Source organism: Hibiscus syriacus, unplaced genomic scaffold (assembly GCF_006381635.1).
Source record: "Hibiscus syriacus cultivar Baekdansim isolate YM2019G1 unplaced genomic scaffold, ASM638163v2 tig00116944_pilon, whole genome shotgun sequence".
NCBI classification, from domain to species: Eukaryota; Viridiplantae; Streptophyta; class Magnoliopsida; order Malvales; family Malvaceae; genus Hibiscus; species Hibiscus syriacus.
In genome coordinates this window covers 820,604-892,692 of record NW_024063479.1, presented here as the reverse complement: position 1 = coordinate 892,692, position 72,089 = coordinate 820,604, and the positions used below count along the sequence as shown (strand labels likewise).

Below are 72,089 nucleotides of genomic sequence, written 5' to 3'. Positions count from 1 at the left end.
TGAGCAAGTGCTAAGGGGCTGTCCTACACATGGAAAGAACATAAATAGCTAGAAGATATTCAAGATATCTCACACGTAACACAAACAACGACAACAACAACAAAATTGAATCTGAAAATGACACTTTTTTTTCAGCCAAATGAAATGAGACTATCAATTGAAGCTTACAAAAGTTCAATGACACAATAATTAAAGACTGAAAATAATGAATCGAATTGACTTTAAGAAGTATGTATGCATATAAAAAAAACTAGAAAAACTACAGAAATTAGATTAGTAACTCAAAAAAAATTAAGCCAAAACCAAAGCTGAGAACTTGAAAACAAATTAAACCAAGAGTAACAATCCAAGTATTTTAACAAATTCGAAGCAAAAAAACGAAAACAAAAACAAAACACACTTTCGAGCTATATAATTCAACAACGACGAGGCGTCGATGATCCACATTACCAAGGTCAAAGAAGGTACCTTCCTCTAGTACCAATTCTGAGAAGTGCAACTTCAGTCTTGGCAAGAGAAGCTTTTATGACCCCCAAAGCACTGTTTTCTCTTTGAACCAGGAAGAGCTTGGATTTTGAGCTGTTGCAAGGGGAAGCCGAGACAGAGACGGCGGCACCGCCGCAAAATTGACTGCGTCGCCGCTGTGGCTAGTTTTACATAGAGGAGAAGCTAGCGTCTCCATTGAGAGCTAGAGAACTCAATAGTAAACAAGAAGGAGAAGAAAGTGGGATTAAAAGCTTGAATTGGCATTGAAGTTTGACGGCAATTCGACCTAAATATCAGCCTATATTTTTAATATGTCCGATATAACATTGTTTGTCAAATATTTCTCAAATTAACCTCTACATGTTCAATAGTCTGTCATATTACTGTCATATTACTGTAAATTACTATTAAAACTACAAGTCAGTTAATCGTGTGCATGAGAATATTACTTTTTTTTATTTTTTCAATCATTTTCATATTACTTATTTATATTTCATATTAATTATTACATATTTCTTATGGCTTAGATTACGAACTCTTACCTTAAAGGTTTGAGTCTATACTACAAGAATTGTTTGACAAAAATAAAAAGGGTACAAGTACATTATAGACATCAACAAAGAAATATGGATAAGTGCTTATGACGGGTATCGCTATGGTCATATGACAATTAATTTGGTGAAACAATCAATTCAACATTAAAAAGAGTGCATCATTTATCAGTCACAACCTTGGTCAAAATGACTCATTTTCGTTTGGGTCAACTATTTGTAAAGCTCGGTAGACAAGCTCTTACTTGATGCAAAACGACCATATTGATCACCCAAAACTAATAGTTGATTTACAGAAAAAAGTTGTTGCATCAAATGGATGTTGGTTACGAATTTTTCTCGCACCCGTGAATTATTTCATGTAACCGAAATGTCATGTCCTCTTTAAGGGATTGAAGCTAACTCTTTCAAAGTTAATCTGTAAGAGAGGTGGTGTGATTGTGGTTTCTTTCAAACACTCAAATATACATGCTCTCATGTCATTACAACTTTCTCACATTCTCATTTGGACTACAAAAGTTATGTTGATCTCGTATACCAACTTTCACAAGTATTCAAGATATATGAATTTGAGTTTCCGCCCATAGTAATGAAAAAGGCTCAGATGAGATTCAAACTTGGCTTATAATTGTACCAGATCCGTTGCTATTAAGGGACTCAAGTCGTCCAAAATCCACTCGAATACATTGTGATATGAATATTCAGGAGAGGTCAACAGAACAAAAAAATATGTGAGCATTACAGAAACATCGAGCACAATAGCAAAAAATGTCCAGTATCATCACTTAACCGTTAACTCTTACTTATATAATTGCATTTTCTATTTCAATGTATGTCTTTGTTTCTAATATTTTTTAATATTTCAATGTAATTGCATATTCTATAATTTCTCAATGTATGTGTATTTTCTACTAAATTTTCACTTACCTCTTACTTCAAGTAATTAAAATTTTCAATTTAATCGAACCTTACCCTAAACCACTTTAACCTACACAACCTTTACGAACCCTTGACTTACAAAATCCTTCACCATTTTCACCTTAACGAAATATACAATACTTTAACCTAAAATCACTCTACCTTAATTACAAAATTAAAAAATATCTTCGATCATTCTTAAATCATAACCGAAACCCTTTACATAATAAATTATCAACTTCTAATTACCCTAAACTAAGCTTAAAACATTAACCTTGATTGAAAAACAAAGGAAAGACATGTTCCCTGAAACGCTCTTTCTACCGTGACACCACATCAGCTAGAAAGAGCTTCCCCTGAAACATGCCTTATATCCACATCAGCAAAATCCTTTAAATCGCGTTCTCGAGAGCACATCTTATTTCCACATCAACCGAAAGAGTGTTATTTTGAGAAATATTGGACAAACAGTGTTATATCGGGCATATTAGGAAAGTAGGGTGATATTTAAGTCGAATTGCCTTATTTGACTGTTAAGAAAGAAAAGGGTTGAGCGACAGCGGAGACTGGATAGGATATTGGGATTACAAAATGGCTACGATCCCAAACGCTTTGCTCCTCAACGGCTCTTCACGAGACTTTTGGCCTTTTGTTATTGATTTGCTTTATTTAGTTCAACACAGTTTCGATTTTAAATTCGAGGAATTTAAATTTATAAAATTAACATAATAAAAAAAAGTTAAAATCGCTTTATTTTAATATTTAGTTAAATAAACTAATTGTTTTTTAATTTTTTTTCTTCAATTTAAATTTAATTTTTATTAAATTTGAACGTGATGCTTCTCTATTAACATAAAATACATGTATTATTTTAATTATTCTTTTTTGACAATATGTTTTTTAGTTTACTCTTTTAACTTCGTATTTTATTTTATTTATATCACGTCTATAGGTCTTTACAAATTCTTTTTTTATCATTTTTAACTTTGTTATATTTTTATCAATATTTTATCTTCAAAAGTTATTCTTTAATAATATCATCAATGTATTCTATAATTTTAGAGTGAGTTTAATTTATGAAATTCTATTTTAAATTTTATTTACATAGGTGAAAAAATATGAAAAAATATATCGTATATGATTAATAAGAGTCATTTTAATTAAAATCAATGTGTACCATACTATTATAAATAATTAGATTTAAATTTAAATAGAAGCTTGAATAAATTTAATTTGACTCGACTTAATAAAATTTAAAATAAATGGTCACTTGAATAAAAATATCCTATTTTAGTTATTAAAATTTAAAATTTTATAGTTTAATCATTAAACTTTTCGATATACTTCTATTTTGATAACTTTAAGATTAAATCATAAATAAAAGAGTCATACGACGATCACATTTTCTTATGTAAAATGTTTTTTATTGACATGAAATACACATGTCATTTACATCGTTTTTCTCATTTTTCTTTCATTTTTATTGATTTGATCTTATTCCTTCAAAGATTTTTACTTTACAATTTAATTTGTGTCATGTCTATGTTATAGTTATAAATTTTTGGCGTCTTCTCCTATCATTGAAGATATCGATGAACTCGTCATATTGTCTCATATCACTCTATCAATTTAGATTTTACTAAAATCACTTTAAAATTCAATCATAAATTCAAAACTCATGAAACTCCAAATCACTCTAATCTATATTATTCAACATCTTATCAACATGAAATCAATATATACAATTTGCTTTGTCCTCCTTAATCTATCATTAAGGTATGGAGAATATGTTTTATAATCGATAAATCAAAAAGAATTTAAAATTATAAGTTTTTTCAAATAAAAAATAATTTAATTTTATATTTTTAAAAGAAAAATTTCCAGCCATAACTTCGTTAAATATTCAACGACATAGTAACTAAGATAAGAGCAAATCAAAAGTTTACTGATTAAAGTGAAAAATGTTAAACTTTATAGAATAAAAAAAGAGTGATAAGAAATTGAGTGATGAAATTTATAATTTACGCTCTATATATATGCTTTTCGACAATTCAAAGAGCTCTGGTTCCGAAATTAGGGTTTTATATCCAGTTTTTTTTAGAGCAAAATCGATTACATCATCAGCGAAGAAGGAAATTTAGTCTTCAAGGGGGTTTAACGATTCAACGATGTCGTATCTACTACCACATCTGCACTCAGGATGGGCCGTAGATCAGGCAATCCTCGCCGAGGAAGAGCGTCTCGTCGTCATCCGATTCGGCCACGACTGGGACGAAACTTGCATGCAGGTACTCTTCATCGTTCTCCCCTTTCTCTTTATTATCTCAATCGCTTTATTAATATTACATCGACCATGGGAATTATCTCCTGCCCTTCCTGGATTATGTTGTTCATAGAATTTATTTCAGATTTTGCCATAGAATAGAGAAAGTAATCAATAAGTCCTATGTTCACTATAGATTTGAAGTTTTTTTTATCAAATTTGAAGAAGGGTATGGTTGAAATTCAAGGACAACGTCATGTTGAAAAGAAAAACTGATTATTTTTATCTAATAACTAAACAACTAGAAACCGAGATATGCACAGGTGTGATGGATCTCTCTAGTATACTAGTAATTTTTGGTTTTTTCTCTTCAAATTGGTTTAATTTTTATTTTTATACATGCCCTTGGATTGGTCTTCAATCCTTTGAGCTGCTGGAAAGCATGCTTCTTGCTTTATTTGAATGATCACAAATATGATTTGGTTTAGGAAAGATCCTTGGTCTTGGTTCTTGAAATCTGCTGCTTCCGTAATGCTCGTTAAGTTGAAAGAACTTCTAAAGAAAAGGTGCCTGGTATTATTTTACAAGTTTAATGAACTTGTGTGTAGGTGGCTAGTTGGCTAATTTCTTTTAGGAGTTCTGTTTAGTAGTATGTCAGATGTCAATTAGGTTGATATGTGATATTCTTGCCTGGTTTTGATCCCTTATGAAATTACAAGCAATTCATAAATTTCAATGCTATACGAACCATTTTGTGAACATGGTTTGTGAACTTCCGACGGCCATCTTATCTCTGAGCCAATGCTTAAGCTGAGTTGGGAGTTAGAAATCTTCTCCAAGTAAGTGAAAAGGAGAGGCAGAGTGTTTCCGATAACGACTTCCTGTTTTGATATTCTGGGTTTTGTTCTGATTAACAAACTGAGAATTTCCACCACCTCAAAAGTTGAATTATGACGATGAAGTAATCAGTCTACTTTCTCTTTTAGTAACATGCTAGCTTTCTCCTTATTTCATTTATTAGCCCTCTGGTCCATTCGTCGAAGACTGAACTTGGCACCTGATAGGAGTAGTGGAAGAAAAATTATATGGATCGTAGGTATATTTGGCGACTGGTTTTGAATTGATTTTTAGTTTGTTTGTGTTTTTCTAAGTGCATGGGCTTCAATAACTTTTTATCGCATTCCATGTCTCTTTTTTCTTTGTGCTGCATAACTGGAAACATCATTTTTCTGTCAGTATTTATTGAATTTACAATTGGCTAGCATTTTGCTTCCTCTGGAATGAAAATAGTGTTATTGTTATACTTACGCTTAACTCGCGGTCAATTGTTTTCATTTTTCAGATGGATGAGGTGCTTGCTTCGGTTGCTGAGACGATAAAGAACTTTGCTGTGATTTATCTTGTAGACATAACAGAAGTTCCTGATTTTAACACAATGTATGAGTTGTATGATCCATCGACAGTTATGTTCTTTTTCAGAAACAAACACATTATGATTGATCTCGGCACTGGTAATAACAACAAGATCAACTGGGCTCTCAAGGACAAACAGGAGTTCATAGACATTATCGAGACTGTATACCGTGGGGCAAGGAAAGGTCGTGGTCTGGTGATTGCTCCAAAAGATTACTCTACAAAGTACCGCTACTGAATACTCTTGCAACTTGTAGCTGACCATGAAGATTTATGGTTATCTTTTGCAAATTTGATGTGGACTATTTCATTATGAACCATGTATGTAGATTTGTGTTTAGTTTTGCAATGCTTGCATGGATTGAATAAACATTGGAACAATGTTTAAAACAATGAAACATATATGTTATGTACTCTTATGATGCTTGCATGTTGTCATTGTTTATAATATTGATAATCTGTTGCAACGTTGGATTCAGCCAGAAGAGGACCGCTCTTCAGGAAAGATGTTTACGTTGTATCACTTTGTATAAGTTTGAATCTCGAGATTTATTTAAAAATATAATATCTCTATACTTGATCAAAAAAATTATCTATTTCATATTAATAAAATTATAATATATCATGTAACATCCATAACCACGTCACATTAATGTCTATCATCAAATTATCAACCATGATTAAAGCCACATTAAGGAGGAAATTTGACCAAGGTTTGTGCATCATGAGTATGGTAGAATATCTCTGAGGCAACCCTTTTGCATTATTTAATGGTAATGACGATTAAGCAAATTTTAGATAGCTGGCAAGCTCCATGTGAAATTGCAGCCCTAATTTAGGGTTGAATTCGGACCTTAAACTGCTTCTGCTACTCTTTCCATTTTAGGCAAGCCCCCATGTTCCCATCTTCGTTTTTTCTTTCACTTTCTATTATTTCATTTCTAACTCATATATTTAAAGATGAACAAAATTTTAAATCGAGATAAAAGATGATAATTCAGATTGTAAATTTCGATATTTATAGATATTCGATCTATTCTTTTTTATAACTTTAGATAGTATTTAGATTCGAATGTTAAAATTAATGTTCATAGCATGTTGATACTCAACCTGTTCCATTTCTAATAGCGATCGCAAAACAACGTTACGGCGAGGATGATCTGTGTTAAATAGGGTGAACATGGCTGGAAACTGCAGTCTATGGTGAGGTAAGTGTGATATGATGATGGTGACGAGCAATGAAATAATGGTGGGACAAAACTCTTTGGGGGGACCAATGCCAATGGCCAGTGGTTTCCTAATTTAGAAAACATAGTATGCATTTGCCTTTTTACTATAAATAGACTTGGACAGAACAACAAAAACGCTACCATCTCAATGAGAATTCCAAAAGATCATTGCAAATCTCAAAATTGTATTTTTATCACATATTATTTTAAAATTAGGTAAATAATATTAAAAAATAACTAAACTGTGCTGAAATAACTATTTTAATTATTCAACTTTTAAAAATTATAAAATAATCATTACAATTATTAAATTGTTATAAAATGATCACTGCTAAGTTATAATCATTGTAAAATTCGATAAATTTAATAACTATTTGTAACAGTTTGATAAAATTTAATGATTATTTATAATAGTTTGGTAAATAAGTATTTTGTGTAAGTATTGATACCAAATTAATAAAATATGTAAGTACTGAGGACCAAATTGATAAATATATAAATATTGAGGATAAAATATATAATTATATTAATTTTGTTAACTGTCACACCAACTCATCCATTAAATGTTAATGACAAGTGACTTGATTGACATTATTTAATTAGTTAAGTGGTTTAATTGACAAAATTTAAAGATCGATAATCAAATTCAAATTTCTCCATAATTAAGTGATCCATGGGTGTAGTTTACTCAAAAATGAAAGTTAAATTACCTTTTTTTCACATGAAGCTTTTAAAGTTAAAAAAATAGGGTAAAGTACATAAATGGTTCATCGACTATATAATGTTACTTTGTTGAATCCCCCAACATTAAAGGTTACATAATGATCTCAATTATAGGGTGTTATTTTGTTGAGTTCACCGACGATTAAAAGTTACAAATGGTCACCCGACTATTCTTATGTTCCAAACTCGTTCTTTTTTGTTAAAAATTGATAGTCTTCTGAGTTGGACGTTAACCTGTTGACTGATATACGATAAAATATAATCTTAGAACCGTTTAGGTGTATTTTGTGGATCGGATCTCCATTTATATTATGTCGTCGAGTTAGTACTTAAAACATTATGTTGTTCAACAAGTGCCTGAAAACAACGACGATATTAGTATACATAATTAAAATATTATTTTATCATGTCTCAGTTAATTTTTAATAGTCAGATGATCATTTTATAACTTTTAATAGTTGGAGGACTCAATAAAAATATTCTCTCTAATCAAAAAATCATTTTGTAATCTTTAATTGTAGATAAACCCAACAAAACATCATCTCTAGTTGGGGACTATTGATATTCCTTACCCAAAAAATTATTACTTTTCGCTTTACCTCTAATTGACTGATCCTCAAGTAAATATGAACCAAGGCAATGAAGCTATGCATTGCAAGAAAAGTCCTAGTTATGGGATTTGTTACAGTTTGTCGTTACCCATTAGGGTTTGGTGGGCCCCACTTTCTTAAAAACTTCCCCTTTTAGATTGTCATAGTTTTCAACTCACTGTAAATGAAATTTCTAATTTTGGCAAATTTCAGGTTGCTTCACAGAAGAGTGGTTAAGACTCATACCCACGACCACGACACCTCCTCCTTTTGTCTTTGTTTCACCTTTTGACAATAAAGGGTTGCTTATTGCTGTTAAATTACTGATAATGCCATTGCTCTTATTCCATTAAAATAATTGGTAAATCAATGGGTAAACTTCACTAAAAGTCCCTAAACTATTCAAAAGTGATGTTTTTGGTCTATAACTTGTCAAATATTATAAAATAATTATTAAACTTTCTAAACGATTATAAAATGATCATTAAAATTTATTATCAAACTATTATAAAATAATCTTTAAACTTATAAGACTATTATAATATGATCCTTAAATTTTTTAAAATTTGTTGTTACTTCAATGTTACATGAGACTATTTTATAATGATTTAGCAATTATGATTACAAATTTTTTAAAATAGTCAGAGATGATTACAAAATAGTATCTCTTCAAAGACTGTTAACTATTTGACATTGAACGCTCATACTCATGACTACATACGTGATGCTTGAACCTGGAAACTTAAGAGATAACAACAATCATTTAACCACTTAGATCGCTTAAGTCATGCTTATAGTACAAAGTAGTATCTATTCAAAGAGTTTCAACCCTTTGACAAGAGACGCTCATATCCATGACATACGCGGTGCTCAAATCCGAAATCTCAAGAGATAACAATAAATTCATTTAATCACCGAGATCGCTTGGTTAGTAAATAAATCAATTTTACTTTAATATTATATAGGTTTGAGATTTTGTTATAATCAATTTAAGGATAACTAAATAAAAAAATATAAACTAATTCAAAATCTGATTCAACCTGCGATGTTGCAATTTTGTAGTTTATAAGAAGAGGATGGGGTTTTTAGGTAACGAAAAAAGGAAAGCAAGTAGCTTATAGAGAATAAATTCATAGTTCATACACCAAAAGAGCTGCAGATATACAAGAAAGCAAGCAACATAGGTAATTTTACTCACAGAGAGGACTCATCATCTTTCTCATCTTTCATTTCCCTTCCTGGGTTTATCAACTTATTGCAAACTATAAAACAAAGTTTTGTTATTGTAAGTTCCAGAAGAAGCTTTTACTTTCCATTATTATATGCTTTTTTGCAACCCTTTTCCTGATGGTTTATAGAAGCTTTTAAAAGAAAGAGAGTATATAATCTGTTTTGATCTTTAGATATAATTATGGGACGTGGGAAGATAGCGATCAAGAGGATAGAGAACCAGACGACTCGACAGGTAACGTTCTCGAAGCGAAGAGCCGGACTTTTGAAGAAGACGCACGAGCTTTCTGTGCTTTGTGATGCTCAGATTGGCCTCATCATCTTCTCCACCACCGGCAAGATGTGCCAGTATTGCAGTGAGCCATATAGGTTATAAACAAAGCTATAAGCTTAACTTGCTCTGAAGTTTTTGGTTTGTTCTATTATCTGCCATGTTTCTGGGGTTGAAAAACTAGATAGGGTTCAATTTCAAGGCTCCTTTTTCATGTTTCTGCAGATCTTCTGCTTTTGAATGATTACAGCTTTAAAGTATTTGTTTTATGGCTAAATATCTTGTCACAGAATGGAGCAAATCATAGATAGGTATCTGAAGGTTACTGGAACTACCATTCCTGAGCATGACAATCGGGTAAGAAACTTATAAACTCACATTTCGCTCTTATGTATGTATACTTATGTATGTATATATGCATATAGGAACATTTGTACAATGAATTGGCAGTGTTGAGGAAAGAAACCCGTCGGCTTCAACTGAGCCTGAGACGGTACACCGGGGAGGACATGAGCTCGATACCGTTCAAAGAGCTAGAACAACTCGAAAACGAACTCGAACGATCCGCAATAAAGGTCCGAGAGCGGAAGGTATACGTGTTCATCTTCATCTTCTTATGCATTTCAACTAAAGATTTCATCTCTTGTTTTTACAATTTTCTGCAGAATGAGCTTTTGCACCAACAACTTGATAATCTGCGTAGAAAGGTGATACATGAATTGACACTTCTTTAAGTTCCCTCACATTAACCAGATGCTAATTTATGTTTTGGACTTCAAAAAATTGTGTAGGAGAGAATACTAGAAGAAGAAAACAGCAATATGTACCGATGGGTAAGAACAAAGACTTCAGCTGAACTTGTATTTATTTAGTAGATCATCTGATCTTTGATGCCGAAACATTTACCATTTGGATTGGTTTCTTGTTGATCTTACAGATACAAGAACACACGATCGGGTATCAATATGGAGGAATTGAAGCCAAAGCAGTGGAGCATCAGCAAGTTCTTGGGCAATTCCCTTTCTATGATGAACCCAGTAGTGTACTTCAGCTCTCAACCATTAGTCCTCAACAGTTCCATTCCTATCAGCTCCAGCTTGCTCAGCCCAACCTTCTAGATTCAAATGTCTAGCATTTACCATTGCAGCTATATGTATATTCTAATCATCATCGTTTAGTATATTCGAATGATATCCATTCGAGAACAACTTTTGACACTCTTTTGATTACAATTCTGCAGATTTTCTGAGAAGGATGAAAAGAAGATGGTATATTACACAGAAAGGAAGTCAGCATTGTTGGGATCAAATATTGTGTTCAAATATCTATTAGAAACATATTTCTGCTATTGTTTTCGTTTAGGGAGTGTGCTATGTATATGCTTTCTTGCTTCTGAAGTTAAGCATTCAACTCAAGATCAAAACTTTTTTTTGGTATGTTTTTCTTGTTTTCTTCTTCTGTTTCTCCTCAGCCTGTGTGTTTTTAATGAACCTACACCATTGAGTTCTTATAGCAGTATGAATTACTTTCTGATATTACTTTAAAATTCATTCGGAAACGGTATCTAATAGGTTTGGATTTCGAAAAGCTTGCACTGGAATCAAATTTCATTTGATAGAGAAAGATATTCTTGGATATCCTTATGAACATCAAGTTTCACGTGGCTTACAATAAATTTGTATCTCCATGCTACAAAATCCAGCAGACTTCTTCACTCCCCTTCTTTCCAAGGCCATTTCGAGTAGAAATCGGTATGCCTCTGCTACCTGCCCTGCTCGAGCCAGAACGTCCACCATGCAAGCGTAATGTTCACTCTTTGGAGTCACACCGTGTTTGCTGAGAGACTCAAAGAAGTACCAAGCTTCCTTCACTAATCCACCATGAGCATATGCACTCAACAAGCACAAGTATGTGATCTCATCGGGGACAAAACCAACTATTTGCATTTCGGTAAACAATTCGAGAAGTACGCAAAACCAAAGTCATCGGTAACCCATTGTCCATCACATAACAATGCATTAACCTCCCTCGATCAAGCGCACCCAAATGTGCACAAACACAACACGCTCACCAGAGTTACCTCGTTAGCCTTGGGACCCAACACCCGCATTTCCTCGAACACTGCCAACGCCTCCTTATAATCCCGACTCTTAACATAACCATCCATCAAACAGCTCCAAGAAACAACGTCCCTTTGAGACATTAACTATCCCCCTAACATGTTTCATCCTCATTGTTTTTTAAAATAATTTTTCTAACTAGTAGAGTTAACGACACGTTAACAGAAGAATCAAAATGAAAAGATGTTGATACTTTTAAAGATGTCATAATGACAAAATTATCTCCCAATGTTTGCACAAATGATCATTTTACTTTTATTCTTTTTTTTTAGCATTTTAGCCTCCAACGTTTCAATTTTTGTCGAAATAAACTCTGTTGGATGGAAATCATTAGTTGACTAACGGTCAATACACGTCGTTGATGTGGCATTTCCACAAGTGTTCAATTGTTTATGTGGAATATTATGCCATGCATGTCATCACCTTGATATAGGCCCATCCAATAGATTTGGAGGCCCAGTGCTAGATTTTAAAATGAGGCCCCTAAAATATTTTATAATAAGAAGAAATTGTAAAATATTAAAAGTTACCATATTGTAATTGTTTCTTATAAAATAAAATAAAAAATCAAACATATGAAATTAAGAAAATATCCCAAAATAACTCTATAATCGTGACATTTTATTTTAAAAATTGTCATCATTTGAATGTCCTTAGAAGCAAAATCTGTTGAAAGACAAGCATTTTCGGTGCATTGAATGCACCAAATAATTAGTCAAAAATATGGGCACCGAAAAAATGAGCTGGTTTTTGTTGAATTTTGGTAATAGGGATAATCTCAATTTTAGTCATTGTAATTTAGGGTATTTACAAATTAGTCCTTAAGCTTCAACTATAAATACCCTAGCTCATTTAGCTTCAAAATCATCTCAAAGCATTCTAACTTTCTTCCAATACTAGAGAGAATTTAGAGAGTTTCTTGAGAGTTGTTTTCTCCTTTTTATCAAGAGAGAATTATCATTGTTTTCTCCTTGGTCGATCAAGAGAAGTTGTAATTCCTATTTTCTCATAGTAAAATTCTTCTACCGTTGCCCGTGGTTTTTACCCTGTACTACTTAGGGGTTTTCCATATAAAATTTTTGTCATCTTTTATCTTCATTTTTATTTTCTCAAATTATCAGTTGCGATTTTACTCTATCCGATAGCCGTCTTCCGCAATAATTGGTATCCGAGCCAGATTTGAGTGTGTAATATATGCTTATTGTCTTTGTGGTTGCCACCAAAAGGTGGATCCTCCAACATAAGAAAGTAAGAAGGTATTACCCATTCTTTGAAGGTTCTAGAGAACTATTCACGATAGTGAAATAGTGGGAGCTATTTGTAATAGAAGTTATGGCAACGAAATTTGATATTGAAAAATTCAATAGGAGAAATTTCTTATTGTAAAAATTGAAGATGAAGGATATATTGAGGAAAGACGGTTGTCTAGTAGCTATCAGTGAAAGGCTGGTATATTTCACAGATAACAACAAATGGATTAAAATGGACGAGAATGCTATGGCAAACTTTCATCTAGCATTAACAGATGAAGTATTGTCAAACATCGAGGAGAAGAAGACAACTAAGGAGATATGTGACCATCTCACCAAACTGTACGAGTCCACATCGCTGCACAATAAAATTTTCCTTAAGAGAAAATTGTACACTCTCCGTATGCCAGAATCTACTTCAGTGACAGAGCACTTAAATACACTGAACACTTTATTTTCTCAGCTGTAAAATAGGAGAACAAGAACGTGCTGAACTTCTACTTCAAAGTCTATCGGATTCGTATGATCAACTCATCATCAACTTGACAAACAATAATGTCACCAGTCTAGTCTTCGATGACGTTGCAACTGCTGTTCTACAAGAAGAAAATCGGTGCAAGAACAAAGAAGACAGACAAGTAAATCTGCAACAAGTAGAAGCATTGACAACAATGACAACGATGAGAGGGAGATCAACAGAACGTGGCCAAAGCAGCAGTCACAAACATGATATATCGAAGTTGAGGAGCAAGAAGAATTTAAAGTGTTACAACTGTGGAAAGAAGGGTCACTTGAAGAAGGATTGTTGGAGTCTAAATAAAAACTCCAATCCACAAGGCAATACCGCAAACACTTCAGATGATGGAGATGCTCTATGCCGTGAAGTGTCAACCACCGTGGAAGGCAGAAAAAGATTTGCAGATATATGGCTCATTGATTCGGGAGCAATATATCACATGACCTCAAGAAGAGAATGGTTCCATCATTATGAACCTGTCTCAGGAGGATCTGTGTATAGTTGCAATGATCATGCCTTAGAGATCGTTGGCGTTGGAACCATCAAATTGAAGATGTATGATGGAACAATTTAAGTTGTTCGAGATGTGCGGCACGTGAAAGGCCTGAAGAAAAATTTATTATCCTACAGATTGTTGGATAATAATGCAAGCAAGATTGAAACATAAAATGGAATCATGAAGGTGTTCCGTGGAGCGCTTGTGGTGCTGAAAGGCGAAAAGATAGCATCAAACTTGTACATGCTGAAGGGGAAGACTTTGCTAGAAGCAGAAGCATTTGTTGCCTCATGTAGTTCAGATTCTGCAATGCTATGGCATCAGAAACTTGGACACATGTCAGAACAAGGAATGAAAGTCCTTGTGGAGAAAAAACTACTTCCAGGCTTAACAAAGGTAACACTTTCTTTGTGTGAGCATTGCATAACAAGTAAGCAGCACCGGTTGAAATTCAACACATCAAACTCTAGAGGCAAAGGTGTTCTAGAATTGGTTCACTCTGACGTATGGCAAGCACCAGTTACATCCCTAGGCGGAGCAAAATACTTTGTCTCATTTATTGATGACTACTCCAGGAGATGTTGGGTGTACCCTATTAAGAAGAAGTCAGATGTGTTTTCAACTTTCAAAAACTTCAAAGCGCGGGTGGAATTTGATTCTGAAAATAAGATCAAGTGTTTCAGAACAGATAATGGAGGAGAATACACAAGTGAAGAATTTGATGACTTTTGTAGGAAAGAAGGCATCAAAAGACAGTTCACAGTGGCGAACACTCCTCAACAAAATGGAGTGGCAGAGCGGATGAATATAACCTTGTTAGAAAGAACAAGAGCAATGTTGAGGGATGCAGGCCTAGAAAAATCATTCTGGGCAGAAGCAGTTAATACCGCCTGTTATTTGGTGAATCGATCTCCATCAACTGCAATAGAGATGAAGACACCAATGGAGATGTGGACTGGTAAACCAACTGATTATTCAAACCTCCATGTATTTGGAAGTATTGTGTACATGATGTACAACTCCCAAGAAATTTCAAAGTTGTATCCAAAATCCAGGAAATGCAAATTCTTGGGGTATGCTGATGGAGTAAAGGGGTGTCAACACACTTTTTCGTCCTACTAGGATTCAAACTCCTAAAAATAGGATATAATTTTGCTAGGATTCAAACTCCTAAAAATAGGATAGAGTTCTACTATTATTTAAACTCCTAAAGATAGGATCCACAAGCATTATAAATAGTCATTGTAACTCACTATTGTAACACATTCGGAAGAGGATATACGAAATACCAAGCAAAAAATTACAAGCAACTCGTAGCCATTTTTCGAAGCATTTATATTTTGAAAGGTAAAGTTCATACCTTCGCATGTTATTTTTCCTTACCCTTGCTGTGTTTTGATTCGAAAGAAAACTGAGAGAAGTGTTTTTGGCCAATGAACGGGGGCGTTTTCGAGATCTATTTTTGTAGATCTAGTCCCCGAGGCTTGTGTTTTTGAAAAACTATTCGGAATTTTATAAACGGGTCGTGTGGATCCGCGTGTTTTGTCTTTTTTTCTTCGATTGACTTTTAATTTTGACCCCTAATTCATTTTTTATTTTAATTTAACCCTTATTATTTATATGTATATATATATTTAATTATATTTTATTTATTTATTTATTATAATTTTTTTCATTTTTCTTTACGTTATATTATATTATTTTCCTATTATATATATATATATATATATATATTATTATTTTTTATCTATGTTTACTTATTTAATATGTTTTTTACTATATTTTCCTAACGTTATATATATATATTCTTACTTCATTTTATTTTATATTTCTATGATTACTATTTTTTAGTTAATATTATATGTATATTTATTTTTCATTTATTTATTATTATTGTTACTATTTAGTATTTTATTATATTATACATACATTTTTATATTTTATTATTTTATTTATACTATTTATTTATTTTCATTATGTTTTTAGTTTCTTTGCTCTTATTATTATTTTCCTTTTTTTTTAAAACACTTTACTTTTTTTATTCTTTTTTGTATATATATTTTTTTCTTCATTTATTTTATTTTATTCAATTTCATTTTTTTTATATTTGTTTCATCCAATTATTTTATGTTAATTATTATTGGTTTCATTTATTTCCTTGGTTTACTCTTTAGTTTTGTTACTTTCTTTTATTATTATTATTTTCTTTTAACATCTTATTTTAATTTTTAAGGGTATTTCCATAAACTCATTAAGGGTAAGTAATTCGGATCAAATTTTAGCTTTTAATTTAACTTGCAATTTTCTTAATCAAAGACAACGGGAAATTACGTAGTACCGAAAAGGCGGTTCAAGGGTGCTAATCATTCCTTGACCGTAACCGACTCCCGAACCCGACACATATTTGGAAAGACGCAGATCATGTAAGAAATAGGGTATCCGATCAACCCATTTGTTTTAAATAAATGATCGGTGGCGACTCCCAATCCACATTTTCAAGTCGAAACCCAATTCCGGGGCCCAACCGAAAGACGGTTGCGACAGCTTGGCGACTCCGCTGGGGACACAAGTAAGTGAGTCAGGCTAAGGTAATTTTCAGTTGTCTTTTTAATGAAAAGGGTAAGTTTAAATTTTAAGGTAACATTTCGATCATTATTACTTACTTTTGATTATATTTTCGAGTAAATAGTTGTACTGACCGTTTTTTAATGATTTCAGCCCTTAAAGATTTTTCATCCAAAGGCTTTATACCCGAGCTCTGAACCCGATTTAAGTGGGGGTGAAAGCGACGCCTTCGTGTGAATTTATTCATCGTATGGGCCTAGCAAGTAACCTTCGGGATTCATATAACTTATGCCTTCGTGTGAATTTATTCTCCGTATGGGCATAAGGGAATGTTTCCTCTCGAGTTTAACTTAGTCCACACAAGCCTGTGATGGGTTTAGGACTAAGGGTCTGGTAAGCCCAATGGGGCACCGGCAAGGAGAATTCGAGTACCTTTTTTTAGAACCTAAACCCGGAGACTACAAGGAGTTAGGGTCCACCCCAAAACCTTGTTTTAAACCCTAGGATGCCGAAATTATTTTTTGCTTTACTTTCTGTTCAAAACATGTGAACTAGAAATTTATGCGGTTAGGATTTGTTCAAAATCAACTTGCGGGATATAGATCATGTCTGGGTAGGAATAATAAGCATGTGGGGTAGATATCATGTGGGGTAGGACTTTTATTTTCATGATTGCTTTGATTATTATCTTTACCTTACTAACTCTTTTTATTTTTTTCCTCTCTTTTATTTTATTTCCATCATCTGCATCATTCAAAAGAGGTGTTGATCCACCAAAAAACGTGTTCGTTAACCATAAATAATCTGCATTAATGGACAAAGGTGTTGTAATACAGGAGATTAAAAACCCCGAGGTACGACTATGGTCCGAGAAGACTCAGAAAGAAAAGGGAGACAGTCTTCAAGGAAGTTATGTGTCAGAGCTTGTTAGCTATGCCTCTATCAGCCTAAAACAGAATAATGTGCAAGAACTTCGAGACATCTGGGACAGTTGAAAGAATGATCGAAAACAGAAGTTCAGTCAGCGGTATGGTGACATTGCACTTTTGCTTCATGTTAAGACCGGTGAGCCCTTAATCAGAGCCTTGGTTCAATTCTGGAACCCAGGATACAGTTGCTTCACTTTTAACCAAGAGGACATGGTACCTACCATTGAGGAGTATACTACACTATTGCATTGTGAAAGCATTAAACTAGAGCGAGCCTACATCAAACACATCAAGAGTCAGCCTTTCAAGAACAGACTGACTAAGATTGCAGGAGTTGATGAAAAGTGGGTGACTGACCGACTCCGAAACAAAGGTAACGGGCAAGGAATTGAGTGGATCCACATAAGGAAACTAATGAATGACCACCCTGATGAATGGAAGACTATAGACCTTTTTTGCACTAGGTTTGTATGGCTTGATCATCTTTCCGAAGATTTTGGGATGCATTGACGTAGCCGTGGTGGAACTGTTTGAGCAACTTCCGAAACGAGTCAACCCAGCACCAACCATCTTAGCCGAGACCTTTCGGTCTCTCAACCATTGCCGAAGAGATGGCGGAGGTAGATTCATTGGATGTGTTCAGCTCCTTCAAATCTGGATTCACAACCACTTTTGGAAGACTAATTGGGTTGCCTACCGCCGATTTAGCACTACGTATTCACCTTTGAGAGAGTTCATCACCATGAAATGGCATGAAGGAACTTCAAAAGAGAAGTGGATGAAAGCCTTAACTCATCTATCAAGACCGAGATATTACTTGGAGAGCCCCCTAGTTGTTCCTCAGTGACGTTCTTTTCCAAAGTGGGGACTCTGACACTATGACCTTACGTGAACTTTGGGATGCAATTGGGTATGCTCTATTGTTAGCACTTAGACATTATGGGGCACGTCAGTTTGTCCCAGCAACATACGGACTAGCTAAATCAGAGTTTGAGTATCACAGTGACAACTATAAGAAGATGATCAAGGAAGCAGTCGATTCATGGAAGAAAGTATTCCGGATGGACGTGGTAGCTGCCAGAAACATGCTTGCTCCGGACTATGTGGAGTGGCGAAGATTGAGGAAAAATGACAATATTCTGGTGCCAGACTGTGAGGACACCCAGACCATGGAGGAACATCTCAGGCCCGTCCCTTCTGGACTTGAGATAGCCAAAACAGAGTTTGAAGCTGTGAACAATAAGTTGGGGAAGAGGATAAAGGAACTTGAGCCTGAGCACTATCAGTGGAATCTAGATGCCGACTCTCAGAAAGATCGAGCAAACAAACTAGAAAGAGAACAAAAAAGAGTCCGTTTATCGAAGACTTGATAAAGGGGTATCAAGATAAAGTCAAGAATAACTCCAAGTTGAAAGTGGCTTATAAATACTAGAATGAGAGAGCTTGGAAGGAACAGATGAAGACTGCCCAGAGGCACTTAGCAGACAGTCAGTATCAAAACCAATGCTTGAGAATCCGAATGGCTGATCTGGAGAAACAATATGAAAGAGATGGAAAAACAATAGCTGAGTTAGAAGCTATTGTAGATGGGTTCAAGAAGCAAACAAGAAAGCTTCAGATAGTGCCCTTCGACGGATGTTTACAGTGGTGTTTCCGTTGGGAGCAAGCACAACAAAGGGTGAAGGCCAGAGACGCAGTCATCTGAGACTTCCTGGATCAAGTACAGAAGGCAGCTCGCCATCTACACGGCCTGGCAAGGGAAGCTGGAGTGGGCCAACAAGGCATACAACTAGTGACAGATGAAAACAGAAGACTTGTCAACCTGCTAGAAGCTGTTCGGGGTCTAGAGGATTTAGTCCGAATGTACCTTTGATTATTTTTATGTCTCTTACAAGATAAAACATTTTTGTCTAAGTAAAGATTATTTATAATAATGGACACTTTTCTGGATCAATGCCTCGAACATTTCATGCATTCTTGCATTTTTGCATATTCATCTACATTTTTAAGCATTTTCACAAACATGAAATTAAGTCATGAAGGACTCGATGAAGTGGATTTAACCACATGGAAGCAAGATTGTAACATTAAAGAGCCTGATCAACTGATGGTAGGACAAAGCCGGCCATGATGATCTAAGAAAAAAATCCCCATATCCTAAGGACTACGATGTTAAAGCTATTAGTTGTTACCATATAAGAAACCCCAAATATTCCTCTGAGAACTATAAGGCGCTGAAGCGCAAGATCCAATACTTGATGGATTCAGGGGCATAAACGACCGAAGAAGGGGGCATGGCATATACCATTTGCACTTAGAGGATTGTTTTGTTTAAACACGTCTCTAATCTTTCATCGTTTGCTTAATCTTTTAAAGGATTGAATTTATGCTACTTTCTAAGGTGGAGCAATTGAACAAATTCTAATCTTTAGTTCTTCGAATATTAAATGAATTAAGGATTCTTTTAATTCTTCAAGAATTATAGATTTTTGACATATGGCAAGGTTAGACTTTTCTTATCCTGTTTCATACCCCAAAACAAAATACCTTGATTCTTTACCCAAAATAACTCATGGTCATTACCAAAAAGACCAAATTTTGACATTACATCCCTTTGAAATTCTTGAACATTACCTTTATCTTTTTGATACACCCACACCTTTCTTTGAGTCAATAAGATCACACCACTGTCTTTTTTAGACTCAAAAATAACCTTTCTTACCATTAAAACCCAAGGCATTGAGTTGTTAATTTTAACATGAGTATTCTTCTAAAGAACCAACTTGGGGTATCTCGCGGGGAGCCTGAACATTGAGACATCTGGAAAAAAAAGAAGAAAAATTTATTTGAAATAATTCTATCATGCATTAATTACACTGTTTTCGTGTGAATAGAATTAATCTTGAAAATCTATCCCCCTAGGGATACCTCTTCTGTGAAGATTTACATGTATGAAATTATGAACTGCTTTCTTTCTTTATCCCTTCACAACAGGAGAAAAAAATATATCCCTTATGTCCCCTTTTGAGCCTGTAGTATTTTTCTTCTGATTCAACCCTAACCAAAGATCACCCTCCACACTGGGGGCCAAGGTGGAAGAAATATGCTCACATGAGCGAAGACATTGATTCAGACGAGATACCAAAAGGTGGACCAAATGACAAGTGCGAAGATCCAATCAAGAACAAAAAATAAAAGAAGCAAAAAAGAAAAAAAAACAAAGAAAAAAGAGAAACAAGAACAAAAATCAAAAAGAAAAAGGGACAAAAAACACATGCAAAGATTCCCTAAAAAAATGGCACATCAAGCTTCAAACTATGAGATTGATCAAGCACAATCATTCACGAATCACTGAATCACTTCACTCGAAGATCATAGAGCATCAAGAGAGAGAAACATTTTGAGCAGGATTGAAGACATCATAATGAATTGATCCTTGGTTCAACACCCTGAAACACTTGTTTGAAATGGCACATCAAGCTTCAAACTATGAGATTGATCAAGCACAATCATTCCCGAATCTCTGAATCACTTCACTCGAAGATCATAGAGCATCAAGAGAGAGACATCTTGAGCAGGACATGATTGAAGGCATCGGAATGAATTGATCCTTGGTTCAACACCCTGAAACACTTGTTTGGGCCTATTTATCCTTTTCTTTCATAACCATAAACCCTGACCTATATTACGTGCCTTAAAAGTCCATTCTAATCATACATAGATTTCTAAACATATTGGATTATCTTCAGATTTCATCCCGCCCATCATGATTAATCTTTGTTTGCAAAAAATAATGTAATTAATGCATGGTAGAGAAAAATAACAAAGGGGGGTTCAAGACATAAATCCTGAATAATGTCTTGCAACCAAAGGAGGGTTCGAGTTGAAAATCTGAAAAGGTGGCTCGAATATAAAAATTGTGCAACTGAGGTGATCACACAAATTCCTTGATACGACATCACACAACCCGAGTATGACCACGAAGGTTGGGAGTCAGAGAACACTTCCAGTAGAAGAGCATGCAAGCTACCCCATCAAACCGTTGAGCATCAAATGCCAAACCTATGAGCATCAAATGCCAAACCTTTGAGCATCAAATGCCAAACCTTTGATCAAACATAATAACCTGAGATTTTCTTTATCCTTTCCTTACTTAACCACTTCCCAAAAATAGCTTTGATCTTGACACTTGTCAAATAGCTATAATTCATTGAAGGATTAACAATATAATTAATTCTTTGATATCCGATGAACTCTAGTTTATGATTCGTCTCAATTGTAAAACCGTGAAAGTGACAATATTTTCAAAACTTTGGATCAAACATTTTTCAAAACTCTTTTAATTGATATTTTCATAACTTTGAAAATAAAAGAGAAAGAAAAACATTTTTTTCAAACAAGACAGTCTCTCTAGAGTGGATCTTGGTAAATGACATGTGACTTTTAGATACAAAACTCATGCTCAGAATCAACACTGAAGCATGAAATGAGGAACATTTGGGGCATCTTTGAAGATTCAACATCAAATATTGGGGCATTTTTGGATTCAACATCCTAATGCAAATTATCAGACCTTTTTCAGGAGATAAAATATAACCAATTCATGTTACATGCATCTTATGCATACATTTTAGAGCATTATATTTATCATTTTCCACATACATAATTTTTTGCAGCTTTTAGAGTCAAGTTTCAACTTCAAGACGAAGGATACTCGATTCAAAAGCACCTTTAAAGATTCATGTTGGTTGCTTAACTCAGCAGCAAGAAGCTACACTTCGACCAACTCGACAGATTGAAAGTTTCTCTCGAAACAACACAATTTGTTCGAGAGTGGATTTCAACTTCACGACGAAGGATATCTAGCTCGAAGCCAAACTTCACACTAAAGGGGTCTCCACGGTTTCAACTTCACGGCGAAGGGAATTGTGTCCACCCGCAGCATATAATACTTGGATTTCAACTTCACGACGAAGGATATTCAAGTCAAGGCTCAACTTCACAACGAAGTGGCCATCCGTGATTTCAACTCCACGACGGAGGATATCGTGCCACTCGAGACAACACAAGTTCAACTTCACAACGAAGGGACGGCTGGTTGTCAACAAACAACTTCCCAATTTCAAAGCCAATTTCAACTTCACAACGAAGGATATTGGACTCCAGACAACGCAAGTTCAACTTCACGACGAAGGGACCGCTGGTTGTCAACAAACAACTTCTCAATTTCAGAGCCAATTTCAACTTCACAACGAAGGATATTAGACTCTAGACAACGCAAGTTCAACTTCACGACGAAGGGACCGCTGGTTGTCAATAAATAATTTCCCAATTTCAGAGCCAATTTCAACTTCACAGCGAAGGATATTGGACTAAAGACTACGCAAGTTCAACTTCATGACGAAGGGACCGCTGATTGTCAATAAACAACTTCCCAATTTCAGAGCCAATTTCAACTTCACAGCGAAGGATATTGGACTCCAGACAACGCAAGTTCAACTTCACGACGAAGGGATCGCTGGTTGTCAACAAATAACTTCTCAATTTCAGAGCCAATTTCAACTTCACAACGAAGGATATTGGACTCCAGACAACGCAAGTTCAACTTCACGACGAAGGGACCGCTGGTTGTCAACAAACAACTTCCCAATTTCAGAGCCAATTTCAGCTTCACAGCGAAGGATATTGGACTCGAGACAACGCAAGTTCAACGTCACGACGAAGGGACCGCTGGTTGTCAACAAACAATTTCCCAATTTCGGAGCCAATTTCAACTTCACAGCGAAAGATATTGGACTCCAGACAACGCAAGTTCAACTTCACGACGAAGGGACCGCTGGTTGTCAACAAACAATTTCCCAATTTCTGAGCCAATTTCAACTTCACAGCGAAGGATATTGGACTACAGACAACGCAAGTTCAACTTCACGACGAAGGGACCGCTGGTTGTCAACAAACAACTTCTCAATTTTAGAGCCAATTTCAACTTCACAACGAAGGATATTGGACTCCAGACAACGCAAGTTCAACTTCACGACGAAGGGACCGCTGGTTGTCAACAAACAACTTCCCAATTTCAGAGCCAATTTCAACTTCACAGCGAAGGATATTGGACTCGAGACAACGCAAGTTCAACTTCACGACGAAGGGACCGCTGGTTGTCAACAAACAATTTCCTAATTTCAGAGCCAATTTCAACTTCACAACAAATGATATTGGACTCGAGACAACACAAGTTCAACTTCACAACGAAGGGACGGCTGGTTGTCAACAAATAATTTCCCGATTCCAGAGCCAATTTTAACTTCACGACGGAGGATATTGGACTCGAAACAATGCTACTTACTTGGATTTCAACTTCACGACGAATGATATCCAATTCCAGGCTCAACTTCACAACGAAGGGGTCACCCGCGGTTTCAACTTCACGATGAAGGGAATCGTGCACACAAGCATCATCCATCTTTAGATTGGATTTCAACTTCACGACGAGGGATATCCAACTCAAAGAAGGATTATCTGTCAACAAAGACCTTCGAGTTCGACTACGCTCAGCTCCAAGGCACATCATTTACAGCATAACTCAAGGCTAGAAGGGTTATCTGCCATCAAAATTGTCGAGTTCGATTCCATTCAGCTTGATGACAAATCAATCGCATTACTTTCCGGTTGCAGTCGAGGTTTTCAAGTCGAGAAGAGGACCTGGGTTAGCCGTGCCTGAGTGACAAGCAACCATTTTCAAGCAGCATAGCTTAAGTCAAGAAAAAGCTATCTGTCAATGAAGATTTTTGAGTTCGATTCCAATCCAAGTTCTTTAAACCGAGAATAAGACCGAAGGGCAACGGGAAGCCACATGCTGATTCAAATTCCGAACTACGGCTTCAATTTCATATCATTTCAAGATGAACTCGACTTCACGATGAAGGAGTCATCCGTAACTCAATTCGACAAGGAGTTATTGAAACATCAGAGTCTATTTTCAACTCCACTGAACGAAAAATGTGTCTTTTAATCTTTTCCCTATCCCCGTTACACGACTATGGGAAAAGAGGGGTAGCTGTCAACACACTTTTTTGTCCTACTAGGATTCAAACTCCTAAAAATATGATATAATTTTGCTAGGATTCAAACTCCTAAAAATAGGATAGAGTTCTACTATTATTTAAACTCCTAAAGATAGGATCCACAAGCATTATAAATAGTTATTGTAACTCACTATTGTAACATATTCGGAAGAGGATATACGAAATACCAAGCAAAAAATTACAAGCAATCGTAGCCATTTTTCGAAGCATTTATATTTTGAAAGGTAAAGTTCATACATTCGCATGTTATTTTTCCTTACCCTTGCTGTGTTTTGATTCGAAAGAAAACTAAGAGAAGTGTTTTTGGCCAATGAACGGGGGCGTTTCGAGATCTATTTTTGTAGATCTAGTCCCCGAGGCTTGTGTTTTTGAAAAACTATTCGGATTTTTATAAACGGGTCGTGTGGATCCGCGTGTTTTGTCATTTTTCTTCGATTGGCTTTTAATTTTGACCCCTAATTCATTTTTTATTTTAATTTAACCCTTATTATTTATATGTATATATGTATTTAATTATATTTTATTTATTTATTTATTATAATTTTTTTCATTTTTCTTTACGTTATATTATATTATTTTCCTATTATATATATATATATATATTATATTATTATTTTTTATCAATGTTTACTTATTTAATATGTTTTTTTACTATATTTTCCTAACGTTATATATTTATATTCTTACTTCATTTTATTTTATATTTCTATGATTACTATTTTTTTAGTTAATATTATATGTATATTTATTTTTCATTTATTTATTATTATTGTTACTATTTAGTATTTTATTATATTATACACACATTTTTATATTTTTTTATTTTATTTATACTATTTATTTATTTTCATTATGTTTTTAGTTTCTTTGCTGTTATTATTATTTTTCTTTTTTTAAAAACACTTTACTTTTTTTATTCTTTTTTGTATATATATTTTTTTCTTCATTTATTTTATTTTATTCAATTTCATTTGTTTTATATTTGTTTCATCCAATTATTTTATGTTTATTATTATTGGTTTCATTTATTTTCTTGGTTTACTCTTTAGTTTTGTTACTTTATTTTATTATTACTATTTTCTTTTAACATCTTATTTTAATTTTTAAGGGTATTTCCGTAAACTCATTAAGGGTAAGTAATTCGGATCAAATTTTAGCTTTTAATTTAACTTGTAATTTTCTTAATCAAAGACAACGGGAAATTACGTAGTACCGAAAGGGCGGTTCAAGGGTGCTAATCCTTCCTTTACCGTAACCGACTCCCGAACCCGACACATCTTTGGAAAGACGCAGATCATGTAAGAAATATGGTATCTGATCAACCCATTTGTTTTAAATAAATGATCGGTGGCGACTCCCAATCCATATTTTCAAGTCGAAACCCAATTCCCGGGCCCAACCGAAAAACGGTTACGACAAGGGGTATCGTTTGTGGGATCCCACTGCCCGCAAAGTGATCATTAGCAGGGATGTTATCTTTGTAGAAGATAAACTACAAAGAAAAGAAGACATGATAGCGCTGAAAAGTCAGAGACTACACAAATACATGTGAAAAATGAGCTTGAACAAGGAGATTCTTCTAAAGCAGAATTAACACATGATGAACAAAAACCATAGAGTTCTGAAGCTCCAACAACTCATCAAACATATCGTGTGAGAAGACGTCCTAATTGACACTCAGATTATGTTATAGAAGAAAATGTTGCATACTGCCTTTTAACAGAGAACGGTGAGCCATCAACATACCAAGAGGCATTAAACAGCTCATATGCTTCACTGTGGATGATGACAATGCAAGAAGAGATTGAAGCCCTTCATAAAAAATAATACATGGGACCTTGTGCCACTACCACAAGGAAGGAAGCCAATTGGTAACAAATGGGTCTTCAAAATCAAGCGAAATGGTGACGATCAAGTGGAGAGGTATCGTGCAAGATTGGTGGTCAAAGGATATGATCAAAAAGAATGTATTGATTTCAATGAAATATTTTCTCTTGTGGTTCGACTAACAACAGTTCGAGTAGTTTTGGCAATGTGTGCTACATTGAACTTACATCTAGAGCAGCTAGATGTTAAAATAACTTTTCTTCATGGAAATCTTGAAGAAGAGATTTGCATGCTCCAGCCTGAAGGTTTTGAAGAAAAAGAAAAGAAGAACTTGGTTTGCAGGTTGAACAAATCCCTGTATGGTCTAAAGCAGGGCGCCGAGGTGTTGGTATAAGAGATTTGATTCCTTCATTATGTGCCTTGGATACAACAGACTTAGCGCAGACCCTTGTGCTTATTTCAAGAGGTCTGGTGATAACTATTTTGTTATATTGTTGTTGTATGTGGATGACATGTTGGTTACAGGACCCAACAAAGATCATATTGAAGAATTAAAGGCATAACCGGCTAGGGAATTTGAAATGAAGGACTTGGGATCAGCAAACAAGATTTTAGGGATGTAAATTCACCGAGACAGAAGTAATAGGAAGATTTGGCTTTCACAAAAGAATTACTTGAAGAAGATATTGTCACGATTTAACATACAAGATTGTAAGCCAATTTCTACCCCTCTTCCTAATAACTTCAAATTATCCTCCAGTATGAGTCCTAGCAGTGAAGAAGAGAGGATGAAGATGTCTCGAGTACCATATGTATCAGCAGTGGGAAGTTTAATGTTCGCTATGATATACACAAGACCAAATATTGCACAAGCAATGGGAGTGGTTAGTCGGTACATGGCGAATCCAGGAAAAAAGCATTGGAATACAGTAAAGAGGATCCTGAGATACATCAAAGGAACCTCAAATATTGCATTATATTACGGAGGATCAAACTTACTAATAAATGGTTATGTAGATTCTGACTATGCAGGGAATTTGGATAAAAGTAAATCTACTACAAGATATGTGTTCAAAATTGCTGGTGGAGCTGTAAGCTGGGTTTCAAAATTGCAGTCAGTTGTGGCTACGTCAACAACAGAGGCAGAATATGTAGCAGCTACACAAGCCAGTAAAGAAGCAATTTGGTTGAAGATGCTATTGGAGGAGCTTGGGCACAATCAAGAGTATGTCTCTTTGTTTTGTAACAGTCAAAGCGCCTTGCATCTAGCAAGGAAACCAACATTTCATTCAAGGACAAAGCACATACGAGTTCAGTACCATTTCATTTGTGAAAAGGTGGAAGAAGGGACGGTAGATATGAAAAAGATCCATACCAAAGACAACATAGCAGATTTCATGACAAAGGCGGTAAATGCTGATACATTTACTCGATGTCGATCCTCTTGTGGTTTGTCAGAGACGTAAGCAACATGATGGTACAAGGTAGAAAGAATGGTGTGAAGATATGATTGTTCCAATCAAATCTTCAAGTGGGAGATTGTTGAAAGACAAGCATTTTCTTGAATGCACCGAATAATTAGTCAAAAATATGGGCACCGAAAAAATGAGGTAGTTTTTTTTTTTTTTGGTAATAGGGATATTCTCAATTTTAGTCATTGTAATTTAGGGTATTTACGAATTAGTCCTTAAGCTTCAACTATAAATACCCTAGCTCATTTAGCTTCAAAACCATCCCAAAACATTCTAGCTTCAACATATACCATGGAATAAGCCATATCACTACATGTTGACTAAGGATCAATACACGTTGTTAACGTGACATTTTCACAAGTGTTCAATTGTTAACGTGGAATATGTCACATCATCACTTTGGTGATGTGTCACATGCCACATCATCATTGAAAATATGTAAAATGTCACATCAACAATATATGTTGATTGTTAATCAACTTACGGTTTTCATCCAATATGAAATATTTTGACCAAAGATTGAAATATAAGGGACTAAAATACTCTAAAAAATAGTAGGGTAAAATAATCATTTGTGCAAACATTAAGAGATAATTTTATCATTATGCCTTTAAAGATTGATATAACACATTTTTAAAGTTTAGGACCAATTAAGAATAAAATCATAAGAGAATTGATATAAAACATTTTAAAACTTAGAGACTAATATATTCGATAGAAAATTCATTTCCCTATGGAAAAGAATGAAAGCAAGAGAAATGACTAAAATGGTGTAGATGGCAATTTCTTATTGGCCAAGAAATGGCTGACTAGTTGAAGAGCTTGTCTTGGTTTATAAGTAGGAACTTGATGACCAGCTCCTCTAATGGTCACAAACGTAAGCCCTTCATATTCAATCGTCCATCCACCCACCTGTCAAAATGGAATTAATTTACGACAAAATCATTTTATATATGTATCGAAATTATACGTATATTTTATGTAAACTACGAGTATTTCCATCTATCCGTCAAAAGTTTAAAGCATCACCTGTTTATAATCGATGTACCAAGGTGTCCATTCCTCGATTTTTTTAACCCTAGTTTTTTTAGGGTTAGTCTAGTTGAAGTCGCCGGAATTCTCCCGTCGGTATCTCCGCTGTAAATCGGAAAATCGTTTATTTATCTCGTGTTCGTGTTATTTTTAGATCGATATTCGGTTTGGTGTCATGTTGGTGTTATTAGTTTACGTTGTCCATCCGAAATCATTGGGTGGTTACCTGTAAATCCAAGCGCGGATGCCTCCATCTATGAGCTTCTTAAGTGTAGGAAGCATAGAAGCTGGTCGATCTCCCCAATCCGACACAATTTCACTGCAGACAGACAAATGCAGGATTTTATGTTAGAGGAGGTGAAGAGGGCTAAAACAAATTATCGATAGAAAATACAAAGAATATATCTAAAATATATGAAAATTTAAAATTTTCAGAAGAACAATTACCCCATCAATTCCCCCGGTCTATCACTGTACACATAATTGTTGAAACAGACATCAATGTTCAATAATTAATACCAGCAATGAGTCCATGGATAAGACATGTTGGTAACGTTGGCATGAAGTGCCTTTTGAACGTCAGGCCTATTAAAATAAACTTCAGTGTCGTCCCATGCACAATCGTAATCTTCTGGTCTCTTGTGCCATCCATCCCGGAAGAAAAAAAAGTTCGGATTACCGAGTTTAAATCGAAGAATCGGGATATATTACTTATATTACTCGGACTCGAGTGCGAAAAAGAGCTTACGAATTTAGAAAATATCTGCAGGGTGAAGCCTTGAATCGTGGGGCTTCGTCGGTTTTTGCTGGTGCCAGAGTTGCTAACACAAGTTGGAGCATATAAGCTATACATATTGATGATGTTGTAGACGTCAAAGTAGGCCTCGAGGACTTCCTTGCAATCATCAGATTGATTTGGATGGCTGAAATTACGTTTGAGTTTGATGTTGTTGTAAACACTATCATATATCACTGCATGATCCCATGCATAATCAACCATCCCTCTTTGATCTGTTTCATCGTCCATCAGTGCATTCCCGATCTGCATAAAGTTCATCAGTAAGGACGGAATCAAGACTAAATACTGAAAGGGATTAAATTGCTTAACTTCAAAAACTAAAGGATCTATTATGTACTTAAACCCAAAAATTGATGACAAGACTTAAGTAGAATATTTATTTTTTGAATAATATGAGGTGATTATAAGGTAGTAAATGTTCAAAATGTTAATCATTGATAACACACGTATATCCTACAGACACAACTGCTCAAACTCGAATCGTTTAAGAACATAACTTAAGTTGAATATGATTTGAAGTAATAGGGACATACTTGGGAACATAAGTCCTTTACCATAATTACCTTTAGATTGATGTAATCTGACTTAGGAACATACTTGTTGTCAAAAATGACCTCAGCTAGCTGAGGAACAAAGTGACCTGAAAAATAAATAATTAAGAATCAATTTAGATAAGTGTCGGAAATAAATATTTGTTCGATATATCGAATACTATTGGTCAATACATGTGTCGGACGAGTAGACGAGTTAAAGAAAATCAAGAACAAAAGAGAAGAGAGATGAACATATATACACCAGCATAGCTATAACCAGCAATGTAAAAGTCAAGGGACATGAACCGTGGGAACCTTTTGAACCAGTTGACGAGAAAGGCATAGGAATCCTTAGCTTGATCATGCAAAGGGTATGAATTATGATGATGAAATTATAATGTTTTAAAGAGGATTTAGAATTTTTGTTGAAATAAAAGAAAGAGTTAATGATTTTACCTGTAAATTTGTCACCAAGTTGATCGAGATCACTGCTTGTGTTGGTATAGGAAAACCCAACACCAACGGGAGCTTCAACAAACAATAAGTTGGCAGCTGATTCACAAGAACAAAAACAATAGAGAAACAATCAAACATGTTAACGATCTAACAACAGGTGATTGAAATGATCAATTTTTGTTATGAAATTTAAAAAAATCAGATACTAAAATCGAAACACACTAATATTTGTGTGACCAGTAGAGTAATTTACCCTTTTTAAGTTTGGATTAAATTCCTAAAATTGAAGGATAAATTACAAATTTGATTATTCAACTTTTTTCTCATTCCTATTTTGATCACTTTGTCGTTAAATACGTAAAGAAATTATAACTGAACATTTTTCTCTTAAAAATTATAAAATAGTCTCGAAACTTTCTTATTTTTTATTTATGAAGAACTAATTTTGAATTCCTTTTAATTTCTCGATGATGAAGTTTATTTCGCTTGCTGATCACATGGTGGATATTACATATCAAATTATTTATTTAGAGTTTCATGAGTTTTGAGTTTAGGGTTGAGCCTTATGAGTTCTAAAGTGATTTAGTAAAATCTAAACTGATAGATTAGTAGGAGACAATGATACGAGTTCATCAATATCTTGAGTAATCACAGAAGACACTGAAAAATGGTAATTCCAGGACAGGTGTGACATAAGGATAAAACTGTAAAACTTTAATCTATGGAGGAAAAATATAAAGTTTAACAGCACGTGAAAAAACACTTCGGTTCTTATTATTCAATATGATAACATTACATCATATATATAGCTAAAACTTATAATAACAAACTCCTAACTATTATTAACAAGCTATAACAAACAACTTAACAACTAACTACCATAATACTCAACACTCCCCCTCAAGTTGAAGGGTTAAAAACATCCTTAACCCCCAACTTGACCAACAAATGTTCATGTTGCTGCACACCAAGAGCTTTTGTAAGAACATCAGCAAGCTGCTCAGTGGAAGGAACGTGACACACTACAAGAAAATATACCTTTAATGACACACGCTAATTTATGACTTACAAAACATGTGTGTCATAAAAAAATTGTCATGTTTTTTAAAATCTGAACGATTTATGACTTACAATGATGTGTGTCATATTTAATAGTCATAATCCAAAATATTTACAAAAACACGGAGTATAGATGAATTTTGTGTGTCATCTTTAGGAGTCGTATTCTAATTCCCCCCCTTATTTTTCATCATTTCCCACGCGCTTGATCTTCCCCCTAGTTAACAAAAGTTCACGACACGCTTCCCCCATTTTTCTTTGTTTTCCCTTTTTGTCTTTGCATCCTCCCACCGGTTTGGCCATTCACCACAACGCAGTCGAGGGAGTCAAAAATCAAGGGTTTCCACAGGTAATCCTCATTATATATTCCAACATTTGTGGGTTTGTTGATTTCTATTTTGTCTGATTTAATGGGTTTGATGCTTTTACTTTATATATGTTTTTTTGAATCGAGATTTGTTGCATGCATGCTTGTTTTATTTTCTATTATTTGTTTAATCACTACTGATTTGTTCATTTCATTCTTCGTTTAAGTGGGTTATTTCGGGTTTTTTACTTCAGTGGACTCTTATGCTAGTTCTTGATATCTTTTTGATTTTTGGGTTTTGATGGATTATGTATTTTGGTTCAAAAATGTTAAACTTTGATTGTCTTGTGATATATGTTTTGTTATGCTTATTGAAATGTTTACAAACATATCTTGTTTCACTTGACTTGAAATATCATTGTCCGACATAAGAAGGGTATGGTGATATGACTCTCCAAGTATATGGACAAACCTAAAAAAAAATCCCGTACCGTTACTCACTTCCAAGTCCAAGCGATATAGGTCTGAATGACCCTACAATAGTATATATTTCGAGGCTTTTTGGAAGGTTATATTATGTTTGGGATTCTTTTGTTTAAAAAAAATGAGTGAGGGAGTTGCCTCTGCTTCCCAGTTCCCACATATGTATTTCATTCGCTAACTAGAATGGTTCCAAGTTTTTACCTAATTGTCATGTTTAGGATGGATTTACTTTTGGTTGCTTATGGCTGCTAGTTGTTGACTTTTCATTAGTGAAGAGGCTTTAAATATCTGGTTCTGTCCTTTGTATTGGTACTTAATGTTTCACTAACATAACTTTTCCTGCCTTTTTCTGCTTTCTATGTTGTTTAGATTCTTCTTTTCATTTAAAGTATCAGCATCTGACATTTTGTGTCGGACATATAGATATGTGGATATGACCTCCAAAGATCTTCTAAATGCATAGAAATAACTTTAAAATATCTAATAATACATGTATTCGACACTCATACTTACGTTCGAGTAGCATAGTTTCCTTTTTATTGTTTTGCTAGTTTAACTAAACACTCCCTCTTGAAATTTAATTTTTGTTTTTGATAAATGTAGGTTGGCATAACTTTGGCACGGATGCTATCATTGGATGGAACATGACATTCCTTTGCTGAGTCTCTCTCAAGAAATGCCCCATACATAATATCAATAGTTGTCTGGGTATACTGGTTAGTGGCATCTTATCTTATTATTTATTTTAGTCGAATTTTGTAACTATATGTTGCTCCGACTTTTCATTCTTTTCTTGAAGTGTTTATTTCTAACATTTTTGTCTGTCATATGGGTACTAGCATATGACTTTTAAGAATATTCTGTCTAATATAATCGTTTCAGACATGTACTCCTATATGATGCTCACACCCGAATTCAAGTATCGTAAAATACGATTATTAACTTAGATTTAGGCAACATTCTTTGAATGATGATTACGAATATAGGAAATGAGGCTTTCTCATGTTACAACCATGTGCTTCAACTTAAATTACAACAAGCACAAGACAGAGATTTTGAGGCTAACACCAAGAACGTTAGAAGATATCGAATAGGCTAACACCAATAATTTATCTAAGATTGTTAGGGTTTGTTCCAGTTTCAAATGGGTTTTTTAGATTTTATGAATGGGTCATAACCCTTGAACATTGTTCTATAGTATAGTACAAAATGAATTTGTTAGGGTTACTTTGTACTCAGTAATTTGGGGTAAACATTTTGTTCTTCATATCTTACATAAATATTTCATCAATCATCAGTTACAAAGTTGTAGTTTTGCTAATACTTTATAATTATTTAGGTTGGTAAGTAATAGTCGATGGATAAAGCATGGATTTCATCTGATAGGTTATCTGATGCATATGAAGTGGGTGTAAACATATTTCTAGACTTTGCACAAAGTAATGATCCAAATTCAGATCTTATTCGATGTCCTTGTATACATTGTATTAATTTGTGGCACCACTCAATTCAGACCGTGCGCTATCATCTGTTTGCCTATGGCTTCGATGAAAGTTATAAGGTTTGGTATTTCCATGGAGAAAGACAGCCCAAGCTTGATTCTAGATGCCCTAACAAATCTATTCCACCCGACTTTGATTATACAAGAGATATGCTACATGATGCCTTCAGAGATGTAGAAAAAGAACCCGATTCATTGAAGTCACTTCTTAAAGAATGTGAGAAGCCACTTTACGTAGGGTCACAGTATAATGCACTTAGTGGATTATTGAAATTCCAACATATCAAGGGTCAATTTAGGTGGTCTGAGACTAGTTTTGAAGTATTGTTAGGTGCCCTAAAAGATGTCTTACCATTAAACAATAGAACACCTAACTCCCTATATAATGCCAAGAAATTTCTAAAAGAAGTAGGTCTACAATATGAAAAAATTCATGCATGTGAAACGATTATGTTTTATTCTGGAAAGAACATAAGGATGCTTCTCAATGTCTAACTTGTGGCACATCTCGTTGAAAGAAGAATACCAAAAGCGTACCTTCGAAAGTTTTGTGGTATTTTCCTCTCATCCCCAGATTTAGGAGAATGTTTTCGTCACCAGAAATGGCACAAAACTTAACTTGGCATGTACAAGGTCAGGCTAATAACGGTATGCTAAGTCATCCTCGTGATTCCCCCTCTTGGAAGCTTGTTGATAGAACGTGGAAAGAATTCGGAGAAGAAAAACAGAATCTTAGATTAGCCTTGTCCGCTGATGGTATCAATCCTTACAAGTCATTAAGTTTCAAGCATAACTGTTGGCCGGTTATCTTAATAACTTATAATCTACCCTCTTATTTGTGCATGACAAGAAAATTCATGATGTTGACTCTATTGATATCAGGTCCAAAACAACCTGGTAACAATATTGATGTCTACTTGGCACCATTGATAACAGATCTAAAACTCTTGTGGGAAACTGCCGTGAAGACATATGATGCTTATAAGAAAGAATACTTCAATCTAAGAGTAATATTACTTTGGACTATAAATGACTTTCCTGCATATGGTAATCTTTCGGGGTGTGTTACCAAAGGTTATTATGCGTGTCCAATATGTTCAGAGAGTACTTGTTCACAGTGGTTGCCAAATTCGAAAAAAGTATGCTTTCTTGGTCATAGAAGATTCCTGCCACTTCAACATCCTCTTCGTAAAAGAAAAAAAGATTTTAACAATCAACAAGAGGATGGTGTTATAAAACAACCATTATCAGGTGAAGAGATTTATGACTATCTGATGGGGTTTGAGACTTCATGGGGTAAGAAGACAATGTCTAAGAAGAAAACATCAAAGAAGGAAAAAGAAAGCATCGATGAGAGATCTAAATTTTGGCACAATAAATCGATTTTTTTAACTTGAATATTGGAAGAAGTTGCTCGTTCGTCATCAGTTAGATGTTATGCACATAGAGAAAAATGTATGTGAGAGTGTTTATGGGACATTGTTGAATTTTCCTGGCAAGACGAAGAATGGGTTAAGAGCACGACAAGATCTTGAGGCGATGGGCATTAAGCCTGAATTACAAACTCAACCAAGAGGGAATCGTACTTGGCTTCCGCCTGCATGCTAAACATTGAATACCACAGAAAAACACCGGTTTTATGAGACCCTGTCTACCATAAAAGTGCCTGATGGGTACTGTTCAAATTTCAAGAATCTCGTGTATGATGATGTATCAAAGATGAATGGTTTGAAGTCTAATGATTGTCATGTACTGATGCAACAACTTTTCTCTTTTGTAATAAAGGGGGTGTTACATGTGAAAGTGAGGAAAACAATCATAGGTTTGTGTCATTTTTTCAACGTGTTGTGTAGTAAAGTCGTTAATGTTAATAAGCTAGGCCAGTTGCAAAGTGACATCGTATTAACTTTGTGTTTGTTAGAGAAGTATTTTCCTCCTTCGTTTTTTGATGTCATGATCCACTTGATGGTGCATTTAGTTAGAGAGGTGAGGTTATGTGGCCCGGTTCATTTTAGGTGGATGTATCCATTTGAGAGATACATGAAAACACTCAAAGGCTATATACGGAATCATCATCGACCCGAAGGTTATATTGCAGAATGTTATGTGGCAGAGGAAGCCTTGGAATTTTGCTCAGACTACTTAAAAAATATGAAATCAGTTGGCATTCCTCATGAACGTGTTGATGAAAGAATTCGCACCGGCAAACCTTTATCACGGGGTACAGTCGAGGTTGTAGATGCTAAGCTACTTGATGAAGCTCATCTTTATGTATTACGAAATATTGCTGATGTGGAGCCGTATATAGAGTAAGAACCACTGTGTCTTCTTTGTACTCTATGTAATGCATTAAACTTTTTCTAACTTATAATATGATTCTATCTTCAAATATTATTTAGGCAACATATGTTGGAATTGAAGGATCATAACCCCCCGTGCCTCTCGAAATAGTAAATGGTTGTAGACTCAGCACAATCGAACATTTATTAGTTGGCTTAAGACCAAGGTTTATACACATTTTGCTAATGGGAAGACATTTGTGAGAGTGTTTGTTGGTTGGCCAAAGGGCCAAGTTTTGTTGTGAAGAAATATAGCGGTTTTGCCATAAATGAGTATCGGTTCCATACAACATCTCGAGATGAATCAAGAACAACTCAATGTAGTGGAGTATCTCTAGTTGCACATGCTATGCAGATTGCTAGTGCAAAAGACTCTAATCCCATGTATGGAGCTGTTACTTACTATGGTCGTATACAGGAGATATGAGATCTTGATTATCGCATATTCATTGTTCCTGTTTTCATGTGTGATTGGGTTGGTAGTCGTGGAATAAAAAAAGATGACTTTGGATTCACAGTGGTTAACTTTGCTAGGCTTGATCACCAATTTGAACGCTTCATATTAGCTAGTCAAGCCAAACAAGTTTTTTATGTTCAAGATCAACAAGATGCGAATTTGTCTGTTGTCGGCTTCACACCACATAAGATGTACAAGTATGGAGCAAATGGTGAAACTGATGATATGTTGGAATACCATGTTACTTTTGATTTTTCACAAGACTCCCCGTTAGTAGAACTTGATGATGATTTTTTGTGTACACGCCCGGATGGCGAGGGCATATTAGTTTAAAATATTTTTTGCAAAATAAAATCTTTACTTTTTGGTATGTTTTTATTTCAACATTTGTATGTTATTAATTCTGTCCCAACTGCAAGAAATAACAATGTACTAACTTTTTTTTATTTTAATCATGTTGAAACAGGTTGTACTTGGTACCATGGAATCGGATCAGTCTTCGAGTCATGATGAAGACTCTAAACAAAGAGGTCCGACAATAAAGGGAAAAACTACTAAAGGAAAAGTTATTGTTTCTTACAATAAAAAGGGTGTTTCGATTGGCGTTGAAGCAACGAAACTTGCTTTCTTTGAGGGCATGGTAGCAAGATCAATGGTGCCTATCACTTATGCCACTTGGAGAGATGTTGAATAGGAAAAAAGAAGAAGACTTATGGCAATACATTTTGGTAAGTCTAACATCTGATCTTAATTTCCAATTATTTTTTTTGTTAAAAATAATATTTTTTTTAATTAATGCTTTATGTTTCAGATGAATTTTGAACTTGATCCAATGAGTCGGAAGAACACCCTTCAATCCATTGGGACAAAGTGGAAGAACTTTAAGCATTATCTGTATAAGAAATTCATTGAGAAGTTTAAGAATGACCCTAATGCAAATCTGCTCAACCCTCCAGAGATGTATCCTTATTTGAAGATAGATGAGTGGAAGGTTTTTGTATCGCAAAGACTTTCAAAGAAATGGGAGGCTAGAAACCAGTCTGTATTTGTTATATATATTAGTTTTAGAAACCAGCCTTGACTGTTTTAATGTTTCTTATGCAGGAAATAAGTCAGAAAGCTAAAAAAATGCGTGGACAACATAGATACAATCATCGGTTGAGTATAAAAGGATATGTTGGACTAACTCTTGAGATTGTATGTAGTAAATTAATTGAATAGTTTAGATATGCATTTGTTTATGTTAATTCATTGTTGTTATTATTTTTAATTTAGATGCAAGAAATGGGAAAGGAGGAAGACGAGATTGATAGAGCATTGTTGTGGAAAAAGGTAAGACAAATGAAAAAAAGGAGGTTATGACCCGAATGTCCAGATTATTGTTGATAAAATGGTAAGTTCCTGTGAACATTCCTACTTTATTTATTTTCATCTTATTGTTATAGCACCATATGAGCTTTAATCCTTTGAATACTTTGAATATGAATATTTGCTTTCATTACAGGAAGAGATGCAGAAGTCAGAAACTTTAGGAGAGGTCAGTTGTGGAACAAATGACATGCTTACCCAAGCCCTAGGTACCCAGGAACAACGTGGGCGTGTACGAGGGATGGGCAAATTTGTAAGGCCACACCAATACTTTGTCTTACCCAATACCGTGAAGAACTACTTAGATGGTGAGAAGAAAAAGATTGAAAAAAGGTTCAACCAAATTGAAGGTGTAATAGAGAAACTACAAAAAGGGATGGATCATGCTTTTGAAGGCGCAAGTTGCCAAATGTGGGGCAAAGCAGATTTTGAAGACAACCCACCCGAGGAATTACTTGTAAGTCTTATTAAATTATAGTATGAATTAAATGTAAGTCTTGAATACAACTAATATATATATAATTTGTAGGATACTTCCTGTTATCTTGCGATTGATATTGCCTCCAATATAGTTGCCAAAGGAACAATAGTGAAGCACAATGATCTATCAGGTATTACAAAAAATATCAGTTTTCTTTTTGACTTTTTAGAATATTGTATCTTAGTAATAACTTTATATAACAGGTGAAAACATTGAAGTAATGATGGAAATGAGTGTGCAAGGAGACCATTTACTACCGTTTCCACTAGATGAGGAGTTTATTTACAAGGTTAAAGATACAGTGGGGTTCCTAGTGAAGTGGCCTAGACATCTAGTCATTCGATGCCCTGATTTGGTAATATTTTCATTTATTTAAAGAAAATATATATGTCTAATTTAAGTGATAACTTTATATTTTTTGTAGGAAAAAGTGTTGGCGTTTATGGGAAAAAGATGAAGTAGAAAATAATAAAATAAAAAAACGAAAAAAGAGAACTTGTTGAAAAAGAAAAGGAGAAAGGAGAAGGGACATCGAACACGAAAAAAGAGAAAGAAAAAGAAGAGGGTAAAGGAGAAGGGACACCGCAAAGGAAAAAGGAAGAGGAGAAAGAAGAAGGGACACCGAAGAAGGAAAGAAAGAAAGAAAAGGAGGAAGGAACACCACAAAGGAGGAGGACAAGAGCACAAATGAGGACAAGGCTAAGAGTTGAAAGCAACCGTGTTTTGAAAGTGTTTGCATGTATGGTTCATATACAACTTAAAAATGCGGATTCCGTGAAAGTGCAATGTGAGGACGATATGTTTGGGTACGAGAGTTTCATGTATATAACTTGGGAAGATTTTGAAGTGGTTTTTATTGTGGATGAGATGATCGGTTCTGCGATTACTTGTTATATGATGTAAGTGCATAATTTTAATTTTATTAAAACACAATATATTTAATCATCGTACTTGTCTAATGTTAATATATAGGTACTTGTTTGAGGAAATCAAGAATGGGCCAAAAAGAGATCATGGAATTTGTTTTATGAGTCCGTCTGCAATCTCGCCATTAGGACGTAAGGCAAATTTCAAAAATAGCGATGAGCCAATTCGAAGCGTTGCATATCGATTGTCTCTAAGAAAGGACAATGACATCGTCCTAGTGCCATATAATCCCGGGTTTGTTTTTTCATTTGATTATCAATATATTTTAGTAACTTAATTTGGTTTTTCGTTTTTATACAAGACATTGGGTGTTGGCGGTGATAGATATGAAAGCAACAAGTTGTTATTATCTTGATTCCTTAGGGCCTACCAATGTCCATCAGCAGTTGAAGCAAGTTATTGATACGTAAGTAACATAAATTATCGAAACATTATAGTATATTCTTTGATATATTTCATCAATTTTTATAGGGCAATAAAATTGTACAATGCTCAAAGTGAATCTAACAAAAGGGTTAGCCTTAATTGGATCAATGTTTTGGTGAGGACTTCGAACGATCATTCATTGTTTAAATTGTAGCTTTCATTTTGACTAATCGTTTAATGTAAATTGTTTGTAGTGTCCCCGTCAGTCGGGAGGTACCGAGTGTGGATATTATGTTTGTAAGTTCATGAAAGAGATAGTCGAGAATGGACTTCAAGTGCTGGTCAATAAGAATGTAAGCAAACTTTTCTGATACACATCTGTCATATCATACATATACATTAGTCATACAACTATCATATGGACTTGAAGTAGGATGATATTATTGGAAATTCATCTACGATAACATCTTGTCTATTCATATTAATAAGAATTGTCATGCTCTTTTTATTTCTGTATGGAATGGAGGTTATCGTTTATAATTTGAAACAAACTTAAAAATCTTGTGAATTTAACTTAGTGAAAGATTACATTGATGGTAAACTTATTGTTATTTGCTTCTATATATTGATAGATTCTGTTGTAAGTAATGAGTGAATTCTTGAATCTAATTACACGTTTTAAGCATGTGGCAATCGATACTATCTTTCGATATATGAATCAATGTCTAAAGGAACAATTTGAAATGTTCGATGGAGTTGTGAAAACATTTGACACATACTAGCACTTAAAATCCAAAATTTGATTTTGTCAAGTACTATAGACGTAACAGGGACTCTTTTGTGGTTATTATTTGTGATGATATTGTTGTGAACAAAGTTGGAATTTTTTATAATGCTATTGATTTTATGACTTTGTATAATGTTATTATGCTTCAAAGAATATATATGTAAAATTGGTCATTTTAGTACTCTTTAATAGTTCATTATATACTTCACTTTAAATAAGTATAAATTATATACTTATTTCATATTTTTTACTTAGGTTGGCGATGGGAAAGAAGAATACACGGATGATGACATTGATGATATTCGCAAAGAATGTGTATCTTATGTGGCAAACTTTATTATGCCTTGATATTTTGTATCGACATATGATTAATACAATATTTTTGATAACTTAATGTGAATATATTGTATGCAAATGGATTTCTTATATATAATATGATACATAGATTTAGTATTATGAGGCATTCAATGTGATTTAGTTTGATTATTTGTCAATCTACAATATATATTATATATATATATATATATATATATATATATATATATATATATATATATATATAATTTTCCGAAATACAATCACGACACACGAGTGTTTGTGGTCTTTTTAAATGACGTGTGCATCAATGACACGCAATGTAAGTCATATATGCGTGTTATAAATTTATGACACACAAATGTATGTCAAGCAGATTTATGACGAGGGCTTCAATGACGCGCAATGTAAGTCATACATGCGTGTCATAAATTTATGACGCACAAATGTGTGTCATCTTAATTTATGACGGAGGCTTCAATGATGCGCAATGTAAGTTATACATGCGTGTCATAAATTTATGACGCACAAATGTGTATCATCTTAATTTATGACGGGGGCTTCAATAACACTCAAAGAACGTCATTAATGCGCGTCATAGATTTATGACACAATTGCGCATCATCAAAAATTCATGTCGGTGGCTTCAACGACAGTCATTTGTGTGTCATCCACACCCATAGATGACGCGCAATGCACGTCATTAAAGGGTATTTTTCTTGTAGTGACAGGTTTGAATCAAGCCCTTCTGCATTTGCTCTTGCACAAAATGAAAATCAATGTCAATATGTTTGGTTCGTTCATAAAATACAGGATTTACTGCAAACTGGATTGCAACCTTACTTTCACAATAAAGCAAAACAGGAACAACATCATCCAAACCAAGCTCACTTAGAAAAGTTGTTAACCACATAATTTTAGAAGAAACAATAGCCATACTTCTATATTCAACTTCTGTAGAAGAACGAGCTATGGTATGTTGTTTCTTAGACTTCTAGGATATCAAAGAATCTCCCAGTTTTATACAATATCCTATTACAGACTTCCTTGAAATCGAACAAGAAACCCAATCAGAATCACAGTATGCTGAGAGAAGACCACCTGATTTAGCCCTGAAAAACAGACCTTGACCAGGGCACTTCTTCACATATCTCACAATTCTCATAGCTGCATCAAAATCAGATTGTTTAGGTCTATGCATAAACTAACTAAGGCACTGCACAACAAAGGTAATGTGGCCTGGTGTGAGTCAAGTAAATCATGCGATCAATCAAGTGTCGATACACTATTCTGTCCTCCAAAAGAGAATCTTCCACAACATCTGCTGCAGCCCCCTTAACCACTTTATCAAACTCCACAGAAGGAAGCTTAGCATTATGCTCCAAAGGTGTAGAGACAGGTTTTGCACCACCCAAGCCTGAGTCTTTAATTAACTCCAAGGCATCATTCCTTTGATTCAAGAGAACCCCTTCACTAGACCTCATAATCTCAAACCCCAAGAAAAACTTTAAACTTCCCAAATCCTTCATCATGAAATTCTGATTTAATAACAGTTTCAAGTCTGAAATCAACTTGTTGCTATTACCAGTAATGAGCAAGTCATCCACATAAATCGGCATGACAACAATATCAACACCTTGCTTCTTGAAAAGCACTGAATAATTTGATTTACTTTGATTATAACCATCCTTTAATAATGCCTCAGTGAGCTTCATATTCCATTGCCTTGATGCTTGCTTCAAGAAATAAATGGATTTATACAGCTTGCAAACAGTGGACTCTCCCTTGCTGCCAAACCCAGGTGGCAACTCCATATATAATTCTTCAAACAAATCACCCTGAATGAAGGCATTATAGACATCCATCTGGTACAAAGGCCAATCATGAGATGCAGCAAGATCTAAAATAGTTCTGACAGCGACCAATTTAGCCACAGGTGAGAAGGTTTCATTATAGTCAATACCCTCTCTTTGGTTGTAACCTTTGGCTACCAAGTGTGCTTTGTATCTCTCAACAACACCAGAAGCCTGATATTTGACTCTAGAAACTCATTTGCAACTAATGGGAGTCTTACCAGGAGGCAAAGATACTAAAGACCATGTGTTATTGGTTTTAAGAGCTTGAATTTCCTCTTTCGTTGCTTGAATCCACAATGGGTTTTTAATGGCTTGTAAGTTTTAGGTTCAATAACATGTGAAGTGGTAGATAAAAAGGACTGAGTAGAAACAGGAAGATGAGAATAAGAGATGTTTTCAAAAATAGGATACTGACATCCAAGATGAGAAGATTTGGCAAACAGAAGCAAAATCATTCAACCAGGCTGGAGGCTTAACTATTCTAGTGGAATTTCTAGAAGGAAATGATGGTAAAGATTGAGAAGAGACCGAGGGATCAATTTGTTCAGTGGAGGAACCAACAAGTTGTGTGGATGTAGCAACAGTGTGAGAATGACTGACAGTGGTAGGCAAGTTTATTTAAACAGATAGATTAGGAACAGTAACATGAGGAGATGAAGATGGAATATGCTGACTAGGCACTGAGTCAAGAATCAAGAAACCAGTATCATATGAAGAAGTATTAGGTGGAAAAGAAAGAAGGACCAGATTGTAGAAATTGAAAAGGAAAAATAGTTTCATGAAACATTACATGCTTATTTACCAAAATTGTTTTGGTATCTATGTTGAATAGTATATACCCTTTTTGAACCTCAAAATATCATAAGAAAACAGAAAGAATGGCTCTTTGTGAAAACTTATCTTTAGGTGAAAGATTGGTTGCATAACCCAAAAAACAAAACACTCTAAGGTGAGACAAATTTGATGGTTTATTATACAATAGCTCAAAAGGAGTTTTCCAGTGTAGGACAGATAATGGGAGCCTATTGACCAAATAACATGCATTTTTAATACAATGACCCTAGAATTTAACAGGAACCTGAGTTTGAAACTTTAAGGCTCTGGCAACATCCAATAAATGCCTATGCTTACGCTCAGCTATACCATTCTACTGAGGGGTAGAAGCACAACTACTTTGATGCAAAATGCCAAGAGTGGCAAAGAACTCAAAACAATTATTATTGAAAAACTCAATGTCATTATCAGACCTAACAATCTTAACAGAAGCAGAAAAATGATTATTTATGTAAGCAAAAAAAATTTGATAGCCAGAACAGTATCGGATTTTAGTCTTAAAAAACACCCAAGTCATCCTAGAATAGTCATCCACAATGGTGAGAAATAACCTTTGGCCATAAACAGTGGCAGTCCTATAGGGTCCCCATAAGTCAAAATGAAGAAGTTGAAATGGAACAGAAGACCTAGAAGAACTAATAGGAAAATGAATCCTAGATTGCTTGGCCAGAGGGCAGATAACACAATTATGAATGGTGTCAACACTTAAGTCATGAGGAAATGAAAGTTTATGAAGTTTATTGTAAGTGGCATGACCCAAACGGGCATGTCAAAAAGTAGTTTTATTGATTACAGAAGACATACATGAAGGATTTAAAGAATCAATTACAGAATGCTTACTAGTAGCAGACATTAGTGTAGACAGACCAGAAACACTAGTTAGTTGAACAAAAATGTAAAGACCATCACAAAGCTTACCAATCCCCATCATCTTGCCACTTAAGATGTCCTGAAGCAAACAAAAATTAGGATAAAACAAAACAACACAATGAAGACCCTTGGTTAATTTGGAAATGGAAATAAGATTGTGTTTAAAATCATGTATACACAAGACATTATTGATCACACAATTTGAAAAAAGGCAAACTGAACCAATATGTGAGTGAAATGGGAACATGTTTTCCATTAGGAATGTAAATTATTCTAGATGTGGATGAGCAAGAAACAAGACCAATCATGCTAAAGAAATTAGAACACATGTGATTTGTAGCACAGTGTCTAAAATCCAAGCAAAAGACATTCTAACAGAGGAACAAGAAATATCACCTGCTATATTTGCAGAAGAACCAACAGAAGCAGATGGAGCCTTGTGAAGCAACTCCAAGATCTGTTGATACTGAGAATTTGTGAAGACAGGAGCAGATTGAATCTCTAGGGATTAAGAAGCAGAATCCACTGCATCAGATACCATAGCTACCTTGACTTCTTTCTTCTTCGTGAACTTAATCAGATGGGAAGCCAATGAGCCTGTAACACTGCTCATTTTTGTGTCCTCGGATCTTACAGTGATCATAGGTGCCTGAAAAACAACGACGAGGAGATGATCTGTCAGGTTGCACCTGAAAAATGGTGAGAAAAGGTTGAAGAAATAGAAAAGAAAGGTAGATTTCAGAAATGAATTCTCATAAAATTTTCATTCATAATCCCATTGTTATGTTACAATTTCTTTATATTCATCAGCTTGTCCAATTATTTATTAACAGCTGGTATTTCTTTTAACAGCATAACCGTCCCATATCCAGCTCAACATCCAGCTATGATACACTTCATTTTATCTGTTAATTGCTTTCCAGGCTGGTTATCCTTTTCAGTCCATTTGTTGTGCTCCATTTCTATTTTAGTCCAGCTATCAGTCTCCTCATCTGCCCTGATAATAACAAGAAATTTCCAAATCTCTAATTCATTTCTTAATTTCCCCATTTCTTCATCTCCAATCCCTAATTCCTCTTCTTTTCTTCCAAATTTACCGTCCAATGTCATGATAATACCCCCTTCTGCAGTCGATGCTTGTCCCCAAGGATCAAAATCAGGGAACTGCGATTTCAGTACATTAAAGTCCTCCCAGGTAGCGTTCTCTGGTCCAAAATTTACCCACTGAATTAACAACTGAGTGACTGCCTTTTTGTCTCTTTTCACTATACGTTTGCCTAATACCATGGAAGGATAGACACGAAGTTGACCCTCAGCATTGACCTCTGGTGGATCCCGAGAGGTAACCAATTTCTCTCTAATTTTCTTTTTCAATAGACTAATATGAAAAACAAGATGTATTTTTGAATTTTTGGGCAGTTACAATTTGTAAGCCACTGATCTAATTTTTGCTATAACTTTGTAGGGTCCATAGTACCTGGTTGATAGTTTCAAATTCTTCCTCAATGCCTCCGATGTCTGTCCATATGGCTGTAATTTAAGGTAAACTTCATCCCCTACCTGTAACACTCTGTCACTTCATTTTTTATCTGCATAATACTGCATGCGTTGTTGGGCTTTGTCAAGCTGATCATATAGAATAATATTCATACTATCTCTCTCATGTAATAATTTTTGCACATCTGCTACCTTTGAATCTGTTGACCAAGTCATAGTAGGAGGAGTGTACCCATAAAGTGCTGTGAATGGAGTTGTTCCCAAAGCAGTGTGGAAACTGGTATTATACCACCATTCTGCTTGGGACAACCATTTACTCCAACTTGTAGGCTTCATAAAACACATCCCTCTCAAATATTACTTCAAACATTGGTTTAATCTCTCTGTCTGACTATCAGTCTCTGGATGATAGGTTGTGGTGAAGAGAATATTAGTTCCCAAGAGCTTACATAATTCTGTCCAGAAAAAACTTGTAAAAACCTTATCACTGTCAGATAAAGCTATTTTTGGCTGCCCATGTAATTTGTACACTTGATCTAAATAAACTTTAGCTACCTCTGCTGTAGTAAATGGATGTACCAGAGGTATAAAAGGTGCATATTTGGTAAACTTGTCAATGATAACCAATATGCAATTATACCTATTAGAGTTTGGAAGTCCTTCAATGAAGTCCATAGTAACAAATTCCCAAGCTTGTTGTGGAATAGGAAGTGGTTGTAATAACCCTGGTTTCAAAATATACTCATCTTTAATTCTTTGGCAAATGTCACATTGCTGAACATACTCCTTAATCATTATCTTCATCCCTTTCCAATAAAAATAGGACTTTACTCTATGATAGATAGCTTGAATTCCTGAGTGACCTCCTTGGGGTAAGTCATGTAGAGTCTCTATAATCTGCCTTCTTAAAGAACCTGTCTGTCCAATATAGACTTTACCCCTGTTCCTTAATACACCCTTAGAATAAGACCATTATGTTACATCTTGAGTAGAAACAGCTAGCTTAGTAATTATTTCTGTAGCCACTGAATCACTCTGATAACTTTGTTCTACCTCTTAAACCCAAGTGGGAATAACAACAGTAGCTATTGTAATTCCACCTCATTCTCATCTCTTCTAGATAGTGCATCTGCTGCCAAATTATGTATGCCCTTCCTATACTGAATAACATAATTTAGTCCCAACAGCTTTGTGAGCCATTTCTTCTGTATAGAAGTATTCAACTTCTGTTCCAACAAATGCTTTAAAGCCTCATGATCAGTCTTAATAATAAAAGACCCCCTTCCAAGTAATGTCTCCACTTAGAAATGACCATTAGGATGACCAAGTACTCATTTTCATATATGGACAAATCTAATTGTTTAGGTCCTAAGGCCTTGCTGAGATAGGCCACTAGTCTGCCTTCTTAAGATAAGATTGCTCCAATTCCCTTAGAGCTTGCATAAGTTTCTAAGCAGAAACTTTTAGTGAAGTCAGACAATGCTAAAACAGTTGCATGACACATTGCAGTTTTGAGTATTTCAAAGGCAGCTTTGCTTTCTTCTGTCAACTGGAACTGATCTTTTTTAAGCATAGTGGTCAAAAGCTTAGCAATCTCCCCATACCCTTTAATGAATCTCCTATAATATCCTGTCAAACCCAAGAAACCCCTTAAAGATTTTAAGTTTTTTTGGCAATTTCCATTGCTGCATTGCCTGGATCTTTGTTTGATCAGTAGCTACTCATTGTCTAGATATAATATAGCCCAAGTACTCTACTTCCCTTTGACCAAAGAAACATTTGGTTCTCTTTGTAAACAACTGATTTTGTTTTAAAACTTCCAAAACAGTTCTGAGATGCCTAGTATGACTCTCTAAATCCATAATGTAGATAAGTATATCATAAAAAAAACCAGTACACATTTTCTTAAATAGGGCTCAAATAAGCTGCCCCACTCAATTCATCCAATAAGTCTTCCACCACAAGAATGGGAAACTTGTTTTTTATAGTTAAGGTATTCAATTGCCTATAATCTATACATATCCTCCAACTTCCATCTTTCTTCTTAACTAACAGACAAGGTGATGCAAATGGACTTTTACTTGTCTGAATGATAGAAGAAAATAACTTTTCTTTAACTTGCTTTTCCACCTCTAACTTCTGATGATAGGGCATTCTGTAGGGTCTGATATTCACTGCCTCAGTACCCTCTTTTAATATAATTGATTGGTCATATTCCCTTGGAGGTGGCAATCCTTTTGGTTCTTCAAAAACAACTGAGTATTCTTCTAACAAATCTTGTAATTCAACAGGCACCTTATTACAACTAATCTCCCCACTCAACATAAAAATTTCTCTAGTGATATCACTGTTTTTCTCCATCAATTTTTGCAATTTACTGTCTGATATTAGTTTAACAGTAGCTGGACTCTGCCCCTTTTTAAAATAACATCTTTCTCATCCTTCTGAAAACTCAAAGTCATATGGTTAAAATCCATTAGTAGTGGACTATATTTTCTCAGCCAATCCACCCCTAATACCATATCACTACCTTCCAAAGCTAAAACTCTGAAATCATGTTCAAACTGAAAACCTTTCATTCCCCATCTTAAATTTTTACTCATGGCTGAACTATACAATTTTCCCCATTAGCAACTGTAATGGTTAAAGGATGAGTCTGCTATAATTATACTCCCTCTTTAGACCACTGACCAATTATAAAGATGTGAGTACTCCCACTGTCTATTAGTATGCTAAGAGGTTTTCCTGATATGTGATATTGGATCCTTAAGGTGTTATAGCATGTCTGCCCTATTATAGCATTAATATAAATTTCAAGTTCACCTTCCATGTATTCTGCTACTTTAGCCTCCTTATCTTCTGTCTCCACCTTCTCAAACTCCCCTGCATCTTCTATCTCCTCCATAGAATTTAGCTGTTTGACTTTACATTGATGTCCTGGGCTAAATTTCTCACCACATTTGTAGCACAGTCCATGTGTTCTTCTGTATTCCACCAAAGATTGTCTGCTCTGATTAGTATTCTAGGCAACTCCTTTTTGTGATTGACTCAAAGTGGGGTTAGGAGATTATAGATGGAACTCTGTCATGCAGATGCCATTCTAGGTTAAAACCTCAACTTCCTATTTTCCACTTCCCAAGTCAACTCAACCAATTTTGCTAGTCTGAAAGCAGCAGCCAAAGTTGTTGGATTATGAGTTTTAACTCTGTGCTTAATTTCTTCTTTTAATCCACTCAAAAAACTAGAAACAAAATATCCTTCCTCAAAAAATGGACTATACTGCAACATATAAGACCTCAGCTCTTCAAATTTCTCATGATACTCCTCTACAGTTTGTCTTTGAGTCAGTTTATTAAACTCCTCCACAATATCATTACAATTCTGATCACAAAATCTATGGCATATATCTGCTGTAAATTCATGCCAATTCACCTTATGCTTCTGAGCTATATAACCATCAAACCAGGTCTCAGCCTTCCCAATTAAATACATTGTAGCTAGGTCAACTTTCAAATATTCAGGAACTCTAAAGATGGAAAAATACTTTTGGCACTTCCTCACCCACCCTCTTGGGTTTGTTCCATCAAACATTTGAATTTCTATTTTTGGTCTAAAAACATAATTTGTCTGTCCTTCTCCACCAATAGATGACTCTCCTAAGTCCACTGTATTTACTTCCATTTTCAGTTTTTGCACATTTACAGTACCATTAAGTGAACTTTCATAATTTTGGGGAATAACAGCAGGTCTAGATGATAATATTCCAGGCTCATCTTTCTTAAAAGTGTATTTCTCATGCTCATTAAGAACTGTTATTAAGCATGGTTGCTTACCATCATTTCACAGCTGCTAGAAATTGACCCTTATCTGATAAAGGTGAATCCTTTTCCTCAACTGCCTAGCTCACTATCTGCAAGATTCTTTGTAAGTATCCTATGTTCTCAATCATTCCAATTTCCACTACCTGTATCCTTGCTTCCAGTTCACTCTTCTGATCAACCCACCAAGATGGTAAGGTCTCCTCATTCTTAGCTTCCACTGACTGTTCTGGTACCTCTGTGGTTCCAGTCTTCTGCATTTTTTTACTCTTACCCAGTGTGAAAGATTCTTGGGATCAATAATCTTGCTATGATTACCAATTGTCAGGTTGCACCTGAAAATGGTGAGAAAGTGTTGAAGAAATAGAAAAGAAAGGTAGATTTCAGAAAGGAATTCTCATAAAATTTTCATTCATAATCCCATTGTTCTGTTACAATTTCTTTATATTCATCAGCTTGTCCAATTATTTATTAATAGTTGTTATTTCTTTTAACAGCATAACCGTCCCATATCCAGTTTAGCATCCAGCTATGGCCCGCTTCATTTTATCTGTTAATTGTTTTCCAGGCCGGTTATCCTTTCCAGCCCATTTGTTGTGCTCCATTTCTATTTTAGTCCAACTATCAGTCTCCTCATCTGCCCCGATAATAACAAGTAATTTCCAAATCCCTAATTCATTTCTTAATTTCCCCATTTCCTCATTTTCAATCCCTAATTCCTCTTATTTTCTTCCTAATTTACCGTCCAAGGTCATGACATGATCCTATAGAATCATAAAGAACTGTAGAATCAAAAATCGGCGATATACCATTGAGATGAGCTCTCTGTGATTCTTCTTGAAGAATCATGGAATAAGCCCGATTAACATATGAAATCAGCTTCATCAACAAGATCTGACTTCGGATCGCCGAGAATGTCTCATTTAACCCCATTAAGAACTAAAATAACTTTTTCTAAAGGTGAATCCTAAAATTCTCAAGTGAATCCTAAAATTCTCAGTAGAAATCTCACAATAACACATCGTGCATCCTAAAGCAATTTCAAGCGATTGATATAAACAGAAACAGTAAGATCACCTTGAAGAGTCATATCAATATCCTTTTGGAAAAAAAAGATTCGAGAACCATCAATTTTGTCAAACCTCTCATGAAGAGCTCTCTACACGAGCTCAGCACTCAAAGCAAACACTACTCCGGCCAATAATTCCTTACTTAAGAATTCAGAATCCAAGATAGAACAATTGCATTGCACCTATCCCATTGAGATTGAAGAGATTCGTCAAAATCTTCACGCTTGCAATTGCCATCATAAAACCTTTTTTTTTGTTGCAAGCAACGAAAGACTCGTCGAACTGCTCTAAACACAGTACATTTCAATGCCAATCAACTGATGAGAGACAATCATCGAACCAGGAGTATCCGATGGATGTAGATAGAGGACGTGATTTAAATTGACGATGATCGCCATTAAAGCAAAAACAAACGAAGAAGAAGGGAAAAGGAAAACCTAACTAAGCTTAGCAGGCCAAAAATGAAAAATGGCCCAACATATCAAGTTTAGCGATACATGTAAAGTTTAGCAGCACGTGAAGAAATACTTCAGTTCTTATTATTTCATCTGATAACATTACATCATATGTATAGCTAAAATAATAATAATAAAGGTAAAGGGGAGGTAGGATAGTAGGCTGTCCCCAACGTCAGGTTGAGAACAGCTTCCGTAGGAGACCTCCGAATTATGAAATACCTTCCGTGGGACTCGATCCCACGACCCCAAGGTTAAGAACCTTGTGCTCTACGAACTGAGTTGGATGGTCATTTCCTAAAACTAATAATAAAAAACTCCTAATTGTTATTAACAAGCTATAACAAACAACTTAACAGCTAACTAACTACCATAATACTCAACAAAAAAGATAAAAAAAAATTAAAAAAAGGGAAAATGACATGGATGAAAATTTTATTTCATGTTAATACAATCTACATCAACACATGTGGTTGTCATGCCACTCATCTATTTATGATTTAACACTCAAGTGATTGAAATAAAAGCAAAGCAAAAGTATATGAATAAATAAATAAAAAAAAAAATTTAGTGACCAAATTATGAGCAAAAAGAAAGTCGAGTTGACAAATTTGCAATTTACCCAAAATCGAAAGTGAAGAGAAAAAAAAATTCAAAAGTTTAGAGATTACAGGGACTGAAGACTATGTGGGTTAAGCTTTTTCCATCTCTTTGAGGGAAGAAGGGCCCCAACTCCTCAGCTTCCGACGCAACGGATGAGCATCCGGGACCTGCAATTTGAATTAATTTTATAAAATAACTCATAATAAAGAATGAGTATAAGATTTTATGATCCAAGAACTTAGAAATTTGTATTAAAATATGATAAATTACGTGTTTGGTATATAAACTATTAATTTTGGTCCGTTTTAGTACTTAAACTTTTATTTTTTTCAAAATCATACCAACGTTTAGTTTTTGTTTCATTTTATCACCGTAAAAAACTTAACGTGAAGTTTTGAAAAAAATTAAATGTTTATGTATTAAAACGGATCAAAACTGATAGTTTAGATACTAAACGCATTAAGTTTTTAATGAAGGAGTACTAAAATGAAACAAAATTTTAAACATTAAGTATGGTTTTGAAAAAATTGAAAGTTTATGTATTAAAAGGGATCAAATCTGATAGTTTAGATACTAAATATATAATTTACTCATTAAAATATTAAGAATGTAAAACTACAAAATTTTATGAAATACAAAATTAAATTATCAATCTAAAATACGAAAAAAATTCTTATATTATATAAAATTTTAAAGATAGGATCGTACTTCCATTCCATCCCAGACTAATAGCCTATAATCATGATTTCTAAGAGTTAAAATTTAGCTCCATTGAGCCTATAATCAAATATAAAACATTATTATTATTAAAATATTATATTAATTTATTCAATATTATTTATGTCTAATTTATTATTAAAATGTATAAAATATTACTCATTATTAATAATTTAATAATAATATTTTTTAAAAATAATTAATTATTTTAGTAATTAATTATATATTATTAAATTTTAAATTTAATATTATATATTATTATAATATAATTGAGTATATATTAATATAATATTGAAAATATAATATTATTAAAATTATATTATGTATATTAAATATTTTAATAATTAATATTTTCTTTAAGATGATACTAAAATATTATATTAAAATTAAATAAATAAAATAATATCATTTTGAGTGCTTATATTTTGAAGTGAAAAGTTAAAAAAATGTTTTATGAAAAAACATATGATAAAACATTTTACAGAAAATACAAATGAATTAGGAAAATGAATTACATTAAAGAAAATCAATTACAACTATCAAATATTGTAAAATATTTTATGTAAAATCAAGTACATTTATCAAATACTGAAAATATTTTTCGAAAAATATTTTTAAACTATCAAACACGAAAAAAATGAGAAAAACATTTTTCAAAAAACATTTTTCAAAAAATATTTTCAACTATCAAACACACCCTAAATGACATTTAACACCGTAACCCCAATATTATAATATAAAACTTGACATGGGACACAATGATGAATAGATTCGTTATATTTTGCATTAATATTTGTTTTAACTTTTTTTTAAGTAACTTGACAAATAATCAAATTTATCTCTTAAAATTACGCATATAATTAACATTAGACACAATTAACGAGACAAAAAGAATACTATTTAAGGTGATTTCAAAGACATGAAGAGCTTTCATAAGATGGGTAACTTGATGGTATAACCAAAAATGTATAAAGAGAACAATTAAGATAGTTGTTTCTTTTAAAAAGTTCAAATTATTATATATTTTAATTATTTATTTTATCTTCCTAAAATTTTATAAAATTATTTATTTTTATATTTTATTTTTTTAACATAAAATTTTATGTACTTTTTTAAATATTACAATAATTAATATATCAAAAAAGATTATAAAATGAGCTAAAAGCTGGAGAAAGAAAACATGATGGACAATTGCAACGGGTAATGTCACTATCCTGAGTAAATCATCATACGAGCTTTGCTTTGGAATTGCTGATAATTTAAAAAGAGTCTGGTGCATGTGCAGACATGACAATATCATCGGCAAAATAGCCTAAATAATGCATATGGGGTATATTATTTCCCAAAAATATGCACTTTGCTTATTATTTTTTCTAAATGGGGTGATATTTACAGTAAACCCATGAATGCCTTGGATCTCTGGGTGTCTTCAATGTAATTTTTCCTGTGCAAAATGGCTTTGGAAATCTTGGCGTCTTTAGGTTTATTTAATACCAATGCTTAGTAATAATTATTTAAGGGAATGCAATGATTCATAACTAATTACATGCATTTAATAAAAAAATTACCCGGTGAATGTGCACCGTACATGCATTCACCAATGTTTTATTTTAATATTTAAATAAACTTTTTAATTTAATATTTTAATAATATTTAATAATAATTTAATAATAATAATTTGAAATATTTAATGATTTGATAATAATGATTACTAATAATGATTATTAATAATGATTTGATAATAATGATAATAATGATTTGATAACATTTTTGATTTAATAATATTTAATTATTCGAATATATATATTTATTACTTAAAGTTTAAAAGGTCAATTTTACTTTTTACTAAAATGGAAAATTGAGATCTATAATGAAAATATTTTTGAAATAATTTTTACTAAAAGCTTCGAACTTTAATCGAGTCCAAAACTCATTTGACAGTATCGTTACTGTTATTTTCCAACGGTTGAATTTTTTAATTTAAAAATATTTAATGATTTGATACTAATGATTTAATAATGATAATTAATAATGATTTAATAATTATTATTAATTTAAAAATAAGAAATGATTTGATACTAATGATTTAGTAATGATTATTAATAATGATTTCATTGTGGTCGTTGTACTTGTTCAAGAGTTTGTTCGTCATAACCAACCTGCTCATTTATCGAGGGTAATATTGGCGTACGATAAAGGATAAATATTTCCGTTTTTGGGTAACTTCTTTATTACCCGTCAGTATAGTTGGGGATCGGCAATATTGACGTTCTTGTATCTCGAGATGTGCAAGGCGTCATTACTTGTAAATGATGTGTATACGACTGAAATCGGTAGATGTACGATGTTATTACAATCGTGGGCATGGCACAAAATTCCATGGTTAACACCGATTAGCCGAACTACAGTTGACTTTCCTCTTGCCGGAAGATAATTTTTTGATTTAAATTTTTTTTATCTTAAATTAATTAAAGAATATTTTGTAAATGATAAATAATTAGAGAATTTTATTTTGATCGATATACAGATGAAGGCATAAAATAGAAGGAACGGGGTTAGCGCACAATAATGTGAAATAGTTTAGGTTTAAGATGGACATCAAATGCAAAGTTGAGGTATATATAAAATTAATTAGGGAATTTATTTTTTATTATGTTTATAATATAATATTGTTGTTTATTTATTTAGTTGAATTTTATATAAACCCTAAACCCTAAATAATAACTATATAATTTTATTTTATAGTTTATTTGGAGGCCATACGATGATGGAGAAATTATGCCGTGCATACCACAACATGTCTGAGAGGGTTGTCAATATTGGTGTGTTGTTACACCATTGATCCATTTCATATTTGTGGAGTTCCAATTTTCCGATAGAGTGTTGAGGCAGTTCGGCTTCTACCAACCTATTACAGGAATTCCAGAGAATCATTACACTCTCCACAGATTAGATGGCGGGGTAGGGTCGGTGAGGATTGGGCTGTGAGGCATGTCAACCATATTAATCATTGGAACAACAGGGGTTTATACTTGCCAACGCTCACTCCCATACAAGCAGATGACTTTGACTTCTAGAGTTCGGATTACCTATTATTATTGGGAACATGGAAAGTCGTTTTTGACAATGAACAGAGAAAGACGTCAATTTATAGAGTATAAGAAAAAAATTTAGTAAACCTGAGAAACCAGGAAAGACTGGGAGTGAGAGTTATTCTCACTATGGAGCATAACAAGCGGCAATGGATAATATCCCACCAGAATCTTTTGATCACACATGATCATTTCATCAAGTGTTTGGTGATTCTGGTGTTACGCCCTACACTCTTCAGCTTGTTCTTCATTAATCACCCATTTTCTCTCCCATGTTTGGGGCAACATATGATTTTGATCAGATGACATCTATGATGACAAATACGAGTATTTGTCCTCAAATGAGAGAGCATAGTGGTGGTGGACATATATTTACAACACCAGATCATATGCCTTCGATAAATCAGCAGGTTGGTTGTGGTGAACAAACTCCTTAACAAATGTAACGACAACAACGAAATCATTATTAGTAATCGTTACTAAATCATTAGTATCAAATCATTTCTTATTTTTAAATTAATAATAATTATTAAATCATTATTAGTAATCATTATTAAATCATTAGTATGAAATCATTAAATATTTTTAAATTAAAAAATTCAACCGTTGGAAAACAACAATATCGAATATTGTCAAATGAGTTTTTGACTCGATTAAAGTTCGGAACCTTTAGTAAAAATTATTTCAAAAATATTTCCATTATAGATCTCAATTTTTCATTTTAGTAAGGAGTAAAAATTGACGTTTTAAACTTTAAGTAATAAATATATATATTCGAATAATTGAATATTATTAAATCAAAAATGTTATCAAATCATTATTATCATTATTAAATCATTATTAGTAATCATTATTATCAAATCATTAAATATTATCAAATCATTATTAAATTAAAGATTTTATTTAAATATTAAAATAAAAACATTGTTGAATGCATGTACGGTGCACATTCACCAAGTAAATTTTTTTATTAAATGCATGTAATTAGTGTTGAATCATTGCATTGCCTTAAATAATTATTACTAAGCATTGGTATTAAATAAACCTAAAGACGCTAAGATTTCCAAAACCATTTTGCATAGGAAAAATTACATTGAAGACGCCAGAGATCCAAGGCATTCATGGGTTTACGGTAGATATCACCCCATTTGGGGAAATAATAAGCAAAGTGCATTTTTTTTTAGGAAATTATATACCCCATATGCATTATTTCGGCTATTTCATCAATCCAAAACTCTCCTTCAAAGTTCATTGCATATATTATTACGTAAAATTATTATCCGAATTTAAACAGTGAATACGACATGGAATAGCTATTGTTGGTGTAACCTTTTTAATAAACAAAAAGATCATAAATGGTTTCAAAAATTATAAAAAAATTCATGATTATGATTATAACTAGAATTGCAATAATGGTATCATTGTAATTTTAACTAAAAAAATTATGACAAACTAAATGTCCAAATTAAGTTGGTCGGAACATATATATTGAATAGCAAGTGGCTGGCTTCAGCTAGAAACGTGAAGATGGCAAGGTGTTGGCAGCGAGGAAATGGGTGAAGAGATTAACGGACTGCCGAGGCGCGAAGACCGGGACTTGATGGCCGGCACCACGCACGGTGGCGAACGTCAGCCCCCCTTCATACACCTCCACCCATCCACCCACTTGACTCTTGTGGAACCATGCCCTCCATTCTTCTTTCACTCTTAATCCCATCTTCTTTATGCTGTACCTCGTCGATGTCACAGGCACTCTCCCATCTGTATCTCCACTGCAATGACGATGACGACGACAATAATTATTCGATTAATTATTCCGTATATATGCGAATATATGCATATATATATATATATATATATATATATATGCGCATATGTAAGCATGCATGTACCTGTAAATCCAAATACGTAGGCCAGCATCTAGGAGTTTCTGAATGACGGGCAACACGGAATCGGGAGAGTCATTCCATCCCTTGATTTCAACGCTGTCAATATTTACGACGGTCATATGAGATATCAGATGTGTGTCGAATATAAATATGTATCATTAAATTTCATGTGTCAGTGTTAAAACAGAGAGAAAGCTCTACTTCGATGATTGGACAAATGCTCTCATTAAATGCTCGAAAGTTACAGGATTCGCTGTCTAGTTTTCATGCACCAGACATTAGCAAATTAATGTAAAACCGGATTTTAGAACAAAGAAAAAACATGGGTTAGTATCATAGTATTAAATTACGGTTGAAACACAGCGTAACAGCCACAACACTATATAACCATTATCGTACTCGGAATTTAGTTCAATACTTGGTATGGTTTTTTCTTACCTGCATGTAGTGTAGGGATAAGGAAGGTTTGTGAGATTAGCATGCAATGCACTTTGAACATCTTTTCTGTTGAAGTACTTCTCGACGTATTCTTCGGTGCATGGATCGTACCCCGACGGTAGCTTATGCCAAAAACCCTAATCAAAACCGAGTTAGTAAACATGCATACATATTATATTATATATATATATATATATATGTATGAAATTATTCAGGGATTTACTGTGAGTTTGGGGTACGTTCTTGTTCCGAGGGACTTAGTGCAAACCGGAGTGTAGATGCTGTACATGTCGATGTTGGCGTAAGCGTCCATGAAACCTCTCAAATGATCGGCACATCGGACAGTTAGGTTACCGGTGCTCTGTTTAAAGTCGCATTCCTTGTTGATCTGATTGTAGAGTTGGTCCGAGATAATCGCGTGACTCCATGCGTAATCGAAGAGCCCTAAGGTATCCGTCGGTTCGTTAATGGCTGCGTTCCCTATCTGGATCATCACAAACCACCCGAACAAACGTTAACGGTTAAAGATAAAAACAAAATTATTCGATCTCGTTTGACTCAACTCAATTACCTACCATAAATCCTTTGAAATTAATGTAGGAATCCGGACTCGAGGCCTTGTTTTTGTCATAAATGAGTTGAGCCAGCTGGGGAACATAATGACCTTGATGGAGACAAAAGCAAGATGAGTGCACACAGAGTAGTAATAATTGAAGGGGTAAAAAGTTAAAAATTTACCAGCATAGCTCTCTCCGGCAATGTAAAAATCACGGGTTTTGAAGTTTGGGAATCTTTTGAACCAATTAGTTAAGAAATCATAAGAGTCTGATGCTGTAATTTCATCGCCAAGTTCATGTAAATCCTTGGAATTGTTGGTGTAAGAAAATCCGACTCCAACTGGCGCCTCCAAAAACAGCATATTTGCCACTATATACACATAAAATTATGTAACATCAAGATAAAGAATATATATTTACTGTATTCATTGATAATAAATAAAATCATATAACATCGATGTATTTAATATATAATTTTTTATTCGAATGGGAATATTTGGAGTACCTTTGTTCCAAGAGACTTTGTTAAAAGTAAGCCGAAAGTCATTGCTACGAATAAGGAAAGGACCAAGCTCTTTGCTGCTCCGTAGGCCACCGACGAGCAACCAGGTCCTAAAACATTGTCGATTTGACTTAAAATTATATTATTCGAATTCGAATTCGAATTTATCTATCGACTCAAATTTAAAACAATTAAATTATAAAATAATTCAATTTAGATTGATTTAAACTCGTAACAATTTTAACCTCAAAATAACTCATATTAAATGATTAAAAAAGTAGGACTGAAATTTATTTGATTCAAATTGATTAAGCTATAAATAAAAGAGATGCTTCTTACCGAACAAAGCAGAGAAGAAATGTACGTTTTTGTAGAGCTAATTGATTAGAATTGGAGGAGCAGGTGGGACCCAACTCTTTTTTTTTTTTTTATAAATATTTTAGGATGATTCAAATCCTCTTTTAATAGGATTGTATAATATCCTAATATGTTTTATAATATATTAATTTATGTTTCCAAGACATGGGCACGTCCGGTCAAACACTCAAAGGTCATGGCCCCGAAAGCGGTAGGGTAAAAGTAACGGGTGTGTCTAATTGCCAATCTTATCTTTGAAAAAAAAAAACTAAAATCCACACTTATTTTACCACTAAATTTGACTTTGGTGGCATAACAGGTAGGGAATTTTTTTCAGTCATTTAAAATTATTAAAATTTAACATCAAATAATATGTTTTCATGAACAAGAAACAATATAATAAATACAATAATACACTTGTATAATTATATAAAAGAAACTTGTATATCAGTCTATATTTGATTATGTAATACTTAAATTATTTAGAATCCTTAAACATTTTAAACGGGAGATTTTTTTTAATGAATCTGAGGTGAATATACAGTAATATATGTTCAAAAACTTTTAATTATTTGACAATTAAGATTCATACTTTTACATGTATAATGTTCGAACCTATGACATTAATATAAAATAATAAACCCTTAACTAGCTTGATTCATGCTTAACTTAAGATTATTACGTGTTTAAACATATTTAAAAGCATGTTTGACTGAAAAAAAAATTAAAGTAATTGTTTTTAATAAGATTTTTAAAATTTTAAAAGAAATTAACATGGAGAAGGAGCAGAAATTTTGTACATAGAATAAACATAGATGGAATGAAGCTCCAAAAATAGGCGAAAACTTAAAAGAAAAACCCAGTGGGTGTAAAAGTAAAATATCTTTTGAGGTTTATAAGACAAATCAATGAATGATTGTTCTTGGAAGAAACACTGCACATACTGTACAGTTATTACGTTCTCGAGGATCTTTATTTTGTTAATAATATACTCTGCTTATCAGCCCCTGTACTTTTCAATTTTAAAATTTTGATCCTAAAGTATTAAATATGTTGAACCAAACAAATTCTACTCTCACTCTCTGTACTATACATAATTATATATATCTCATTCTTATTCTCTAATTTAATCATTTCTAGTCCTTTTAATTGAATCATGTTATCTATATACCATTTAAATTGGGATTAAATCCATAACTTATGGTTAGTATAGGACTAAAGACAGAATTTGACCAGATAATTTTTCTAAAATGGTAAACATATTCTCCTCCTTTATGACAGCAAATATTCTCCAATTTTACTGTGCATTTTTTTCTTTCTTTCTGAACACTTCATTCATCATCTTCTCTGCTCATATTGAAGTCCTTTTTGGAGACAAATGTAGTTTGAAATCTGTTTCGTCTTGGACTGTTTTCTATCATCTATGTTTAAAACCCACTAACTAAGTGCAAATATATATATTGATGTTTGAACTTTGTTTTGAAGTTTAATTTGGTACCCAAGACAAAAGAAACTTGGGTATCAAATTGAACTTCGAAGCTAAATTTAGGTACCAAAATGTATATTTACCCTTTTTGAAGCAAGCAAAACAATGGAAAGAGATATAAAAAATAGTAAGCAATACTGTGAAAGTCAAACCTCCATTAAGCCAAAGAACAAGAGGCTTGCGAGAAGCTCCATCTTGGGCTTCAAAGAACCAGTAGAACAACGCTTTCGACTCTTGTGGCCGGAGTTTGACGTACCCGGCGTAGTGCCGGAACTTCGCCGGCGGCTGTCCGGGCAAGTTCGTCACTCTGTCGGCTTCTTGTTGTTGTAGCGCTGCTCGCCGTGGGGTTGTCTGCTTCGGGTCAAGGTGAAGAGGAAGAAGCAGAGGAGAAAACAAGAGATTAGCTTTGCCATTTGGAAAATTAGAAGCTCTGTTTTGCAATTGGCACCAGTTGGAAGCGAAATGAGGGACTTTGTTGAAGACAGTGGAAAAGGCAGTGGGCTTTTTCTTCATTTATATAAAGGAGTAAATGAAAATATTCAAGAATGTAACTATTTCATAATTGGGGTTTTAAACGGTTTGATTGTGTTCTCTGTCCCTATACTCTTGAAAATTCAAAACTTAATCCTCCACTTTGAATTCCATGACTTTAGGCTCTACTTGGCAGAGCATAAAAGATATTGAAAGGATTATAAAATAAAGGGTAAAGTATACAAATGATCCTCCAACTATAGATATTACTTTGTTGAGTTCTCTAACTATTAAAAGTTAATCCTCCGCTTTGAATTTCACGACTTTAGGCTTTACTTGGTAGATCATAAAGGATATTGAAAGGATTATAAATTAGGGTGAAGTACATAAATAGTCCCTCAACTATAGGTCACTACTTTTTTGAATCCCCGACTATTAAAAATTATAAAATGGTCCAATGACTATATGATGTTGCTTTATTGAGCCCATCGACTATTAAAAGTTGCGAAATGGCTATTCGACTATTCATATGTTTCAAACTTGTCTTTTTTGGTAAAAACTTAATTGTCGTCTAAGCTGGACGTTAACATGTTCAATGATATGCTGGTACTTCTGGGATTAGATTTTAACGCATATCATTGAACAAGTTAATGTCCAACTTAAATTACCGTCAATTTTTTAACGAAAAAGGACGAGTTTGAAACATATGAATAGTCGGGTGACCAGTTTGTAACAGTAAAATGACACCCTATAGTTGAAGTATCATTTTATAATTTTTAATTGTTACGAGACTCAATAAAGTAATATTCTATAATCAATGAACCATTTGTTTATTTTCCCCTATAATTTAAATTTTTTTAAATAGAGGGATTAAATTTTTGCAAATAAAAATAAAATGACTATTTTTTGAAATCTCAAAAAGTACAAAAGAGTGGGAGCAAAATTAAACCTTTATAAATCAATCTAAACCTACTTGAAATTAAAAAATGGGCAAAAACACAAGTTTACAAGCCGACCCGGGCAAGGTTAAAAGATCCGGAACCCATGACAAGGAGCATGGGCGGTGCCCTACGCCCTATGTCTCGTGAGACTTCCGTACTTACTATTTCAACTTTGGTAATTTTTCATTAATATAACTTTGTTTGGTACAATAATAATACGCTTTTGTTCTTATTTCTTATTTTGTCTTCCTCCTTTAATATTTCCATTTAAATATTATTAGTATATGTATCTGTTTAAATTCAGAATTTCAAGAAGATTAATATTCTCTTTAATCACCTATTTTCGTCGGTTCATCTCTAACATTAATCTTTAATAAACTAATGGATTTTATTCAAAGAAAAAACACATTTTTGACAAAAATTGAAATATTAAGAATTAATGTGCTTCAAGAAAATAAGAACTAAAGTAATCACTCTTTCGAATATTAAGTGATTATTTATAAAAAAAAATTGATTCTGTCAAATGCAATGTATTTTTACCACTATATTCAGCGTTAATTGGCAAAAGAAATAATGTATTAATTCAAGTATAATTATTGGATTACAATAATCTATTTCATATATTGTTTTACACTATCGATTAAATTAATTGATCGAATAATGGATTTTTTTTGTAAGATGGTATTTTGTATTAAAAGATAAAACAAAGTAAATCATCTCAAGAATCTCGTTAAAAATCTCCCTAATACTAAATGGAGGAAAAAGAGTATACCTTAAGATGATGATGACCAATTACACACCAAGCTAACTTCACAATCAAAAACCAGCCCTACAGCAATTACACCAGCAGAACCAAATGACCAAACTAGACAAACCATAATAAGGAATATCGAACCTCAGAGGGACCAAAACATAGAGTAGACAACCAAAAAACAAAAAGCGAACCAACACCTCTAACAAAACACCAGCCGCAACCAGAGCTAGGCTAAAACAACTGGATTCAAACAAAACACAAGTGCGGAGAAACACTCGAACCTTACTAAAAACAACAACGACCAAAGATGAAGCATCATAAACTCCAAACAGATTCACAAGAGAAGTCAAACGATGGAAAACGAAAACCTTCTCATCCCTCTAAATTCCACCCCAAAGCAACGGCAACCGCTAGAGCCAACTCTGCTTCATCATATACACCTCGAACTCCCTCGTAATACACTTCATCTCTGCCTCCAACAAGATTGCGTCTACTACTAACGTTTGGCCTACCATCCCGACACCTTCGATCGAAGATTTTCCTCTTTCCAAAAATGAGCCTTGACGATGCTCTCAGACTGACCCCACACGCCCATCGTCTTCTAACTTTAGAAACTCTAGCAACACTCGAAGAACTGGGGATAATAGGCCTCTTAAGAGAGCTCCCAGTACTTAAAACGCAATTAGCTATCGGATGTTTCTCATCCAACATGAGGAAGGAAGATACCTCGTCAAAAGCCACATCAAAAATCCTAGTGCTGGTGAGGAAGGGTTGAGACACCCATGTTAGCTCCATTCCCCTATTAATATTAATTAAAACAGCACTATCGTCAATAACATGCTGCTCACGACTGCACCCCACGAAATCAGCTGCATGCTGTCCCCCTTCATCCATAAATTCTTTGACTTTATCGACATTAACATGCTCCTCACTATGCTCATTAACAGAGGAGAAAGGCACAACATGGAGCCCTGCACAGTCCACGTTATCAACTACACTTTGTCCCCCAACATCCAAGAAAACATTGTTTTCCTCGCACCTCTGACATACCAACTGTCCATGCTCTTGCGCGACAACACCCCTCACCTTACTACCTCTTGCAGCACCCACCACCTCGAAGGCGGAAGAATTTGAACCTTCTTCAACCTCAGCACACCACTCTCCATCTTCCACCTTGGTTTCATCGAGCAAGACTATCGCCTCTTCCTGCACTACAGATTGAACGATAATGGAGAAAAAATGACCTTCAACAACAATGGATAATTTGTCTGGAATAGATGAAATGGAGGGAACTTCCAGCAAAACTCTAGCAACATCAAACCTAACTCGTTTGGCAGTATCTTCATCTACCTTAATCACTCGTCCCCACAAGCATCTAATGGCGTTGAACAGCTTAACACTCCAAATCGAAGGAGGAACATCTTTCAGAGAGACCCACACTTTAAATTTAAGCCTATTATCATAACCCTCCAACAGATCCAATTCATCGAACCAGGAACGAATCCAAACATCTCTTTTTACCCAACAAGCCTGACAATCTATAACATTCTTGAATTGAATAATCAGCAAACGATCTTGCCAACAGCTAACCTTAACATCCAAACCTTCAGCTTTGAAAGATGATTTAATAACATTCTCGTTCAAATTGTGCTTAACTTTGCCAACCAAGCAACTTTGCCTCCAAGAAAGCTCACTCTTAGAGATAATAACATTCCTATTCTCCACAGAAGGAAAATAAGAAGAACTAGCTTCGCACTCATCAGCAACCCTAACATGAACAGCTGCATCGGAACCGCTATGAATCCCAACCTTCTGGCCAACAATATTCTGAACCGACAGCCCACCATCAGCCAACGCACCACCCACAACCTCTTTCGACGACCTAGCACCCTTAACAGCTGGCTTCCAAACCTTGTTACGACTGCAAACCTCCTCTACCTTCTTGCTACGACTATCCGACAGATATTCATGAAAAACTCTAATCTTAAATCCATCCAACACCATTCCATCAGCTCTCTTAACCGCCAAATTTGCTTCAAGTCTAGTTTTGAACCTAACGAAAGCAAAAGTAGAGTCCACGAATTTTCTTTTCAAACTCTTATACGCAATGAACACATCCAAAACAACACCATATACCTGAAACACTTGCTTGAGAAAAGAAACGTGAATCCTCTTGCTAACGAAATTGATAAAAATCGTGAAGCCCGAATCTCTCAAGGTTTGGGAGCACTCACCATATGAAAAATTGAAATTTTTTCAACTAATTAATATTTGAGCTAGTGACGATACCGTCAAGTTAGTTATAAAGAAGCATCATTTCTTGAATGATGTTCGACTTAGGGATGGGTATAGGATCCTAACTTGATGGATATTGATTCATCTTATTAAGTTGGATTTTTAAAAATTATTTCAAGTTTGGATTTGGGTCAAATTTTTTAGAGCATATGTTTGGATCGAGTTTGGGTTTAGACTAAAATATATCTGATCCGGTCTAATCCGAAAAATAATATAACTATACTTTATATATTTAGGGACATTTGCAATAATATTCTTCTAAGTTATTTTTTTCAATTAGATCACTTATTAAATAAAATTAATATTTTTTATAAATATATTTATTTTAGATCGGGTTCAGATTTTATCTCAAAAGACGGATCAGATTTCGGGTTGAGTGAAATCACCCTAAACTCGCATCGAGTCAAATTTTAGATGAGAGATTTCAGATCGAATCAAGTTGACCGAAAACTCAACTCATACTCTTCCCTAATTTGACCCCTTGAGCTTCATTTGCGTTTGGCCTTAACCTTCTCTATGTACAGTACTTCCTATCATGTCTGTTTCATGTAAACCCTACTTGTTTACGAGCATTTGATCATATGATATACTTAACAAATAAATAAAATTATTGAAATATATATTCATGAACTCAAATTTGTATTGATGCAAATCATATTTATTATTTTATATTAATGTCAAGTTAAAAGTATCATTTTTAATAAAAAAATGATATAATTTGAAATTTTTATTTATGAATTTTTTTTAGTGAATAAAAGTCATTATTTTCCTCATATTTATTTATATAGTTTTTAAGTATAAGTCTAATTACAATCATAATAAATATATTTATATGATTAAAAACATTATTGATTAATACAATACATAAATAAAATCATAATTATAAGTAGTACATGTAGACATTAGTTACAATTGCAATCTATAGTTTCAATGAATAAACAAATAGAGGGATAATTAAAATATATTTGAATCTATATCAAAACAAACTTTTAAATTCATACCAGTTGAAATCGGGAATAGTTATGAATTGAGTCGAGTTTTGCGTCACTCGAATTTAATTTGAGTATAATACTGGATTTAAGAAAATTCTATCGATTCTAATCAGTGACGGAACCATATTATAGGTGGGACGGGCAATGTCTCCCAACTTTGATGGTATAATTACTTTTTAAGATACTGGTAGTTTTGAAGTTATTGCAATTAAGTCCTTTTCCCCCCATAAATTTTTGGTATAATTATTTTCTAGGACATTGACAGTTTTAAAATTAATGAAATTAAATCTTGACCCCAAATTTGTCTAGTTTAACTACTTGTTAAGACCTTTGAATTTAAAATTTGTGAAATTAAATGCCTAATCTCTTAATTTTTATGGTTTATTTACTTTCTAGACCCTATTTATTTGGAAGTTAAACAACTTGCCCCCTCACAGTTCAATCCTAACTTCGTCCCTTCCCGATATAAATATGTAAAGAGATATTATAGCAATTACCCTTAAATATGTAAAGCTTAATTATACTATTATTCATGTGTCGGATCATATATTTTTCACATCGAATAAAATCAAGTCGAAATCTGTCAAATTTGTGTAACATATCAATTGTTATTAGTGTATCATATCCATTGTTAATTGAAGTACAATACAATATATGAGATAGTTGAGTTTAATTGAGTGATCTCCGTGGTTAAAGAATATTTTGTTCATTTTAGAATTTCTAATTTCGAGGAATTACATTAACAGAGTATGTGTGTTTTGTCAATGACTAAAATAAATTATGATTAGATATTACATCGTAATTACTTCATTCTATTAATATATATGAGATAGTGATTTAGGTGTTGATTTGCCAAGTGGACTTATTTTAAAGGTAGGCGTAGGTGAAAAGTAATGATACCAGACTACCGGAACCACACCTTATATTATTAAAATCTCTATCTGCCAGGTGCTATCTCTCATCTACAATTCTTAAATCATATCATAGTCAAACACAGCAACCTTAAAACTAAAACAAATCAACAAGACATTGCAATGAACAAAACAGTCGCACTTAGGTTATCCGTCGCCCACCCACTTTTTCATCCTATTCCTAGAAACTCCATTGCTCTTCACTGTTCGCCAAACATTCCTTAATCGAGTGAAAGTTCTCCCACATCCCACAGTTTTGTCTTAAAAATGAAATGCATTTACACACTCTGAATTCAGCTCACCAAATCGAACCAATTCGAGCCAAAACATGCACGCCAAGAAACGCCTTGCTATCTGCCTATCTGTCTATCAAATCCGCTTATTATAATTAACGCATTTCCCACTGATCAAATTCCCCATGCAAATTTTCCTTTTCCTTTTGTCATACTAAAACCATGATCAACCCTGTTGTGAGTTTAACTTCATCTTCCTCGTTTTCCGACGATGGTTTCGTCGGGAACTTTGTTTCTAGGCGGTTGTTTTTCTTGCAATATCTCCAGGTTGTGGAGCTGATTCTTGCTGTTTTGGTCTTTGTTGTCATACATTCGTTGGGGCAAAAACGACGTCATGGTCTCCCTGTTTGGCCATTGCTCGGAATGTTACCGTCGTTGGTGACTGGTCTCCGGTCCGACATGTACGAGTGGATTTCGGACATACTTTGCCAGCAAAATGGGACTTTCAAGTTCAAAGGTCCGTGGTTTAGTAGTCTCAATTGCGTGATTACCTCCGATCCGAGGAACTTGGAGCATCTTCTCAAGACCAAATTCTCTGTCTTCCCCAAAGGGCCTTACTTTCGTGACACCGTTCGTGATCTTCTCGGAGACGGTATATTCAACGCCGACGACGAGACGTGGCAACGGCAGAGGAAAACGGCGAGCATCGAGTTCCACTCAGCGAAGTTCCGGCAATTGACGACCGAGTCGTTGCTGGAACTCGTCCACGCCAGGCTCTTACCCGTGCTGGAAAATGCAGTTAACAAATCGACCTCCATTGACCTCCAAGAAGTTCTTTTGAGATTGACGTTCGATAACGTTTGCATGATAGCCTTTGGTGTCGACCCTGGGTGTCTGCGTCCCGGATTGCCCGAAATACCGTTCGCCAAAGCGTTCGAAGACGCCACCGAGGCGACGTTGCTACGTTTCGTCACCCCAACATGCGTATGGAAAGCCATGAGATGCCTTGATTTAGGGACTGAAAAGAAGCTGAAAAGATCGATAAAGGGTGTCAACGAATTCGCAGAACAAGTTATTCGGACAAGGAAAAAGGAACTGTCGTTACAAAAGGAAGACGAGAAGCGGAGATTGGATTTGTTGACGGTGTTCATGAGATTGAAAGATGAACAAGGCAAGCCGTTTTCAGAAGAGTTCTTGCGTGATATTTGTGTCAACTTTATACTTGCCGGAAGGGACACTTCTTCGGTGGCGTTGAGCTGGTTTTTCTGGTTGCTGGAAAAGAATCCCATGGTCGAGGAAAAAATTCTTGCAGAGATATGCAGAATTGTTAATGAAAGAGAAGACTTGAAAAACGGTGAAGAGTTAAAGAGTCCATTGATATTTAAACCAGAGGAGATAAAGAAGATGGATTATCTGCAGGCTTCATTATCCGAGGCTCTAAGATTGTACCCTTCGGTTCCTGTTGATCACAAGGAGGTAATTCGTTTATCTATATTAAATTAACCGATTGAACCGAATCGAAAATTGATCGATTCAATCATCAGCCGTTAAACCTAGTTTTGCATCTATGCTTCTTTCAGGTTGTTGATGACAATGTATTTCCGGATGGAACAGTGCTAAAGAAAGGAACAAAAGTCATCTATGCAATCTATGCGATGGGTAGAATGGAAGCCATATGGGGAAAGGACTGCCGAGAATATAAACCGGAGAGATGGTTAAGAGATGGCCGGTATACGAGTGAGTCGGCCTACAAATTCACCGCCTTCAATGGTGGTCCTCGGCTTTGTTTAGGGAAAGATTTTGCTTATTATCAGATGAAATTTGTGGCCGCCTCGATCTTGTATAGATACCGTGTGAAGGTGGTGAATGGTCATGTCGTTGCACCGAAACTTGCCTTGACTATGTACATGAAGCATGGCCTAAAGGTCAACTTAATCGAGCGACATGAATCGGAGCTTCAAGTTTACCTCAAGAACAATAATTGAGTGTATTGTTTCTAAAGAGATTGTGTTAAATCATATTGATGTAAGGGGAAGATGTGATAGTATTATTTAGTGGTATTTGGTAATATGCTTAGGATGACAGAATAATGGGATTTGGTTTATCGTTTCCAAGGTTAATCTAATCAATGATTATATACATAATAATTATATTTATACTGAGATTAAAAACTAATTAATATTAATGAAAAAAACATCCTTAAAAGAGTTCATGTTCTCTCATTTGATTCCAACAATAGACTAATACCAGCTATTCCAAAACAATGCAATTTCGAGCGAAAAAACCCGAATATCATCATCTTATACAGCGATTACTGAAAAAAAATGAGAAACTGAGTTCAAAACTCCCGGAGAACTTCCGATGAATCATTATGTAAGACTCGTGTCGTTGAGATGGTAAATCTTATACAGCGAATACCCGCATTTGATGTTGCTGTCTTGGATATATCTTAACTACAGAAATGCAGCCACTAACAGAGACGAAACAAGTTTACCTTCAACTATGAATCCACATGGGTTCCAAGGAAAGAGGTCTCTCACCCCGTGAACGGACAACAGCTGGAGCTCCGGCTGGAGGTGCATGCACTATTATGGGAAGAACCCATTCGCATCTGTCTCTTCCTTCTATTAAAAGAGGATGCTCATATCTGAATTCATAATTAAGAACAGTCATATTTTGCAACAGATGAAGCATAAATATTCTAAAATTCAATAAAACTTAAAGCATACATTACACTAATTGTATGCCATTTCAAATTCGGAGTCAAAATATAATCTCTATGTCGAAAGAAATTTCCGAATTTAGATAACAATTTACAGAGAATTTTATAATAACAGAAGGAACGTAGAATTCTACTGAAAAATCATATTATAAAATATCTATTAAAAAGGATGATAAGTTTTTGGAATGAAACCATATATACCCAGTTGTCGGAAAGTTATCACGATTACGTTAAAAAGGCAAGAAAAAGAACTTCTAAGCCATCTGATAATCTTCTACCATTAGTAATAAACTCTATCGATAAGATAGTAACTCTATTGGAGTACTACATGGTCATACCTTGTCCAGTCTACATTCTTGGGAGTAGTGAAGAATTCAAATCTTAGAACCCACTGCACCAAGACATGAGAAGTGGAAAACGACATGGGACCATCCATGGGAATAGAAAAAAGAAAACTTGTCTGTATCAAATCAGCAACAACCTCATGATGATCACTCTGGACCTACAAGAAAAATAAAGAATAAATGATGTTACCATAGTTGTCTACATATGCAGGAAAAGGATTTGGATTTTTCAGTCATGGAGGTTCACAAAAGAAACAGCTTGAAACTGCCAAGCCTGATACAAATGTATTATTCTACGTAATGTGTATTGAAATAGAATTATAAAAAACAAAATTTGACAAAAAATTATTATTTTACTCCTAAGTTTATATCTTTTCTTTTTTAGTAAAGGGATGGTTTTATTAAAATCATAAAAGGGCTTTATCAATTTGCTTTTCTGAAGTATAATTGAGTAAAACCTACTAGGAAAATGAAAGCTTTTGGAACAACGAACACTAACAAAAAAAAAGGATTCTAGCAATACAAAACTTCTTAACAACCAACAAGCATTTGCAAATGTTTCATTTACTGAGGATGCAAATGCATCAATGTGTGAGAAACAAATTATCACATATTTCATGAATGCCAAAACAGATCAAGCATGTAATTGAGTTTAATCTATGAAAATCAATATTCTAATTCACGAGTCCAATGTAATTGTAGAATCAAAATTTTGGAAAGGCATACCTTGGTAATTGTTGGGGAATTCCTTCTAGAAGGATGAACAAAACGGCGACTTATTGTCTCAGAAGTTTCCAGCGTGACTGAAACCTACAGAATGGAAATTATTCCAGTAAATTACAAGATTCATCATTCAATAGATCATGGTTTCTTTCACTTGCTTTGGTCATAATCTGCAGTACCTCAAGGCATCTTCTAGCACCTTCTTCATGAAAGAAAGTGAGAGTCCCGCCTATCTGTTATTGGAACAGATAATTATAAGAACAAGTGAAACAATGGATGCAAATTCATTGAAGGAGACAAAAGCTATAGCCTAAAACTGATTTTACCATATCACTGAAGTAATAAGTGGACTCAGAGTTCTTAGGGGAAAATCTTAGCAAAACTTGGTCGTCCATCCTGATATTATATGACCTTCCTCGAATAAAGCCTTCTGCTGCAGAAAATATTGGTAACAAATAAGTTTACCAGGATCCGCATATGAGAGAGCTCAAGGCTTAGATTCATGCCTCACTAGCAA

At 34.2% G+C, this 72,089-nt stretch overlaps 4 protein-coding genes, 1 long non-coding RNA gene and 3 pseudogenes across 10 annotated transcripts in view; 4 read left to right on the top strand and 4 right to left on the bottom strand.

The window, feature by feature from the left end:
* Positions 1-723, bottom strand: part of LOC120188375 — a 2,575-nt pseudogene extending 1,852 nt beyond the window's left edge.
* A 3,322-nt stretch (positions 724-4,045) lies between these two features.
* LOC120188378 (thioredoxin-like protein YLS8) lies at positions 4,046-6,057 on the top strand. Its single transcript, XM_039191826.1, has 2 exons — positions 4,046-4,243; positions 5,561-6,057. The coding sequence occupies exons 1-2, from the start codon at positions 4,124-4,126 to the stop codon at positions 5,867-5,869; spliced, it is 429 nt and encodes a 142-aa protein (XP_039047757.1). The 5' UTR covers positions 4,046-4,123; the 3' UTR covers positions 5,870-6,057.
* Positions 6,058-9,262: 3,205 nt separating this feature from the next.
* LOC120188340 (protein TRANSPARENT TESTA 16-like) lies at positions 9,263-11,143 on the top strand. Of its 4 annotated transcripts, none has more exons than XM_039191792.1 (8): positions 9,263-9,357; positions 9,577-9,772; positions 9,965-10,031; positions 10,100-10,264; positions 10,340-10,381; positions 10,466-10,507; positions 10,612-10,827; positions 10,914-11,143. In XM_039191792.1, exons 2-7 carry the CDS (start codon positions 9,585-9,587, stop codon positions 10,804-10,806), a joined length of 699 nt encoding a protein of 232 aa, XP_039047723.1. In that variant the 5' UTR covers positions 9,263-9,357; positions 9,577-9,584; the 3' UTR covers positions 10,807-10,827; positions 10,914-11,143. The 4 variants fall into 4 exon arrangements, with proteins under 4 accessions (XP_039047723.1, XP_039047725.1, XP_039047722.1 ...); XM_039191794.1 differs by lacking the exon at positions 9,263-9,357 and adding an exon at positions 9,373-9,458 and having other exon boundaries at positions 10,100-10,249; XM_039191791.1 differs by lacking the exon at positions 9,263-9,357 and adding an exon at positions 9,373-9,458.
* Positions 11,144-28,697: 17,554 nt separating this feature from the next.
* LOC120188454 lies at positions 28,698-31,082 on the bottom strand (annotated as a pseudogene).
* A 7,599-nt stretch (positions 31,083-38,681) lies between these two features.
* Positions 38,682-38,995, top strand: LOC120188324. The gene is made up of 3 exons (XR_005522407.1): positions 38,682-38,726; positions 38,799-38,880; positions 38,954-38,995. It is a non-coding gene; the product is annotated as an uncharacterized LOC120188324 (long non-coding RNA).
* Positions 38,996-57,348: 18,353 nt separating this feature from the next.
* LOC120188323 lies at positions 57,349-61,599 on the bottom strand (annotated as a pseudogene).
* A 6,237-nt stretch (positions 61,600-67,836) lies between these two features.
* Positions 67,837-69,897, top strand: LOC120188384 (cytochrome P450 86B1-like). 2 transcript variants are annotated; one of them, XM_039191832.1, is made up of 3 exons: positions 67,837-69,259; positions 69,364-69,768; positions 69,807-69,897. In XM_039191832.1, exons 1-2 carry the CDS (start codon positions 68,006-68,008, stop codon positions 69,766-69,768), a joined length of 1,659 nt encoding a protein of 552 aa, XP_039047763.1. In that variant the 5' UTR covers positions 67,837-68,005; the 3' UTR covers positions 69,807-69,897. The 2 variants fall into 2 exon arrangements, with proteins under 2 accessions (XP_039047763.1, XP_039047762.1); XM_039191831.1 differs by having other exon boundaries at positions 69,364-69,897.
* Positions 69,898-70,043: 146 nt separating this feature from the next.
* Positions 70,044-72,089, bottom strand: part of LOC120188319 — a 6,108-nt gene continuing 4,062 nt past the window's right edge. For both annotated transcript variants that reach the window (XM_039191774.1, XM_039191775.1), the window contains exons 9-13: positions 71,899-72,005; positions 71,752-71,805; positions 71,576-71,659; positions 70,844-71,007; positions 70,044-70,430 (exon numbers count right to left, since the gene is read on the bottom strand). In XM_039191774.1, coding sequence (XP_039047705.1) covers positions 70,280-70,430; positions 70,844-71,007; positions 71,576-71,659; positions 71,752-71,805; positions 71,899-72,005 — 560 coding nt within the window. In that variant the 3' untranslated portion in view covers positions 70,044-70,279. The remainder of the gene's footprint in view (positions 70,431-70,843; positions 71,008-71,575; positions 71,660-71,751; positions 71,806-71,898; positions 72,006-72,089) is intronic.

Bases quoted from the DNA above. Each gene is read 5' to 3' on its own strand.
- LOC120188378 (XM_039191826.1), top strand. From the start codon at position 4,124: ATGTCGTATCTACTACCACATCTGCACTCAGGATGGGCCGTAGATCAG. The intron at 4,244-5,560 runs GTACTCTTCATC...TTCATTTTTCAG, and splicing joins GGGACGAAACTTGCATGCAG to ATGGATGAGGTGCTTGCTTC.
- LOC120188340 (XM_039191792.1), top strand. From the start codon at position 9,585: ATGGGACGTGGGAAGATAGCGATCAAGAGGATAGAGAACCAGACGACT. The intron at 9,773-9,964 runs GTTATAAACAAA...ATCTTGTCACAG, and splicing joins TATTGCAGTGAGCCATATAG to AATGGAGCAAATCATAGATA. The intron at 10,382-10,465 runs GTGATACATGAA...AAAATTGTGTAG, and splicing joins TTGATAATCTGCGTAGAAAG to GAGAGAATACTAGAAGAAGA.
- LOC120188384 (XM_039191832.1), top strand. From the start codon at position 68,006: ATGATCAACCCTGTTGTGAGTTTAACTTCATCTTCCTCGTTTTCCGAC. The intron at 69,260-69,363 runs GTAATTCGTTTA...TGCTTCTTTCAG, and splicing joins TTCCTGTTGATCACAAGGAG to GTTGTTGATGACAATGTATT.